We start from the raw sequence: 70189 nt of genomic DNA on the forward strand, positions 1-70189 counted from the left end.
AACTGGCACACACCCCTCCCCTCCTTGTGGCTGCTTTTCACACTGGCCATAATTGTTTTGTTTTTTTTTTTTAAACTGGTGGTTATGTCAATCATCTGTGGATAAGATTTGCTTGTCATCGGTCAACAAAAAAAAGAAGAAAAGAAGGGGTATAAAAATAAGTCTCCATGTATGAATTTCTTTCCTGGATTTGTAGCAGGATGTAGAAGAAAGAAGGGGTCACGTCCAGTTTGTAGGACTGTACACTGCTACCCCTGAACACACAAGCAAGCAGCTAGTCAGTTCTGACAGCATTGATCAACAGAAAGGAACTGATCTGTACCTCCCAAACAGATTACAGCACTGTCCGGGGGTTGACTGTTTAAATAATATATTTGACACGAAGTGAAGGAATAAAGAACCCTTGCATGCAGCCTTTGCTGATCAGTGAATATGTTTCTAAAAATGCTTTGGCTTAAGACCTTCGACCTTCATGTCTCTTCTGCTCCCTCTCTTTAAGCCTACATGCTCCCTCCATCCTACCCTAACTTTTAAGTCCATTATTCAGTCCCCACCCCCAATCATTACAAGAATAATCACAGTTTTCTCCCCCACCCCTCCAAACTAATATACATATACACATAACGTCCATTTTGTGTTACAATGGCTGTTTTTTCACATACCAGGAAAAAAAAAGGACAGACGACTAGCAACATTATTTAGAGGAGATTCACCTACCCCTTTCACACAGACTGAAAAAAATGCAGCTTGGGAATCCAGGAACTCCCCCTAGAAAGAGTAGTCCCGTTTATTCCTCATCTCTCACACCAGGACACCATGTTGAACATTAACTATAGCCCGCAAGGGGAGAAAAGAAGGCAGGTGACACTTAGTAGGGTCCCACTGGTTGCAACTTCATTTCAGCCAGCCTCGATACCTGGAAACCAAAACATTCTGTGCTCTGTGACTGGTTCCGCGCTCAGGAAGAAAACGATACCTCTCAGAATGTGGAAAGCAGCCCTGTGCCCATCATTCTGGCACAACAATCAGCCCAGCCATCCTTGCTACTGAGGAATTCTTGTCACCTCTGAGCCAGGTTTCCTGCAACCTGATATTGGGTGCTCCTGACAAATAACTGATAGATCCAGATGACGCTGAAGCCAGGGTTCATTTGGCTGGTATCAGCATCTGTTATTTGGTTAATATCAGCAAAAGCATGTCCTTGGTACAGTCCCACATGCAGCCCACACAGTGAACAGCTGCTTCATAGGGCTTTTTGACCCCACTGCACAAACCATCTGGGCACCTGTGTCCCAAACCACTCTATCCTTAGAGCTCAGTTCTCACAGTCATCTCTTTCTTGATCTTTCCAGGAATGGGAGTCACTCATAGCTCTGCAAACTTGGAGGAGACATCATGCAGAATGGAAACATAGCAGCGCTTGCTCCTGGAGATTTAAATAAACCACCTCTGCAGATAATTGACTTCAGGAGAGCTCCATTTGCTCTTCTCTAAAGCAGAGAATGGCAGCCCCCAGGTCAAGTGCAGTCCTGATCGGTTCCATCTTGCTTCCTTCCCTGGTAACAAATGTTTCAGGGGACAAGAATATTATGAAAAGACAGAAAACGAGAAGGATACAGCTACAATGGCATTAGCAAGGAGGAGTAAGAATTGCTGGAAGGGCACTGTGACAAGATGGAAGGATGATTTGGAGATAATTAGCTAAACACTGTGCAAATCAGCCCCTTGATGGCATTTGTAACTTAGGATGGAAGCAAGAGAAACTCAACCAAGTACATACATTGGCACTTCAGAGGTCTCTGGGCAACTGAATTTCCAAAAACATCTTCCTACATGGGAAACACCTAGACTTCACTCCATAAAGGATAACAGGGTTCCCAAATAGGCCATTATTATTGACATTATCATTGACAGCACAGGAGAATGGGCTGGCTGCTGCTTGGGCAGATCCCCAGGGATTTGTTCCACCAGCTTCAAGGCTTGATCCATTATTACACTGATCCTACAGCGTGCTCAATGCAGGACGTGACAACCAATCTTTACACTGTTCATTGTCACTACAGCTCAGTGAGGTAGAGCCTCGTTATTCCCTCTTTGTACAGACAGGGAACTCAGGCTGAGAGAGAACAGCATTTCCATACAGCAAGATTCATGGTTGAGCAAGGAATCTAGATCTCCTGTGCCTAAACACATGGGGTCACACTGATCCTGTGATCTGGCATGGGACCCTTCAGAACCCAGGTGGCATCTCCATGTAACCCTGCCTCAAACCCCACAGCACCTAGGGGGACCAGAAAAATCTTAGGAATGATGGCTGATGTAGTCCCCATAGTGGAAAGACAAACAAAGCTGGACAACCCGCTATCCCCCTGAACAGAAGTGTTTTGCTGCATCATACCACATTTCACAGCATTAATTACTCTGCATCCAGCAATGGACAAACACGATGCTCCTAGGGTGCTTCCAAGGATTATATGGTAGTAACAGCCATCCAATGTCTGAAGAGTTTTCACTGTCTCTCCCCTGCATGTTCAACTGAGAACTGAAGGAGATATTCTGGAAACCTGGGGAGGGCCTTATTTCTCAAGAGCTCACAATGCTTTGCCTAGAGAAATGTGATGTCACAAAGGAGCCACAAGGTTCCCCTCTTCAAGAGAGCTTCATGCCAGCTACTGACAGGCAGAGCATGGAGCCACCTCTCGCGGTCTGCTTCCTCCCCATTCAGTCAGCAGAGGCAGCAACTCCTCTTACAGAAAATGTTGCTTTCCCCCCTTACAGCTGAAAATAGGAAAAGCTCTGGGAATCGTGGCTTGGTTTTCTGTCACAGACACTGCAGAGGTGAAGGTATCTTCTTTAGAAGTCCTCGCAGTAAGTTGTTTCCCAACAGCACATTTCACTGGGGTAAGTATGAGGCAGAGGGGTTAACGTTGCAATAAGTCCTGAGTCAAGTCCCCTAAGTCAAGTCCCCTGAGTCAAGTCCAGTTATGTTCAGGAGAGGGAACAGTCTGAGAAAGAATGGAAGCTATCAAGGAAACAAAGTGAAACTGCTTCACCTCCAGTCAAGATTTCCTTGCCAGTGAGGGAAGGACTGGTCAGTTGCTAGGAGGTGGGACAATGCTGGTTCTTTCTAGGTACTTGATTCATCTTTCTCCTTTTCGTCCGAAATGTCTGCCTTCTCCGCTGATTCACTGGCTTTTTGTTCGCTATTTTGTTCACTATTCGCCTGTGGCTCCGTCGGTGCTACAGGTTTGGGTTTTTCTGCTGTTTTCTCTTTAGTGTGGATCCTCTGGTGCGTCACCAAAGCGCTCTTTTGCCTGAATCTCCTCCCGCACTCGAGGCAGCGATACGGCCGCTCCCCAGTGTGGATTCTCCGATGTATGACAAGATCAGAGAACCGGGTAAACCTTCTCTCGCATTCGTCACAAGGAAATGGTTTTTCTCCGGTGTGAATTTTCTGGTGCCTGGTGAGATCGGACGGGTAGCTGAACCTTTTCCCGCACACACCGCAGCAAAAGGGCTTCTCTCCGGAGTGCGTCCGCTGGTGCGATATAAGATTGGAACGCTGGATGAAGCGTTTTCCACACTCAGCACAAGAAAACGGCTTCTCCCCTGTGTGGATCCGCTTGTGGATTTTAAGCGTGCTTGAGGAGACAAACCGTTTCCCGCACTCCAGGCAAATATAGGGTTTCTGACCGGTGTGGATGTGCTCGTGAATCTTAAGTGCTGAATGGTGGCTGAAACACTGCTGGCAGTGCGTGCAGCGATAAGGCTGCTCTCCGGAGTGGACTCTCTGGTGGCTAATGAGAGAGGACCGCTGGGCGAAAGCTGCTCCACACTCGGAGCACGAGTGCGGCTTCTCCCCGGTGTGGATTCTGTGATGTCTTGTCAGGTGGGACAACTGGCTAAATCTTGTCCCGCACTCCGAGCAGCGGAAGGGCTTTGCTCCCGTGTGGGTGTTCTCATGCTTTGCCAGTTCTGATGGGCGTGCAAAACATTTCCCGCAGTCAATACAGACGTGGGGTTTGTTCTTCCTGGGCTTCCCGGAGTCTGAGCGGGTTCCTTCATCCCGAGCACCCTGATTCTGTACCTGCGTACCAGCTCGGTTTGTTGTCTTGACACCTAAGAGATACAGAAGACAAATCAACAGTGCAAATCATCGTTACTTAAGACCAATGTGTATTAGAGATAAAACAATGAGGCAATATCTGCATTATTGAGAAAATTTATCCTACTGGTGGGTAAGGCTGGTTGTGCATTGCAACTCCATGGATATGCAGAAACAAAAGACAGTTTGTCTGGGAATAAAACATTCAGATGCCTTAGAATTTATTTGATTTTTTTTCCTTACATCAATTGGCAGTGAAGATATGAGGACAACTTATTTATTTTAAAATGTGCATTAGGCAGTAAAAAGCAAAGGGGAAATTCCAAAGGGTGGATCAAAAAAACAAATATTTCCTTACTGTATACTTGCATACTGCTTCTCCTTGCTACTCAAAGTGGTTTGCAATAGACTGGCTCCAGCCTGCGTTTTCACTCAGTCTTACCCAGCTCCCCTCTGCACTATGTTCCCCATGGCTTTTACCATGCAGGTCCCGCAATTTCTCACACAGTCTTCTAGGGAGGTCTCTTTTTCTCCATGATAAAAGCTGGATGAATCCAACCCAATAAAATGTCAGACATTAATGGGATCCCCACCCTCCGATTTTCAATATTAACCCCAACAGCAGAATGCTGGCAGTTGTTCTTCTTGAGTCAGGACGGAAAATGGAAGTCGTTTATGTCACCTACTTTTGCTGTTCCTAGGGTACAGGAAGGTTTTATAGCTCACCCAAACCCCTCCGTTCTACTGCCTCTAGACCACAGGTGTAGGGCCTTGGGGCAACGTACCATTTCTTGCAAAAAATTAGAGAATTCAAAGAGTCATAAAGACAGATGTGTACTTGCCCTATGCTAAAGCGTAATTAATTATAGCAAAAAAGAGGAGACAGAAGGGTTTCGGGGGTTTTTTTGAGGGGGTGGTTAGTGCACTGTACACCCCCCATCACTGCTTACAGCATCTTTGCAGTTATTAGAACTGTACAACCAGAAGAGTCAAACTTTTCAAAAAATTAGAATTCTCTATATCAGGGGTGGCCAATGGTAGCTCTCCAGATGTTTTTTGCCTACAACTCCCATCAGCCCCAGCCAGCATGGCCAATGGCTGGGGTTGATGGAAGTTGTAGGCAAAAAACATCTGGAGAGCTACCATTGGCCACCCCTGCTCTATAGGCTACACAATGGGTTAACAAGTCAAAATATAACTCAAACAACGCCACAAAAAAATGTAGTGAGCACAAGAATGCAAAACAAGCACTTTCATTTCATTTCATTCCAGCTCCTTCTGGAAAAGAAAACATTTCAGTTTCCCCCAAAAGACCGGAAGGGTATCATCAGTCTTGCAGCCTGGAGGAAGGAGTCTGAGGGCAGTGGCTGTAAACATCCTCCTATAGGTCCCTGCAACCTAACCTTAGCTAAAGCTAGATTCCATTAAAAGGCACATACATGGCTCTCAAAACACAAAGCAGTTGTGATGAGTGGTGCCATTCTTCACATACTCTGGATCCAGATCATGTCAGCTTCAAAAAGTGAAAAACCAGCACTTAGAACTGAGCCCAGAAACAAACCGTAAAGCTGAAACAGCACTGGCCTTTGAGTGCATCCTAGGAAACATCTTCACAGCCACATTTTGCATTAACTGAAATTTCCTTATTCGAAGAACAGCCCCACAGAGAGCTTTTTACGGTAATCTAATTTGGATAGCTCACCCAAAGACAGAGCCACTCATTCCCCAAGATCATGCCTTTCCTCCACCACTAAACCAGGCAATTCACACTACAAAACAATAGCACGTGCAACAGAATAGATCTCATCAGTAGAGCACAACCATTTTTGATGATTCAAGCAAGTAAGTCAACCTACATACTGCAAAGGGAGCCACCACCTTTCAGACTCTAACAGAAAGCCTGTCAGTTGACTGAATCTTCAACAGAAACTCAATGATAATGAATGTGCCACTTGACAGCCTACCTTCAGCAACAGCAACCCTTGATGTTTCCAAAGGAGATGGGAATTGCCCTGTAACGTACTCGAAGCGGAGACGAGAGTAGGGCAACATAGTTTATTAGGAGCACGTTGCAAGAGAGGGAACTCGCGGGCCGGGTCCCGCTTATGTACAATCTCCGGTACAACCTACTGGACAGGTCGGGCCAATCCTGACCTGTTAAACTTCCCGCCGCAGCTGTTGATTGGCGGGGATTACGCGCCCCGCGCTGGAGGCACCTGGGACGGCCCAGTCGCCTCTGCGCATGGCGCTTGTGGCTGCCGATACACTACACCCCTCCCCCCCTGGTTAATGAACATAGTCTTTAAGATACGAGGGAAGCCGGCGCTCCCTGGTGGACCGTCTGGGGAGGTCCTGTGGAGGGGGCGCGGTCGCCGCTGTCGGTGCGTCTGTGGATCGTGGTGCCGGCAGGGGCTGCGGGTCTGGTTCTGCTGGTCCCTCGGGCTCTGTTGGCCCCGGCGCTTCTAGCGGGGGTATAACTGGTGTTGGGGCCGTGTCCTCTGATCGGTCTCCAGTCGGTTCCACCCCTGCTCTCTCCCCCTCAGTGTCTGCTGGTTCCTCTGGTAGCGTGCGGCGGTGCAACTGGTCTATGTACCGCCGTAATACTTGGCCCCCCTCCGTGGATATATCATAGTGGTGGGACCCAGTTACTCGTAGCACTCGGCCCGCCACCCAGTCGGGGCCCCTCGCGTAGTTCCGGGCGTATACGTGATCGCCCGCGAAGAAACCTCTGGCCGCGTCCCGAACCTCTGGACTCTCGCGGGTGTCTGAAGCCCGGTCGGGATGTAGTCTGTCCAGTCGGGTTATGAGCTTGCGCCCCATGAGGAGCTCTGCCGGACTAACCCCTTTGACCGGGTTGGGTGTGATCCTATTATCGAAGAGGAACGCGGCCAACCTGTGGTCCCAGTCGCCCTGTACAATTCGGCTCAGGGCTTCCTTTGTTGTGCGGACCATCCGCTCTGTCTGGCCGTTGGTGGCCAGGTGGAAGGGGGCCAACCTTATGTGCCTAATCAGATATCGCTGGAGGAACGCCTGGAAGTCGGCTGAGGTGAACGCGGTCCCGTTATCGGAGACTATGGTGTCCGGGATACCGTGTGTACATAAGACCCTGCGCAGCGCCTTGATTGCGGCGGCTGACGAGGTGGACCCTACGGGAATGACCTCCAGCCATTTGGTGTAGGCGTCCACGATTATCATGAAGATCTGCCCCTGGAATGGCCCCGCGAAGTCGAGGTGGAGTCTCGACCATGGCTTCCTGGTAGACTCCCACCGTGTCGCGGGGGTGCTGGGAGGCTCGGGCCGCGTTTCCTGGCATGTCTGGCACCTCCGAACCCAGGTCTCAATCTCCCCGTCCATCCCCGGCCACCAGACGTAGCTCCTGGCTAACGCCTTCATTCGGACTATGCCGGGATGGGTCTCGTGTAGGGATTCCAGGACCCGCTTCTGCAGCGGGGGCGGGACCACCACCCTGCTTCCCCATAATAGGCACCCTTTGTGGGCTGCTAGTTCCTCCCGCCTGGTCTTATATGGCTTGAATTCTTCCCCCATGTTCCCTTCTGGCCAGCCCCTCACCACCCAGTCGAGCACCCGCGCCAGTGTCTTGTGTTTCTGTGTGGCCTTGGCTACCTCCGCTGTGTGGAGGGGCTGCTCCGGGAGGCTCTCCATCAGCATGACCTGGTGTGCGGGGGCGGGGTCTGGACCCGTTTCAGGAAGCGGCAAACGGCTGAGCGCGTCCGCGTGACCCATAGCCTTGCCGGCCCGGTGAACCAGTGTGTACGTGTATGAGTTGAGAAATTGGTTCCACCTCAACACGCGCTGTGAGAGTATTTGGGGGGTTTGTCGGTCTGAGGCCAGTAGACCTAAGAGGGGCTTGTGGTCCGTGGCAATGGTGAACCTTCTCCCGTATAGATACTCATGGAACTTGTGGACCCCCGCCACGATTGCCAGGGCCTCCTTATCTATCTGCGCGTAGTTGCGCTCGGCTGGAGTGAGTGTGCGGGAGTAGTAAGCGACCGGTACCTCCCTCCCGTCCGGAAGCTGGTGCCCCAGGACTGCTCCCACCCCATAAGGCGACGCATTGCAGGCCAGGATGACGGGGAGGCCCTCGTCAAAATGGTGGACTACCGCATTGGACACCAGGACGTCCTTGACCGCCTGAAACGCGGCGGCCTGTCGTTTGCCCCAAACCCAAGGGGCTTTTTTGTCCAGCAGCCGGTGAAGGGGCTCTGCCAGGGCTGCCTTGTGGGGGAGGAATGAATGGTAAAAGTTGAGCACCCCCAAGAAGCTTTGTAGCTCCGCTTTACACGTGGGGGCCGGGGCTTGCACGATGGCTCGGGTCTTTTCTTCCGTTGGGTGGATTCCTGCCGCGTCGACAGCGAACCCCAGGAACTCCACCCGTGGGACCCCCAGCAAGCATTTCTCCCTCTTAACCTTGAGCCCCGCTGCCTGGAACCAGCGGAGCACCTCTCGAAGGCGGTTGCCGAATTCTTCGGGGTCCGGGGCGGCGACTAAAACGTCATCGAAGAACGGCTGGACTCCTGGGATCCCTTTAAGGAGAGCGTCCATTATGCTCTGGAAAATCCCCGGAGCGACGCTAACCCCAAACTGTAGCCTCTTCACCCGGAAGGCCCCCCTGTGCGTCACGATCGTTTGGGCCTCCGCCGTCTTGTTGTCTACTGGGAGCTGCTGGTAGGCCTGTGCCAGGTCTAGCTTCCCAAATATCTTAGATCCCGCTAGGGCGGCCAGGACGTGGCTCACCACCGGCACTGGGTAGGGGTTGTCCTGTAGTGCCTTATTAATGGTGCATTTATAATCGGCACAGATCCGCACCTCCCCGTTTGGCTTGATGGGGGTTACGATGGGGGTTTCCCAGGTGGCGTAGTCCACCGGCTCGAGGACACCTTGGGCCGTGAGGCGGTTTAGCTCTGCCTCTATTTTAGGCTTCAAGGCGAACGGGACCCTCCTCGCCTTGAGCCTAATCGGCCTGACCGTGGGGTCTAGTGGTAGGGAAATGGCCGGCCCTTTGTAGCTCCCTAGAGACCCATCGAACACGTCCGGGAACTCTCGGCATATTTCCCCGAACCCTCTGGGCGTTAGGGTTTGCCCCACCCCCTCCAAGCGGATCCCCAAGGGTTTGAACCACGCCAGTCCTAGCAGGGTGGTAAGCTGGCGCTTTACCACCAGGATGTCCAGCGGGCCGTAGAAGGGCCCCCGCTCGACTTGTACCCGCGCCCACCCCGCAATTTGCACCGGGTTCTTCTGAAAGTCCCGGAGTATGAAGTCCGCCGGCCTTAGTTGAAGCCGCTGGCGGGGGCACAGCTTCCTCAGGGTCTCCTCCGCTATAATGGAAATGGAGGAACCTGAGTCCACCTCCATTTGGCAGGGGTTCCCTTCGATGAGGACCGCCATTTTAATTTTGTCGGGGGTGGCGAGGGGCAAGTTCAGTACCTGAAGGGACGTGGAGTCTGTGGAGTGGAACTCCGCCGACTCGTGATGCGTGGTCGGCCTCCGGCGGTTGGGCTTGGCTCAGCAAGCCCTGGCTATGTGGCCGGTCTTCCCGCAGCTCCGGCAGTCCCAGGTCCGGTACTGGCAGTCTCTCCGGTCGTGGGGGTCGCCGCAGCTGGCGCACTTGGTGGCAGGAACCCTCTCCGACGCTGGTGGTCGATCGGGTGCTCGGGGGCATTGGGCTGCTCTGTTGGGTGGCCCGGCTGGGCGACGCAGCTGGTAGGCTTCTCCCTCCTCCGGGCGGTCGTGGTCCAGCTCCTCGTGGTGGACGGCGTCTGTCTGGGCCTTGGGAAAGGTCCTGGAGGTCCTCTCGAACGCCACTGCTTCGTTGAAAGCGCTCTGGAGGGTGAGCTCTTCCTTGGCGAAGAGCTTCTGCTGGAGCCTCTCGTCGCGGAGGCCCCACGTGAAGCGATCGGCCAGGGTGTCTTCCAGCTGGGGGAAGTTGCAGTTCCCGGCGATCCTGTGGAGGGCCGCCAAGTAGTCGGCGGCCGATTCTCCGGCCGCCTGGTCCCTTCTGTGGAACAGGAACCGGCGGGCCACCCGTGAAGGCTGAGGTAAGAAGTGGCCGGTGAGGAGTCTGCTGACCTCGGCGAAGGACTTCTCCGTGAGGCGAGCGGGGGCCGAGAGACCCTTGGCGATCTCGAATGTGGCCGCCCCGCAGACGCTCAGGAGAACGTCCCTCTTCATGCTGTCCTCCGTGACCTTGTTGGCCCTCAGGTAGCATTCGACCTGTTCCAGGTAGGATTCCCAGGCCTCTGGATTCGCGGGGTCGAACGGCTCGACGTGACCGGTGGTTCCGCCCTGGTTGGCCATGGTGGCTGCGGCGGCGGTCGTGGCCTGGTGGTGCCCTTGGTCTCCGATGTAGCCGATGAGGCTAGAATCCCATCTTCGTCGCCAGTGTAACGTACTCGAAGCGGAGACGAGAGTAGGGCAACATAGTTTATTAGGAGCACGTTGCAAGAGAGGGAACTCGCGGGCCGGGTCCCGCTTATGTACAATCTCCGGTACAACCTACTGGACAGGTCGGGCCAATCCTGACCTGTTAAACTTCCCGCCACAGCTGTTGATTGGCGGGGATTACGCGCCCCGCGCTGGAGGCGCCTGGGACGGCCCAGTCGCCTCTGCGCATGGCGCTTGTGGCTGCCGATACACTACATGCCCTGACCTGTATAGCCCAGGCAAACCCAATCTTGTCAGAGCTCAGAAGCTAAGCAGGGCCTACCCTGGCAAGTACTTGGATGGGAGACCTCCGTGGAATACCAGGACCGGGAGGCAGAGGCAGGCTGTATCAAGCCACTTCTCCGAACATCCTCCAGTAGGGGTTACCAGAAGTTGCCATGACTTCAAGGCTTGCGCGCACACACACACACAAAACAAAAAAAATACTAAAAAAAGAGGGGGGAATCACTTTTGATAAGCAACCATGACTAAAGCTCAATTTGCACATGCAAACAGTGGCAAACTATGTGCTGAGCAGGGAGTTCTGGCCTGCTCAAGTCCCAAGCCACTGACTCTGTTCTCCATTGTATGTGAGACATGCACACTCAAAGACTCCCCCATCATGTCCACCTCCATGGACTGTAATGCTCAGGTTCGGAGGCCGGAAAGCAGCTCCCAGCAGCACCACAGCTGCAGACTGCTGAAGGGCAAGGTTTTAGGTAATTAGGCAAGTAATTTACTTAACCCCAGAGCCCTGCTATCTTTACATACAGGGGAGGCATATCTCCCACCCCTCTTCACAGACCCCAATCTGCTGGCATCTAATAGAAGACTCAAGTTAAAGGTTTACCCAGCACTCGGGGCCTCCTGGTCCCAGGCTGTCTGGCTTCCCTGTTGAGCTGCCTCTGTCGGGCATCCGACACAGTCCGCTGGCCTTCAGAGAGATTCAGGGCTGTCGTCTGTAATGAAGCAGAGCCCTGAAATGAGATCGGAAGTCAACCTGCAACCCACCCAGTCCCCTCTGCTGCCATCCAAAAATAACATTTTTCAAAAAGCCTAACGGTGCTGGTTGGTAGTCAAGGCAAAAACGAGAAGTTGAAAGACGTATCTATGGGCTACATTACAACCAGAAAATAATTACACTGATTAAAAAACTGGGTGGGGATTAATTTAAACGCTGATATACTGCTTCTCCCCACCACCCATATGGATCCAATGTGGTTTTTAATATTGCTATCCCATCCTCTGTTTTACCTTCCTAGAACAACCACCCTGTGAAGTAGGCTAGGCTGAGAGAGTGACTGGCCCAAGGTCATCCCATGAGCTGGAAGAATGTGAATTTGGATCTAGGTCTCTCAAATACCAAAACATTCTAACCATTCTACCACACTAGTCTATCTAACCAGCAGGTCATGACTCAGTAAACACTGTTCCTGGACTGTACCACTTCAGGCTGGAGGCAAACGTGGGTCGCATGAATGAAAATTTCTACATGCTAGCGATCAAGGAGCAGGACTCTAAGCAACCCTCTTAAGCGACAGTATCAGTTTCAACATATGAGGATCGGGCTGTTTTTGTCAGGGGAACATTCAAATAAGCAATCCCCTGTCTGAAGACGCACAGTCCTCAAAAAGTGCTGTTACCTCAACGCTGGTTTAAGGTTTATCTACTAAGCCAGAGCTAGGCATAGTATTTCCCCCCGCACTGGTCACTAGGTAGAGCTTCTGGCTAACTTGTCTCTTCCACATAGAAAAATACAAAAGGAAACAAACATGCAAAGTTGCATAATTTGTTCTCATGGCAAATTCCTTAGGAATCAGAATTTCTACACGGAATACTGACAGCTTTCATCAATATTGTCCCAAACCGATTAAGTTTGGAATTGCATCATCAAAGATATAAAGAATTATTAAGTTCTCAGGGTATTTGATAGATGAATCAGCCTGTGTGAACCTAAAGCCTGCACTATTATCTTAGAAGCCGATTTGTCATATTTAGCCATGCTCTGCACAAAGTCATACTTGAATAAGGCGATATATTGATTAAGCTTTGATATATTTTATATTAAGACTTGCATTTTTTATTCAGACTTATTTTTCTTAAGAAAATCTCTAAGTAGGGGAAAGGTCAGGGCCTCTAGCTAAGAGGAGAGCGCTGAGCAGACAAAAGGTGGTCCCTAGGTACATTCCTAGGAAGCTGGGACTGGATCAGGAGTCAAAAAGAAAAAGCAGATGTTATTAACTAGCCGCATGACTATCTGTTTCACACACCTGTTTAGCACATTTCTACCCTGCCTTTTCTCCAAGGTTTTTCTCCATTCTCACAACCACCCCATAATGTAGGCCAGGCCAAGAGAGAATGACTGGCCCAAAGGCCTCCCAGTGAACTTTACGGCCAAATGGGGATTTCAACCCGGGTCTCTGTAACTGTAGCCAAACACTAACTCTTATGCCACACAGGTGTAGTCTGGTTACTTCCTTCACTTCCAGCTCTCTCACCTGTGGTTCATTTTGCAAACTCTCTTGCCGCCTCAGAAGAAATCCTTCTGCCAAGGCTACTGCTTGGGCACAAGTCTCCGGGCCACGTTCTCGAACTCGGCTCTGGATGTCCTTTGGCAGGACTGTCAGAAACTGCTCTAAGATCAGCAGCTCCAGGATCTGCTCCTTGGTGCGGCTCTCTGGCTCCAGCCAGGAGTGGCAGAGCTCCCGTAACCGGCTGCAAACCTCACGAGGCCCCTCTGCTTCCTGGTAGCGGAACTGTCGGAAACGCTGGCGCTGCACCTCAGCACTGCTGGAGTTTCCTCGCAAGGTGGTGGGTTTTGCCTTCAAATGGTCTCCTTTGTCTCTGGCATTCAGGCTACTTAAGGCCTGCTGTGCGTCAGCACTTAGAGAAGGCATCAGGCGGCTCATCCCTTCTCTAGGCCACTGGCAGGCGTTTACCACACGGTCAAATGCGGCCACATCATCCCAGGAAGCCAGGTCTGGAAGCTGTGATGTTGCCCATCCTGAAGAGGGATACTGGACTGTTTTCAAGTATTCTTGCCATGGGGTATCCAGACGCTGAGGTACCCCTTCTTGTCGTGTGGCTGCCCACTGGGCTACATCCCGAGTTGTTCCAGACTGGTTTGAAAATGGGTCTCTTCCTGATCCTGTGGATCCCTCCCCTGTCTCAGGGCCTGTGCGGGGATGCTCCTCCATTTCCACTAGGGTTTGTATTCACTTTCGCACAACTTCTTTGGTAAGAAGTTCCACAAATACTGTTTTCCTTCTAGTCAGCCATTTTTTTCCTGGTCAGCCCTTAGTCAGCTCCAGTATTCAGACCTGGTCTCTCCATCTGAGTCCCATACTTTGTCTCTCAAACAACAGTGAAATAAGAGTCATCTTCCAGGTTCAGATAGTACCTTAAGGTCACCTAAGACCTCCCACTCTGTGGGATGGATGAACAGTCACTCCCCAGTTACCTAACAGTCTCAGCTTACTGAGACAAATCATCAGAGATTTCCCATCCAAAAGGCCATGGGTTCTTCCTGAGGGAAACAAAGATAAAAGGAAATTGAGTTAAAACAAGACCATCATATTCTAAAACAACTTGGTAACGTAACTTTTTTTACAACAGTTTTACAACACTTAGCCTGGAGGAAGTTTACAGAATCCTCTCTACTGTGTGCCCAACAATGTGTGATTTGGACTCTTGCCTATCCTGGCTGATTAAAGTGTGCCGGATGGAACTTCAATATCCTATACAGGATATTATAAATAGATCCCTCTCTGAGGGGCTCTTTCCATGGCCCCTCAAAGAGGCAGTAGTCCGCCCCCTCTTGAAAAAACCAACATTAGACCCGGCCAAATTGGCACGCTACCGACCTGTCTCGAATTTACCCTTTTTGGGTAAAATTATTGAGAGGGCAGTAGTGCTGCAGTTACAGAGCTTTCTGGAGGATGCTTCCATCCTAGACCCACTTCAGTCCAGCTTTTGCCCGTGTCATGGGACGGAGATAGTGCTGGTCGCCCTGGTGGATGATCTTCAGCGGCATCTGGATCGAGGCGGTTCGGCAGTGCTGATGTTGTTGGACCTGTCGGCGGCGTTTGACACAGTCGACCATCAGTTGCTGGTCCACCACCTTGCCAACGCAGGGATTTAGGGGTTGGCCCTGCAATGGCTCTCCTCTTTTTTCTTCGGTTGGGGACAAAGGGTGGCAATTGGGGGACAATCATCCCAGAGACATCTGCTTAATTGTGGGGTGCCTCACGGGGCGGTGCTCTCCCTGATGTTAATATCTATATGCGCCCCCTTGCCCAGATTGTCTGGAGATATGGGCTGGGTTGCCATCAGTACACTGATGACACCCAGCTCTATCTACTGATGGATAGCCGGCCGGCCTCTGCCCCACAAAATTTAGTCCTGGCATTGCAAGCTGTGGCAGGGTGGCTTAGGCTGAGTCGTCTGAAGCTGAATCTGATGAAGACAGAGGTCCTTTGCATGAGTTGTGGCGGTCTGGGAAGGGAAATCCCTCTACCAGATTTTGATGGGGCGCCACTGATATCGGCACCCAAAGTCAGAAGCTTGGGGGTGCTGCTGGAGCCCACATTGGCAATGGAGGCCCAGATAGCAGCCACTGCAAAATCTGCCTTCTTTCACCTTAGGCGGATATGACAGTTGGTCCCTTTCCTTGAGTGCAGCGACCTGGCAACTGTGATCCATGCAACGGTCACCTCGAGACTAGACTACTGCAATGCCCTCTACATGGGGCTGCCGTCTCATATCCGGAAACTGCAGTCGGTGCAGAATGCGGCAGCCAGGCTGTTACTGGGTCTCTCTATATGGGAGCACATACAGCCAAGGCTGTGGGAACTGCACTGGCTGCCAATGGTATTCTGGATTCGCTACAAGGTGCTGATTATTACCTTTAAAGCCCTATATGGCCGAGGACCTCTCTACCTTAGGGACCGTCTCTCCCCACGTTCCCCAGAGGGTACTCAGATCTGGAACGCAGAACTTATTGTCAATTCCCGGGCTGAGGGAGGCGAGACTGAAGGCTACCAGAAAGAGCTGCCCCCCACTGTGTCAGAACTTAAGAACTTCAAACGGATCCCATACTTGGTTACAAAGCTAGGATTTTATTAGAGAGAACTAAGTACTGGAAGAGACGAGATAACAGTGATGGCGAGGGCCAGCACCAGCGCAGTTTTATACACTAAAGCAAACACATCACAAAGCCACAATTCACACCGTTACAAGCACATCTGTCTTCCCACCATCCACTATCAGCGGGGAGGTTGCCTCCTCGCTCTGAAGGCCACACGGCTTGGCTTCAAAGGGCACCAGTGTGAGAATGTACAGAGACACATCATAATTCAGTCTACAGCCCTAAATATTTTGGATACCAGTAGGGCAAGGTTAATTGCTACATAGGCACTTGGGGTTATTAGGAGGTTACAACATGGAGTCAGTTTGGTTCAGTTATAATGCATACATGAGCAATACTGAGATCACAATGCAAGTACTGGTTACAAGGCAGTGAAGCATCAGCAATAGTTACAAGTTCTGACATACTGCCCCCCCTAAGCGCCCCCCCCCCGGGGAGCCAACTTGGGCTTGTGCGGGTACAGTAGGTGAAACTTTTTCAGCAGTTGCGGTGCGGATACATCCTGTGACTTGACCCATTCGTCACAGCTGGGAGGGAAGTGTTTCCATCTGACCAAGTAATACAACTGGCCCCTTTTTACTTTGGAATCCAGAATCTCCTGGACCTCATGGTGACTCTGACCCCTCACTGTCGTCGGAGGGGGCGGCGGGGCCCTGGGATGGAATGACGTAGCACCAGGGTCTTTCCGAAGGAGGCTGCAATGAAAAACAGGATGGATCTTACTTAGAGACTTGGGCAGGTCGAGTTCTACGGTTACTTTATTTATGACTCTTTTGATTTTAAAGGGCCCCAGGAACTTTAGTGCAAGCTTGCGGCATGTTTGCGGGAGGGGGAGGTTCTTTGTAGATAAGAAGACCGTATCCCCCACCCTCAATTCCCACTCGGGGGAATGTTTCTTGTCAAACTGCTTTTTGTATGCCTTTTTCGCTTCCTCCAGGTTTTCCTGAATACCCTTCCAGCCTTCACGAAGGCCCTCCCACCATTGCTGGCAAGACGTGGGTTCGGAGGGGCTGGCGGGGAGGGCGAGCGTGGGGAACGGTTTGCCCTCGTAGCCGTTAATGATCTGGAAGGGAGAAGCTTTGGTAGAGCTGTGGAGGCTGTTGTTATAGCCATATTCAGCAAAGGGGAGGAGGTCTACCCAGTTGGATTGTTGGAAATTAATAAAACAGCGGAGATATTGCTCAAGAAGGCCATTAACCCTCTCCGTCTGTCCGTCCGACTGGGGGTGGTAGGCAGAGCTGAGTCCTTGCTCAATGCCTGCAAGTTTGCAGAACTCCCGCCAGAAGTTGGCAACGAACTGCGTTCCGCGGTCACTAATGACCTTGTCTGGGAATGAGTGTAGCCGTACGATGTGAGTGAAAAAGAGCTGAGCGAGCTTTTTTGCTGTGGGGAGTTGTTTACAAGGGATGAAGTGGGCTTGTTTTGAAAAAGTGTCGACCACAACGAGAATGACCGTCTTGCCATGTGAGGGGGGAAGTTCAACGATAAAATCCATCGAGACTACCGACCAAGGCCGGTTGGCTGTGGGGAGGGGAACAAGGTGGCCGGGGGGCTTACCCCCCCTACGTTTTGCCATGAGGCAAGTGGGACAGGCTAGAACAAATTCGGAGACGTCTTTCTTGAGTTTTGGCCACCAAAATTGTCGGGCGAGTAAGTTGAGCGTTTTGACATAGCCGAAATGGCCTGCTAGGCGACTAGAATGGCAGCGTTCGAGGACTTCCCTTCGGAGGGGGCTGGGCACATAGATTTTGCCATTGTGCAACCAGAGACCGTTTTCGCCCTTAGTTAAATTAGGCGGGAGGTCAGTTTCGCGGTTTGATTCCGCGAGGAATCGGGGCAGAAGGTCTGCGTCCGGAGGGCTGGTTTGTTTTCCTGAGCGGGTGGTGACCCCGCCCGATATGGCGGAGGGGGGGGATGAGTGAGTCCACCACTTCCTCTCGGAGGCTGTCGTGTTGAGGCATACGGGAGAGGGCGTCTGCCAAAAATTTTTTTGAGCCTGGGATGTGTTTCAACACAAAGTCAAATTTTGCAAAGAAGCCTGCCCACCGGATTTGTTTTGCAGTCATTTTGCGGCGCCCGGTGAGGGCTTCGAGATTCTTGTGATCGGTCCAAATTTCAAAAGGGACCCTCGCTCCTTCTAGCCAGGAGCGCCAGGTTTTGAGGGCAAACATGACTGCAAAAGCTTCCTTGTCCCAGACTGACCAATTTCTTTGCTCATTAGAAAATTTTCCAGAAATGTAGGCACATGGCCGGAGCACCCCGGTTTCTCCTTTTTGCATTAATATGGCTCCGATTGCGGCGTCGGAGGCGTCGCATTGGACCACAAAGGGTTTCAACTCGTCAGGATGTGCTAACACGGGTTCTGAGGTGAAGAGGCGTTTTAGTTCGGTGAAAGCTTTTTGGCAGTCAGGCGTCCACGTTAGGCGTGCGCCTGGCTTTTTCGCCTCCTCACTTTTGCCCTTGGTTTTTAGGAGTTCGGTTAGGGGAAGCATGACTGTGGCGAACCCTTTGATGAATTCGCGGTAAAAATTTGCGAACCCGATGAAACTTTGGAGCTGTTTGCGGGTCCGGGGGGGTTCCCAATCCAGTACTGCTTGGACCTTTGCGGGGTCCATTGACAGTCCCTCCCCCGACACCCGGAAGCCCAGATAGTCAAGCTCAGTTTTGTGAAATTCACATTTTGCCAACTTGGCGTACAATTTGTGTTTACAGAGGGTGCTTAACACTTTTCGGACCAGCGGCACATGAGATTTAAGATCTTGCGAATAGATAATGATGTCATCAAGGTACACCACCACCCCCTTAAAGAGGAAGTCTCGTAGCACCTCATTGATAAAGTTCATGAATACCCCGGGGGCCCCCTGTAGTCCGAACGGCATGACTAGGTACTCGAATTGTCCTAGAGGGGTGTTGAAAGCCGTTTTCCACTCGTCCCCCTCCTTGATGCGGACGCGGAAGTACGCGTCTCGAAGGTCAAGTTTGGTGAATATCTTCCCTTTCGCTACAGTGTTCAATAAGTCTTTTATCAACGGGATCGGGTAGGCGTTGGACATTGAAATCCCGTTTATCGCACGAAAATCTGTGCAAAGTCTAAGCGTCCCGTCCTTCTTCTTTCGGAAGAGGACGGGGGCGGCGTGGGGGGCTGTGGCTGGTCGTATGAACCCACGCTTAAGGTTTTTGTCCAAAAACTTTCGGAGTTCCGCTTTCTCCGCCCAACCCATGGAGTATAGTTTCGCCTTGGGAAGTTGTTGCCCCGGGATCAATTCAATGGCGCAATCCGTGGGGCGGTGGGGTGGCAACTCATCTGCTTCCTTTTCGCTAAAAGCTAGCTTTAGGTCCCGATACTCCTTGGGAATCGAAGCGACTTCCTCGAGTGTGAGGCAAGCCCGTTCGTTTTGGGGGGGAGCGTGCGGTCCCCATTCGGGGCGCCAGTGGTGGTGTTCGCACCTCCAATCAGGGAACCGGACGATCTGTTCCGCCCACCTTATGTCCGGTTGGTGGCGGGCAAGCCAAGCCGAGCCCACCACCACATCGAACGAGCAAGAGGGGGCGATTACGAAAGTCTCAATCCCCCAGTGCTCCTCGGTTCCTACCGGGACCGCCTGGGTCTCAAGAGTGCATGGCTCCCCCCTCATGGGTCCCCCGTCCATTTGTTGAAATTGTATCGGTTGTGGTAGAGGCGAGGTGGTTAATCCTAGGGCCTCTACCAAGCGGGGGGTAATCAGGTCTCTGTTGCACCCTGAGTCGATTAGCGCTCGGGCGTGCATGAACCGCTTTAAGTTTGGATTAAGGAGGGTAACGGCCATAAACAATAAACCCCCAGAGGCTCTCACCGTGAGGAGTGCCGGCTGTTCTTGGACCTGCTTTGCGGCACCCATTAAAGCAGGTCGCTGTCGTTTCCCGCCGACTCGGTGTCATCCGACTCTTCGGTTGATTCCTCCACGGCTGTCAGGTCGGTGGTAAAATCCTCGTCAGTCGCCAAGGAAGTGGCGACGGAGCCCCGACTGGGCTCCTTCGAGCGGCTACCCTTTTTCTTCTTCGGCCCCGAGGCGGCAGGTTTCGCCGAGGGTGCTGTGGCTCCTGCTTTAACGGGGCAGTTGGCGGCGAGATGATCCGGGTCTCCACATCTGAAGCATTTGCGTGCGGCGGAGGGGGTTGAGGTCGTTGGGGTCTTCCTCCCTTCCGCTTTAGTCGGAGTGTGTTTGGCCCCCTTCTTCCCCAACTGCTGCCGGCGCATTCCCACATGTTGGAGGTTGGTCTCCACTTCCCCGGCCAGTTGGATCCATCCGACCAGTGTGTCGGGTCTCCCTTGGCTGTAGCAGCGGTCGAGGATGTTCGGATTCAAGCCATTGCGGAACGCGGTGTACTTCATGACTTCGTTCCACCCCCGGGCCGCCGCACAGTATCCTAGGAACTCAGTGGCATACTCGCGAGTAGTGCGGTTGCCTTGTTCTATGCGTTGGAGGGCAGCGATGGCTTTCTCTTCTCGAAGAGGGTCGCCGTACTGGCGAAGCATTGCGTGCAGGAACCCCGCGACTGTTGCCAGTTCGGGCTTCCTCCCCGTGTAGAGCCCCACGTACCACTTGCGGGCCGGGCCCCTCAGTCGGGACGCGATGTGGTTTACTCGGCTGGCCTCTGTCGGGTAGTCGGCACCCCAGTGGGTGAAGAACGTGTCGCATTGTATCGTAAAATACTCCACGTCCTCTGCATTCCCGTCGAATGTAATCTTCAGCTCTCTGCCCCTGCCGTCGCCCCCCCCCCCGGAGCAGCGGGGCCAGGGATCGCCGGGGGTCCCCCTGGGAGCGGGGCCTGGGGTACCGCCGGCGGCGGCACCGGGCCCGGCGGGGCCGGCAGCATCGAGGCGGGTGGCGCCGGTTGCACCGGAACGGGTGGTGCCGGGGCAGGCGGTGCTGGTGGCGGCAGGGCCGGCGGAGCCGGGGCGGGTGCCACCGGCGGTACTGGGGCCGGCGGGACCGGTGGAGCTGCGGGCGGCGGCCCCAGCGGCAGCCCTCCTCCTAAAGCCGGGATCCCCAGGACCGCAGTTTGCAGGGTTCGAAGTTGGTCGTAGATCGCGCCCAGATTCTGCTGCATGTCCTCCGCCATCGACACGCGGGACCGGTGCACGTCGTCGTGAATTTCCCGCACCCAGTCGAACAAGTCGTTGCGGAGGGTCCGGATCGGGTCGTCCCCACTTCGCGCCCCCGGACCTTCTCCTTGGTCCTCGTCGTCGTCTCCGGTTCCTCCTTCGCCCAACATGCTTCGGTACCGTTGCTCCGCGGCGTCGATCGCTGCCGTGGACTTCCGCGGGCTCCAGGGTCGCGGGGCGGGGAACGCGTCGACCGAGAAAGGCGCTGGGACCTTAACTTTGCGCCTAACCCCCGTCACCTTCGGGTCGAGCGGCGGATCGTCTGTAGGGGTGGTGGGCTCTCCGCTGTCTGGAACTTTTGCCGCCATCGGACCAGGTTTCCAGTTCAGATAAGCCACAAGACAATGGGATCACTGTTATAATGTCAGAACTTAAGAACTTCAAACGGATCCCATACTTGGTTACAAAGCTAGGATTTTATTAGAGAGAACTAAGTACTGGAAGAGACGAGATAACAGTGATGGCGAGGGCCAGCACCAGCGCAGTTTTATACACTAAAGCAAACACATCACAAAGCCACAATTCACACCGTTACAAGCACATCTGTCTTCCCACCATCCACTATCAGCGGGGAGGTTGCCTCCTCGCTCTGAAGGCCACACGGCTTGGCTTCAAAGGGCACCAGTGTGAGAATGTACAGAGACACATCATAATTCAGTCTACAGCCCTAAATATTTTGGATACCAGTAGGGCAAGGTTAATTGCTACATAAGCACTTGGGGTTATTAGGAGGTTACAACATGGAGTCAGTTTGGTTCAGTTATAATGCATACATGAGCAATACTGAGATCACAATGCAAGTACTGGTTACAAGGCAGTGAAGCATCAGCAATAGTTACAAGTTCTGACACACTGGTGGAACCAATTTCCAGAAGATGTAAGGGACCTTGCTCAGTTCCGCAAGGTCTGTAAAACAGTCCTATTTCAACTTGCCTTTAGCTGAATTATAGTATAAGTAGATGCCCAACATCGCTGAACTTCATGAAATCAATACTAGCACCAAAATTGTTTTAAATCATTTTAAACTGTTTTAAAATTATCTAATTGGTATTAATTGTTAAAACTTTAATTGTTTATTTACTGTTTTATTGTTTTAGTTTGACTGTTGTGAGCTGCCCTGAGCCTGCTTTGGCGGGGAGGGCAGGATATAAATCAGATAGATAGATGATAGATAGATAGATAGATGATAGATAGATAGATAGATAGATAGATAGATAGATAGATAGATAGATAGATAGATGATAGATAGATAGATAGATGATAGATAGATAGATAGATAGATAGATAGATAGATAGATAGATAGATAGATAGATAGATAGATAGATAGATAGATAGATAATCATCAGGAAGGATGCTAGAAACAGGGCATTCTGGGAGTTAAGCTCTGAATGTCTACCTTACATTTGCAGATAAAAACCAGAGCACGTTCATTTTCAGCAAAAGTGGTGAAAATAAACAGACTTTAAATTTGCAAGGAGGTGGGGATGTTTCCCCTCAGCACAGTCATTTTTTAAATCATGTATCTTCAAGCATCCATTTCCATAGTCACTTGTCTGCCCCCAAAATCCCTCAGCTACCAAGAATACCAGCAGATTTCTGAAATGTTTTCCTGGGTGTATAGTTCCTACGTTCACACCACAGTCTGGCCATGCCTACTGAGTTTTTCAGTGGTTTGCCAGAACAAGCCAAACATCCCACCAGAGCTTTGAATTTCAGGAGAGAATGAGCGGCAGGAAATAATCTGCCTTTCCAAGAATGTTGTCCACCCTTTGTGGTCTCCACACAGAGCTCCCCCATACACTTCCAGCGATTCCAAGAACACAGTCACATAGCCACTGCCCTAGCACAGCAGTCAGCCATTTTGTTTCCTTGCCCCCCCACCATTGCTTGGTGCCTCAAAAATCAAATTTACACAAAGCATGTACCTCAAGATACAGAAAACTTTTTAATAGTACTTTTAAAATATGTTCTTTATCTTCTTTAAAATGTTGTCATCCACCCGGAGACCTTAAAAAGCTAGGACATTGCTCGTGCACAACCTGCCTATCTATTTGAGTCCTGATCCCAAAGTGATGGGGGGGGGGGGTGCACAAAGAGTGCAATTATTTCTTTCACCAGTTACAAACATTGAATCTGGCATGTGTATTTCAATACGAGGAAAACAGGAAACTTCCAGAAACACTTTTAACAACAAAGACTGGCAGATGCAAAGTGAATGAGAAAAACTAGATGGAGGGAGGGGAATTTTCTAAGGAACTCTTTATTTGAAACCCAAACATGGCTGGTGCAGGGAAAAGAGATAGAGAGAAACGAGTGTGCCTCTTTGGAAAGAAAACAGAGATGTTGTTGTGTGGGGTCCAGAGGGGGATAAGCCAAGCCTTTAATCGGCTTAAGAGTTAAACACATTCTGCAGAGAATCAGCATCCACGGCGCCTGCCTGCCCGCTCTTCCCCCCATATGCCTCCACTCACTGGGGGTCTCTTAAGCCCCACCCCAAAATCCTCATATTCAAGCAAAATGGAAGCTCCATGGAGCTTCTGCTGAAATCTCAGCTTTTGGCTGAGCTCTTTTAGATTTGAGGTGTGTGTGTGTGGGGGGGGATCTCATTTTTTCCCCCTTTGGCACCCCAATGCATCAGTTGGCAGGGAATAGGATTGTACCCAGGGATCAAAAGCAATATATAAGGGAACACTGACCACAGATGCAGAAGGTGGAAGGTCTTTGGGAATACTGCCATTTCCTTGTTTATGCCACATGTACAAGATGTGTACAAGATCCATTCAGTTGGTATTGTTACTACTTTCTGAGTCTATACTCACAATTATTAGCCCAGGGCAGAACCCAACCTTCACACATAAATACACATCAGAAGAGTGAAGGAACTCAATTCTTTTCACCTCTCTTTAGCCTAACTGTGACCTATAGTAGATCCAAATGCTTCTCATAGAGCACTCTGGAACCCTAGATCCCATCCTCCCCCCACCCACAACTTCTAAACCTCCCAGCCCTTCTCAAGAGTAACTCAGTAAACATTCCATGTTTGGAAAGCCCCCCTTTTACATTACTTGCTCATTAGCTCCATCCAAAAGAAAGAAAACACAAAAACACTCCAAATTAGAGACCCACCAGTTGACACAAACATGGATTGAGATGGTGCTTTAGAAACCTTTCTGATTATGGGTAGCAAAGGGTAGTGAAAATGTTATGACATAAATGGTCTTAAGTGAAACGTGGGGGGTGGGATGCCTCTTCTGTACCTAAAAGAGAAAGACCATTTGCAGAGGGTCTTCGGAAACCACGCCAGCTTCAGATCTCCATAAGGCCCAGGGCAACAACACAGCTTCACCTTCCTAATTCCCTACCAGCAAAAGGATAAGATTACCTCCCTCTGCCAACTGCGAACACGGAGAATCGAAGGCATAGGGATCAGAGAACCAGTCTGGGGCCTGGGATTCAATCCCGATTTTGCCCTGATCCTGACTTGGTGACTGGGCCAGCATCGACCTTATCTAACCGTCCTCACAGGGTTGTTGTAATCCTGAACCCAAACCCTCCACTTTCGCCATCCTGAGCGCTTTTGCAAGAGGGCCGGGCGACCAACGTGACAAAACAAGCGAGCAAATAAACACGGTTCTGCCGCGACACGTCCCGCTAAATAAACAGAAGGCAAACTCTGAAGACAGCTCTCCTGCAATCCAGTTGTTTTTCCAACTATACGGAGGCCTTTTTGGAAACCCACCCAGAGATCCCCGTGCCAAGGCCCTCCCCAGGGCGACTCTCCCTGCTTACCCATCCACCCACCCTCGGCCAAATCTTGCTTCCTCCAGCTGTTGCTGCCCTGGCTCTTCTGCAGCTGGATCTCCCTTCAGGTCCTCCCTTTCCACTCACCGCTTCCCCTACGCAGAGCCCCACTCGCACAAAGCCCTGCTGCGGAGGATCTGCAACCCTGCAGAGGCAAATCCCCCCTGATTAAAATTCAAATCCCAAGTTTTGATCCTGGGAAGAGGAGGAGCAGGAAGGTGCTGCGGGCTAACGCATCCCCCGCTCGCTCCGCTTCCTGAGTCTCTCTAGGGCGGAGAGCTCACGCTAGATTTAACTCTTGGCGTGTCTTTCTAAAGGGGGCGGAAGCGCTTCCAGTCAGCTTTTAGGCGTAGCCGGTCGGGATTCTTCAGCCCAAGCCAAAAGGGAAAGGGAGCAGGTCATAGCTGCCTGTCTTGACAGCATCAGCCGCTGCTCTCCCACGCCAGTTAAGCCTTAGCGGTTGATTCGATCTAGAAAGGAGTGGAAATTCAGAACTGGGTAGATCCGACTTTTACTCCCCCCGCCCCTGGAAATGCCACTAAGCGATGATAGAAGTTGTCACCACATATCCCAGGAAGACGCAAGTCCTCATTTGCATACAGTCGCCGTTGTTCCCCCCTCTCTGGGGAAATGCGGGGGGGGGGGGAGGGCTGCATCGGTTGGATGTCTACCTGTCTCGTAGTAGTTCAAGGCGCAGCTCCCGCTGTCGTGAGGGCGGCGGCAACCTCGTTTGCAAACAGTAGCTGGTTGGATTGCGTTCAGTTTTAATGGGCAGCAGACATTCAATGGGGGCATCCGTTAACTAGCCCAAAGATGCAAGCGTATTTATCCTTATTAACCCTCTCCGATCACGCAGAGCTCTCAAGACGGCTTACAAAGATAATATAGCCTGCTTCGGCGGGGAGGGCGGGATACAAATTAAATATTATTATAAAGATTAAAAAAAATCAAAGCAGATATCAAGCCATCTGGTAAATAAAAAGGAGTCAGCTGTAGGATAAAACACACAGTAACGATAAAATGACAACAGCAGCTAAGGAAAGGCTACACCTGTTGAATGGCTACCACCTACTGTGTTCCCTTGATAGCCAGGAAAGACCTTCAATGGGTGCCCCTGTTTCTCAGCCTAAGGATACAGTGGTTGGTTGAGGGCAGTTAAACTGAGAGACAGGAATAATCACATTTCCTAGGCAAAGAGGGGATTCGAACACAGGTCTCCGTGGAAGCACTGGCCTTGCAGGAGACTCTGGGGAGTCTGAAGTCAGCTGTTTGCCATGGGGGGGGAAATGGTATCCGGAGGTCCACTCTGTTTAAATCCAAAAGTTCCATTTAGCTATCATGACCAGTAGCTGCTGATAGACCATCCTTCATGAAAGGCAATAATCTTTTAAAAACCTGTCTGTGGTGGCACTTGCCATTTCTTGTGGCATTGTTGCATATGTTAATGAAGCCTTGTGCCTGCCCTGTTTTTACTACCAATCCATTTCATTCGGTTGCAGTATTAGGAGGAAGAAATTCACCAGCCACCATCTCCGTGTCATTCACAATTGTGTAATCCAACTAATCTTGTATCCAAATGAACCGAAACACAATTGTATAAACTCCTGCAGTGTTCTGAGCTTTAAAAAGCTCCAAATGTTCCATAGTTAGGAACCCTTTGATCACTGCAGTTGCACATTTTCTCGCTCTAAAAATCCGGATGTAAAACGCATTATTTAGTGTAGTGTGAACGCACGTGACACCCTTTTTGAGACTGATCTGTCTGAAAACAAACCTTGCGGCTGCATAAGAACCAAAAATACAATTTACTCTAATCCACAATTAATACATAAATAAAATTATGTAGAATAAAAACTTAGCTTCCAAAGCCACAACAGTATGCCCCCTCTAGACCTGGTTTTCCAGAGGCAGCTGCACTCTGAAACCAGTTCATCACAACCCTGTAGGGTAGAGTATTACCACAGCCGTTTTAGCAGCACAGGACTGAAGCTGGTAATGGCGGCAGGAGGCGAGGGAGGGGGGGAGGATTGCACTGTATATCTGAGTCTGTGCCCTATGCGCTCTTACTTGGGAATACATCCGGGGTATTCATTAAGATTTATTTCTCAGTAAATATGTATGGAGTACATCCAGGGGCGGCATACTAGATTTATATACGTGACAATAACCATGGGTCATTTTGTTTACTACAGACTGGAAAACAGCTTTGCCAAAATGCACGAGATTTATGAGCTGGTCGGACAGTAATCCGAGGCAGCAGCAGGCAACTGGTTGACCAGCTCCTGGAGGGTTAAATATGTGGAGTATTCTGGGTCCTAGAGGCATCCAGATCTCCAAGGCACGGGGAGGGAAGGAATACAGGAGGGAGCTTCCTCTCTGAGTGAGCTCTATTCCCCCCCCCCCCCATCAGCAGTCGATCTGGAGATGGTTAGGTGCCCCCCAAGCTGGGGAAAGCTGCAGAGAGGTGAGTAGATGCCAAATCTGGAATGTGCCGGGTTGCAGTTTCAGGGCTGTTCTGGAACCTGCCAGGTTCTCTTTGATCGATGGAGAGAGTGAGAAATAAATGTTCTGCTGAAAGGGAGGTCTGTTATGTTCTATGGAGTGGTGGTCGTCGGCATGGCAGGGAGAGGAATCATTCCACTCAGGAAGGCACCCCAAACACTGTGCAGGTCTGACAGAAGTATCCTGCAAAATATGTTCTTTGCCATATTCGTCTTCACAGCACCCTTGTGAGACACAGGTCATTCTGGTTCCCGTTTTATGATAAGCCCTGACATATTGGTCCCTGGGTCTCAATGGCGAGTGGTGTACCTTGTGTGTGTGAAGTGGGTCTTGGAGTCCCAGATTAGTGCACCTTCAATATTCAAATCAGCTGTTTCCATATGTACCTATCAGTGTTTCCTCTAAGCTGAGCTAAGGCAAAAATGTGAGCCGGAGGCTAAAAAATTGTGAACTAGCTTACACTAGTGAGCTAGTTCACAATTTTTTAGCCTCCGGCTCACACATTTTTGCCTTAGGATGGTCCCAGAACAACATAATTTATGCAGTAGCCCAATTGCTCACTCACAACTTTAATGCCAGCAGCTCACAAAGTAGAATTGTTGCTCACAAGATTCCACAGCTTAGCGGGAGCAGTGGTACCCTCTTACACCCTATGTGTGATGCATGTCATCAAACAATCTGCAGGCATTAGCGTTCAGTGCAACAATACCAGACCCTGCCCCAGGAGTTTCGGAGTTTGGGAACCTAGCAATATTGTCTCAAAGATCACATAACACCTCTTGCTTCCTCCCTCCTTTGGTAGCTTCCTGACCCACATCTGAGGCCCCAACCTTTTAATATGCATCTTCTTCTGTTCCTAGATCCTGCATGATTTTTTATCTTCCTACAAAATCCACTTTCCATGTACCCGAGATGAGCCACATTGATGGTCCAGCATTCATTTACCAATCTTTTCCCCACATCACTATTCATCCCCACCCCACCACCAATTGTGACATCACAGCAACTTTGTCTCTGTTGTGGTGGGGGCACCACAGACTGAAAGCCAGATTTTAGCTTATTGTTTATAAGATATAATTTCCCCCTTCATCTTTTACTTCAGGAATCAACAGCGCTTTTTTAGATGGGAATTTTGCTGTTGTGTGTTACTTCTAGGGCTTTGCGACCTGAATGTCTTCTGGACAACATCGTTGATAAGACCAGACCTGCACTAGATCCACTGAGTATAACAGCCACTAGTTATGGCTGGGAAATGTGAAATTGAAGAGAGAAGAGGCCAAATCCAAGAAGGCAAAATGATGGCAATCCAAGAGAAGTAACAATGTTTACTCTGCAGTTCCAGCAGGTCTTGTAAGCAACCCAGAGAGAAGAAATGGAGGAGCCAAATCCATCACGCCATGAACCAGGGCAGGGGTTGGTGACAGGAGCAGGAAAATCTCCACGGGCCATTCATGCTGGAGCCATTGGTGAATTTCTGAGGTGGGCCACACCTCATCAGGGTAGGTTTGAGAGACAGGAGGGAATGCCGCCACATGGAGAGGCCCAGTGGCAGGAAATCCTAAAGACAGTTCAGTCTTCGCATTCAGGCTGGACAAGTTCTCAGTTGCCGGATCTGCCTCCGTGGGATGATCTGTCCACGTTCGAGAGGGTGGCTGATCCCTGCCAGTGGTCCCGAGGAGAAAGCATGGCCAGACTTGTGCCAAACCTCAGTGGAGAAGGCCAGCACTTCTTTACCAGTCTGGAGGCCAGAGAGAGGGGAGATTATGGGAAGATGAAGGCTGCTACCCTCCGAGGGGATGCCGTTAGTGCTGAGACACAGCGCCAACGCTTCCGCCAGTTCTGCTACCAGGAAGCCAAGGGACCCCGTGAGGCATGTAGCCGGTTGCGGGAACTATGCCATCGCTGGTTGGAGCCGGAGACCCGCACCAAGGAGCAGATCCTTGAGATGCTGATCCTGGAACAGTTCTTGACAATTCTGCCCAAGGAAATCCAGAACCAAGTCCGAGAACGTGGGCCCGAAACATGTGCTCAGGCGGTGGCCCTGGCAGAGGGATTCCTGCTGAGGCAGCGAGAGGGAGGAAAACAGGAACAGCAGGTAAAGACGTTTATTCTTGATTATCTGGAAGGGAAAGGGGTCCCAAGTGGGGGAATTTCCATAGATCCAAAAGTCATTCCTTTGACATGGATAGTTTTTGTCCTAGTCCCAGAGAGCCAGTTTGGTGTAGTGGTTAAGTGTGCGGACTCTTATCTGGAAGAACCGGGTTTGATTCTCCACTCCTCCACTTGCACCTGCTGGAATGGCCTTGGGTCAGCCATAGCCCTGGCAGAGGTTGTCCTTGAAAGGGCAGCCGCTGTGAGAGCTCTCTCCAGCCCCACCCACCTCACAGGGTGTCTGTTGTGGGAGAGGAAGGTAAAGGAGATTGTGAGCTGCTCTGAGACTCTTCGGAGTAGAAGGTGGGATATAAATCCAATATCTTCTTCATCTTCAGATGTACAGCTAGCTTGGTTATTCAGTGGAGAGTAAATGCACATACTTAGAAGCAAGCACAGGACATCTTTGTAAGCCCAAGGTCTCATTCTGAAGACAAATTCTAGAACTGATCTAAGGTTGCCAATGTCCAGGTGGTGGCTGGAGTTTGTCTGTTCTTACGACTGATCTCCAGATGAAAGCGATCAGTTCACCTGGAGAAAATGGCCACTTTGGAAGGTAGACTCTATGGCATTACACCCTACTTCATCCCCTCCCCAAACTCTGCCATCCTTAGGCTCCACCTCCATAATCCCAAGTATTTTCCAACCAGGAGCTAGCAACTCTAGATTGATCTCAAAATATATTTGTAAGGGGTGATGCAGCCTTTCTCACAGCTGGGTGTCTGAGAGGACTGCTATGTCCACATTGCTATGGAATAATCCGGAAGCAGCAAAGAAGACATCTGCAGATGCTTGGCCGCATGGTTTCTCAAGGAGGTGAGTCCACAGTCACAAATGGTCACCTGATTTCACTCTCCCTGAAGTGGAGAGCATTTGCTTTGCAGATAGATGATGCCAGGTTCAATCCCTGGTGTCTCCAGCTCAAAAGGTACAGACCGATTTCGCACACAGCTTACCCTGCGGTCACGTTCCTGTTTTCTGCTTGGCGTCCATCGGATTTCCCACTATCTGCGCCGGAGTTACAGGAAGTAGCAAACGTAAACTGGGTTTTAGCGGTTTACGTTTGCTACGCGAAAGCCGCAACACTTCCTGTAACTCCGGCGCAGAGAGTGGGAAATCCGACAGACGCTGTGCAGAGAACAGGAACATGACCGCATGGTAAGCTGTGTGCAAAATCAGTAGCAGTCATGTGGAAGACCTTGGCCTAAGACTCTGGAAAGCCTCTGCTAATCAGGGTAGACCTAGACCAATGGACAGGTTCAGTATAAAGCATTTTCTTCTGGAAGAATTCTCAAGGTTACAGCCGTTTGCCTCAACCTGTAATGAGAAGGCCAAAGCATGAGAACCCAGCTAAGACTGATTTTGTCAGGACTGGGGCCTACAGAGGATCAGATACTAGGTCAGATCCAACTAGCTTTTCTACTAGTGGAAAAGTATGGAGACATTGTCTTTGACCACTGAAAAGGCTATGCTGAAAATCATGTGTGGACAAAAATCCACAGAGGGCAGGGGTATCATGTGGAAGGGAACTGGGAAAGTTGTGTGAAAAGCAGGCAGGATCCAACCCATTGTATGGAATGTCATTTATTTTACTTCATTTATTGTTTGCCTTTCTCACTGAGACTCAAGGTGAATTATTGTTTGTCACAGATGACTTGAATAATGATCAGAACAACACAGTGTAATGCTTTTGCCTGTCCTGGAGTAAGAAGAAGCAGCCATTTGTAGGCTTCAGTTGAGTGAGATCATTTTACTTCTGTCAACAGATAAACATTATGTGCACAGTTACCTGCTGCTCCAAAGGGATGTTGACTAGGCCCCCTCTTTGTAAATGACAAAATGAGGCAAAACAGTCCTAAGATTCCCTCTTCTTAGTCTCATTGGAATTGCTGTACCTGTTTCAGGTCATGGCATCGCTTCAAGGGGGGACCACAAACTGCTCTGAGATACCGCATCCTCCGGCAAATGCCAGGCCAAGGCAAAGCTACAAAGAAATCAGGCAGCAAGACAATGGGAACGCACTAGGTAAGGATTGGGGGTCCACCTTGCACCAACTCCTTCTCTCTCTCTCTGTGTCTCCCCTGTAGTCTTACTCTTATCATATGAATCTGACTTTCTCCCTGGCTGAAAACATTGAATGGAGTGCAGGGCCAGCCCTAGACTGTCTGGCACCCTAAGCAAGGCTAATTTCTGGTGCCCCCCCCCCCTTTGTACTGATAACATCACACCAAGTCACATGGATGCCCCTAGAAGGCCAGCACCCTAAGCAATCACCTAGTTTGCCTCATGGCAGGGCCGGCCCTGATGGAGTGTTCTCCTGCACACATTTTGGCTGGTCCTCTGCTTTGAGATTGTAGCAATGACTTCTGATAGAAAAAAAAAGTGACTGGATGGCATGAAGAATCAGAAACTGCTGTTTAAAACTTATAGGACTGGATCTAACCATTTTTCTGATGCTGAAAAAGGGAAGGAAGAGTCTCCTCCACCCCAAAAGGCAGCACTGTGCGTCATGAGACCTGAGTGAACTAAAATCCACATAAAATGAGGTTGTACTAAGGAGAAAAATTGGGTCAAAAAACTGGCTGGATCCAAATGATATTCTACTGTTCTGGAGCAATTTAGCTCACATGCCATATAGCATACAACTCCTGACTTACAAAGTTGCCTTCAACAGATTTAACCCTATATGATAGCCAGTGTGGTGTGGTGGTTAAGTGCGCCCAGGGCTGGCCCGAAAGCGGGCAGCACCCCAGGCAGACTTACTGCCCCTGCACCCCCAGGCCAACCCCCTCCTGTTTTTTCTGCAGTGCTGCAACGCAGCGCCACACTTCGCTCCACACACACACATACACACACCCGACGTGTTCAGACATCAGCCTCGCGTTTACCAGCTTTGGGGGGAGGGCATCAGAATAGCACTCTCTTAATAGAGAGCAGAACGAGGCTTTGCTTTCCCCTCCCTTCCTGTTCCAGAGGGAGGGGTGAGAGCGAAGCCTCTTCCTGCTTTATATTAAGAGAAGGGTCTTTTTGCAATGCCAACCAAAATGGGTAAGCATGAGGCTGGTGTCGCTACTCTGAGCGTGTGTGGGGGGAGGGGGGCAGCGGCACAGCAGTGGGTAGGCTACCTCTGTATTCTTGGTGCTTGGAGGGGGGAAACAGTGGGAAGGCTTCTAGTGTCCTGGCTCCACTGATGAATCTCCTGATGGCATCTAATTTTTTTGGCCACTGTGTGACACAGAATGTTGGACTGGATGGGCCATTGGCCTGATCCAACATGGCTTCTCTTATGGCACACAAGGAAAAGAGCCTTAAGCCCTTCCCTAGCTGTTTTCTTGGCCTGATATAGATCTGGCAAATGGATTGCTTAAGTGTCCTCTCCCCCTGTGCCATATAATGGAATCCAAATCATGGCATTGTTCAGAAAGGGGATTTCCAGGATGTGTCTGATTAACAGAATGCAGAGTGGTTATGTGGAGGATGTGAACAGTTTGCAATGAATGATTTGCCTGCCAGTCAGCAGCTAGCTGGTGTAGTATAGTGATCTGGTAAGATGTGACTAAAAGTGAGAGCTGAAAATTAGAAGTCTACAGTTCAAGTCTCTCTTGAATGAGATGTGATTCATCAGCCTAAACTGGACTTAATCCCACATGCATACAGTCATCCCCCGTAGTGTATTAATTATTTTGTATATTAGGTCAGGTGGAGCTCCCCGAGGAGATTGTTTCATAATTTGGGGCTGCTACTGAAAAGGCCCTCTCATGTGTTCCCACCCGACAAGCTTTTTTCATCATTTGGATACTCAAGAGGGCCTCTCCCTCTTAGTTCGCAGACAGGAACATATGGGAGAAGATATCCTTTAGATACCCCAGTCCCAAGCCATCTATGGCTTTAAAGGTAAAAACAACACTTTGAATTGGGCTCAGGAGGGGATCAGATGGCGGTGTAATTGCTGTAATATTGGAAATCACATGATAACTAGCTCCAACCAGTAGTCTAGCTGCAAAAGTCCACACTTCAATTACAATGCAGAACATCACTGCCCATTTACTTTTATTGTGCAGCTCCCCTTGATCACATCTGATTTTTCTTTCTCACTCAACAGGTGCCAAGTTTTTAGGAAGAGCTGGACAGTGTTTCCAGTGTCCAGACTGTGGGAAAAGATTTAGGGGAGAAGAGGAGCTCCGGGCTCACAGCGGTATCCACAGGAAGGACAGACCTCACGCCTGTGTTCAGTGTGGAAAAAGGTTCACCCGCCCATCGGGCCTAGCCAAGCATTTGAAAACGCACTCAGGAGAAAAACCCTACCACTGCGGCCAGTGCTCCAAAAGCTTCATCCAGATGTCCCACCTCACCAGGCATCAACGAATCCACACCGGGGAGAAACCCCACCCTTGTGCTGAATGTGGGAAACGTTTCAACTGCCCATCGGACTTGGCCAAACACCAGCACATCCACACGGGAGAGAAACCCTTCCGTTGTGCCGAGTGCGGGGCAAGGTTCAACCAGTTCTCACACCTCACGCGGCATCAGAGGATCCATACGGGAGAGAAGCCTCACGCCTGTACCGAGTGTGGGGAAACCTTTAGCCAGCGGGCGCATCTTATCAGCCATCAGAGGATCCATACGGGAGAAAGGCCATATCGGTGCACCTATTGCCAAAAATGTTTCAGCCACCTCTCAGCCCTCACGGTACACAAGAGGATCCATATGGGCCAAAGACCCTACGGCTGCCCAGAGTGTGGGAAAAGGTTCATAGCCTCATCGGCTCTAACCAGGCACCAGAGGACGCACTCGGAAGAAAGGCCTCACACTTGCGATGAGTGTGGCCGGAGATTCAACCAACTGTCACACCTTCACAGGCACCGACGTACCCACTCAGGCGAGAGGCCGCACAGCTGTGCCGAGTGTGGGAAAAGATTCAACCAGCTGTCCTCTCTCACCAGGCACCAGAAAATCCATACCGGAGAGAAGCCTTACTCCTGTGATGAGTGTGAGAGGAGGTTTGTCCGGCTGGCTGACCTTATCATCCACCAGAGAATCCACACAGGAGAGAAGCCCTATCGTTGCACTGAGTGCGGAAGGAGGTTCCGTCAGAGACAGACTCTTGTCAAGCACCAGAGACTCCACCCCAGAGCAAGTTCTTAACAACACACAAATTGCAACAATTTTCATCCTTTGGGGAGCTTGTATCCAGAATGTGGATGTTCCAAGAGAGGTTTAATCTCGATATTGAATTTTCTCCACTCACCTTATCTTTGGTACCACCGAGGGAATGGAGCTTTATTGGCATAGTTTCCAAACCGTTTTAACAAAGAGGATCTTCCAGTAGAATTTTGTTTTATGAACCGAAAGATCTCACACACTTTTCCCTTTTGTATCCATTCTTGTTGTCCAAACACCCCGACAATGGCAGCTTGTAATACTGGATCCAAGCTGAGTGCTGAATCTCTTTGAGAATGGAACCTGTTGGATGAGGAAGTTTCTCACAACATTCCAGTGCCATAAAGACCCTCTGATCAATGAAATGTTATCACCATGATGAAGACATTTTAGCTTAGGCAACGACAGATTGGCTCCTTAAAATATTTGAGAAGGAAATATGGGAAACAGAGATGGATGGGGGCAACTACTCTGAACAGACTTTTTTGTGTGTTACTGTTCTGGTCCTCCCTCACCCACTTTTAAAACTCCTTTTGTCCACTGGTCTTCCTTAGCATTGTAAAGGTGACACTCTGCCACAACTGTTGCTTTTCACAGTGGGACTGTTTCAGCTGAAGGAATCCTATCCTGTGTCTCAGTCTGAACTTTTGATTGTTGGCTGATACAGTTATTGTGAAGCCAAAGCAGCCTTCCAGTTTTTGTCAGTGGCCCAGTGAGGTGGATCATTTTTATTCCCACTTTTCCAGATGAGGGAACTAAGGGATAATGGCTTGTCTGGCACCACAGAGTGAGGCAGAATTGGAGTCCAGGCTTTCCAAAGGTGGTTTGTTTGGTATTGTTGGGTTAATGGTAGCTCTGGTTTCCATTCCTTCTTATTTGTAGATCTCTCTTACACACACAACACATGGAAAAGCAAATGTGTGAGCACCCCTTTACCTTTATTTTGTAGTAGGAAAAGAGAAAACTCAGGCAATTACTGACAACAGTGCTACTGTCTTCAGCTGTGATCAGGCTTCATTTGGCTTCCTAACATCACTATTGTATACATCTCTTTCTTGTCCTCATTTTTCAGACAAGTCACCAAAGGCCAGGGTCCCTCAGTGAGGCAAGGCAGGCTTTAGACAGAAGTCCAAACCACATTTTTTTGCCTTTTGAACTTCCTTATCCCAGTTTTGCCAAGATTCCATCTCAAGGGAAGAAGTTGAGTGGCTTTAATTTCCTTTCCTCCATGCCAGAACTGCAGCCAATTCTGTTTGGTGTCTAAACCTCATTCTGCGCCCACCTTTTCTGGGGACTTTGCTAACAGGGGTATTTTCTTCTAGAGACAGAAGCTTGGAACCCTTGCAGAGGCACAAAACAAAGCAGCTCATGAGTCAGATGATGTTTGGCTATACTTTTGCTCTGCCAGAAGCAGCTTGTGTTTTCAGTCCAGTTTGGCCCAAGTGCTTCATGGCTTGGTAGCTAAGCAGGGTCAGCCATGGTCACTACTTGGATGAGAGGCCACCAAGAAAGACTGGGGTTGCTGCATGGAAGAAGGCAATGACAAACCACTGCTGCTCATGTCTTGCATTGAACACCACATGATTGGGGTTACCAGGAGTCAGTTGTGACTTGAAGGCACATGCTCTCTTATGAGACAACCCCATCATGAGCATCTTTATAAGGATATACCTTCTGCTGACCACTTACATTTCAAACCTTGCTTGTGTCAGATCATGAATCCATCTGATGACCATTCTGGTTTGGGATGGGGCTGACAGTTAATTAGAGAGTTTCCTGTGCATTGAGCAATGCTTTGCCACTGAACTGTTTTCCTTCCTTATCTCTATCATCCCTGCAGTCTTACCCATTGCATTGGGATCCAAAGCTGAAATAGCATCTCTTTGGTGCTTTAGTAAACATGGGGGGAAGGAATGTCATTATGTTTCCATCCACTCTGGTTACTGACTTTTGTTATCCTAGTTGACATGAAAAATGCTGCTCCTTGCCTGAGGCCAGGACACTGCACCTTCCCTGCTTCTTTCAAAATCATTGGGTGGAAATGGGAACAACTTGGCAGAGAGGGCTAGCTTGGGAAAGACCGAGATACTAAGTGTATTCCTCTGGGATGCTTCTGGGATTGGGGAATACCGTGAGAAAGCTGTTTTCCCTCCCAACCATGTGGCTTACAGATACCTCCTGTTTCCAGGAGATGATGGCTCTAAAGAGTCATTATTGTTTGCTTCAACAGGAGCCTTGTTTCCAAGATGCAGGAATAGTTCCACTCCCCTCAGCTCTGCTGTATTTCAGTACTCAGCTTCACAGCCATCCATCTCAAAGTTACAAGCTGCAGGGGAATTTGATGAGGGCCTTGACATATAGAAGTGGCCTAGTAACCAATGAGACCTGGGGTTGAATCCAGCCAATCTTTTGACTCCAACTCACCTAATCCTTTTCCATACTACAGCATCCTTTTCCCATAGAGTTCTCATGATTCTCCCTGTAACCCTTTTGGCATGTCAAAGGAGACCCTTGCTTCCATTTCCATCAGCAGACAAGCTGGTTGGATTCAACTTGTGGATATTTTTAGCCTAGAGAAAAGAAAGTGTTGGGGCTTTTAATCCTTCTTTTTGGACATGAGAAATGGAGAACTGCCTCTAGGGCCGAACCAATAAAACAACAAACACTCTGAAATTACGAGCTTCAAGGGCCGTGTGTCTGGGAGAGCAAGTTTTTCCCTTCCAACCTTCAATTCTATTTAACTCTGCATTTCTGCCTTCCATTTGCCTTTTGCACTCCTCGCAAACTGTTTTCCAGCAAGAAACATTATAAACTTGCTGGGGTGATCGTACAATGGCAGGTGGGGGCAGTATTCTTGATGGAAAGTAGGAAGCCACAAAATAAAGCGAATGCTGAAATGTATCTCATACACATTTGAACAAAGAAGATTTTCTGAATGTTCCCCAGACTTTAATCTGTGTGTTTTGCCACTCAATATCTGGTCACATCATGATCTCTTGGTGTCCACACTCTGCCAGCAGACTGGCTCTTGCATTTTTCTTCTTCTAGCGCAATGACAAACAAAAGTTGGGGAGAGGGAGGCTCAAGTTGAGACCCTCTAGACTGCTGCATACCTGTTCTTCTTAGAACCTCACTCAATCTCAGTTCTGAAGTTCTTCCCAGAAAACTGTGAAAAGTTTAACATTGCTAATTACTTTGGATTTAATTTGAGAAAGGGTATCCCAGGTAGTTCATTCTGTGAGTTAGCCAAGAGGATTGATTAATTGAATCTATCTTCTTCAGATCTGCCCCCCTCCCCATATAAGGGGGATGGTCCTGGGTTTCCAGATGTGATTGGCCTTGTTAACCAGAGGTGTGTGTCTGGGGGAAAACAAGAGAATCAAATGTTAGTGGGTCCTGGGATTTCCAAATTCTTTCAGTAATTTGGCTTCTCACAGGAGAGATAAGGTGCCACAGACTGCTTCCCTATCAGCCTGCAAGGAAGTTCAGGAAGCCGACAGCCACAGATGGCCAAAGCTATCTAATGATGAAGAGATGCATAGCTGGTTGTTGCAGTAGAAAGATGGAAATGGAGAAAGTAATGCATAGAAGTAATGCATAGGGGTTGAATTGCCTAGCACACATGGGATTCCAACAATATTTGGGAGGGAGAAGTGGTTGGAATAATTAGGAATGGGTTACTGTCCTGGTTAGGGAGGTCATAAGTCACCGCGTTTCTGTGCCATGATTTATTAAAAGAACAACTTGCCTGAGAAATCAGATGGTTTGGTGTCTTGATCTTCAGCTGATGTGCACACATGTAACAAAAGCAAGATGCTGATGGCAGAGGAGCAGACTTTTCGTTCGATTCAAAGTTAGCTCACAAAACATGCAGGAAGTGTGGGGGGGGGGGTTTCGGGGGGAATGCTCCCCTCCATAAAATGACTATGCTTGTAATCACAGCACTGTGATGTGGCTTCAGTTCCTTGGAAAACCAGGTGATGGCAGTAAAGCTGTGGTAAATAGTGCCCTCTGTACCTGCTTTCATTTTATTTATTTATCCCCCCCCCCTTCCCTTTTGGAACATTTGACAGAAACTGCAGCTGTCTCGCCTGTTTATCACAATACATGGGGTGGGGGGCAGGCTGTAACAAAAGCAAGATGTGTGTGAGGAATTCAGACTTTGCAGGGATCGCCACAGACCCTTCAAGACTGACACCAGCTAAGGAACTTCAAAGCTAAGATGCAGCATGGCTGGCCACAGAAGTGCAAGGAGTTTTCCTTTTCTCTTTGGGGAGGGAAGGTGGGGCTTCTAGAATGTGTTTGAGGGATCTAATCAGTCTCCCTGTTATTTATTTGACTTTCAGAATCTGCGTTTTGATAATGTCTTCAAATTGAATTGCAACTACATTAAAAATAATTTAAAAACCCTGTACTGTAGGATTTTTAAAGTTGAAATTGATAAAGTTTTTATTTATCTTAGTTAACTTATATTCCACTCTTTCCTGCAAGTGGGCTCAGAGCGGAGAACAACATAATTTAAACCTCAATCAATACCTATATATTAAAACAAAAATATGACAGTATAGGTGGCAGTTCTAATTGGGTACATTTGGCGTATCAATGTAGCTATAGGCTGAAATTAGATACAGAGATGGTATTATCAGACGACAACAAAGGAACCAAATAGATGGAATATGGGTGTCATAATTTCAAAACAATGAAATATCTGGAAAACATTGGGACTGGTGGCCTAAAAATCAAAGATTAGATAAAATAAATAAGGTCTTCCTTAAACAGCCAATGTGGGTATGGGTCATCAGTTTTTTGCCTACAGCTATAGATCAAAATAGATCTACAGCTGAATTATTTGTCTCTTTTATTTGACCATGTGGCGGAACGGCCCCGGTCTGCCTATCAGACCCCGTTCCCCGAGCCCCCCCGCTTTTGAGGGAGCTATTTCTCCTCTGACCACTTGGGCTCGCTGCCACCACCTGCTGAGCCCAGGGGTTTGGACTGAGAGGAACAGGACTCCCAATCCCCCTCTCCATCTTTGAGGCCAGGCCTCAAGGTCCTCTGCCACCCTGTACTTGGGTATCACAGAGACCGCAGCACTTCTTTGGGGAACCCCTGGAGGATTGGCACCTTATCCAACTATATGCCTTTCCCCTTCCCCGGGGCCCCCTTCATAAAGCAGCGTGGTCTAAAGCGGTTGGAGATCTATGTGGTACAAAGTTTGACTGCCAGCATTCAAAACAGTAAAAATTAGGAAGGGACTGCAAAGGAGCTCGTGCTTTGCACCCACTTTTGCCCACTTTTTGGCAGGCTGGATATGACTTGCAGTAGTCCCTCACATCCTGAGCCCCCTTCAGCCAGTAAAAATTTAACAAAAGCCTCTGTCTGGTCTTGTTGATCCCTAAGTGTCCAGCAAACAGTATGTCATGTGCCAGCTCCAAGAGCTTACGCCTGTATTTCCTGGGAACCACAAGCTGTTGAACTGCTTCCCAAGTCACTTGTCTACCGGGTGGCAACCACAGCCTATATAAGCGACCCTGCTTCCATACCACTTGTTCAGTCAGAGCTTCTGAGAACTCCACTTCCTGGTCCCTTGCTACCTTACGCAGCGATTCCAGACTAGGGTCACTTTGGATCTTTGCCAAGAAAGTTTCTGGTTCCCCCAGACTTTCTGCCCTCAGCTCCTCCAAGCCACCCATAGTCCCACTATTTCCGGGACACTCAGCCGACGTTTGGTTTGGGTTCTCCGCCCCCTCAGTTGGTTTTTCAGTGTCAGCCGACTGAACTCCTTCCTGCCTGGAAGGCTCCACAGCATCCTACTGCCCTTGGGTGAATTGGCACCCCTCTTCCCATTGGGCACACCCTCCTTCAGGGCTGGGGACAGGCTGGTCCTCTCCCTCCTGGGTGACTGACCTCTCTTCGTCCTCAGTAACCTGGGCTATTTTCTCCTCCCTGGTTGGTGGTGAGGTGGCTTCCCTAAAGTTGCCTTCCTCCTCCCACTTTCCTCTGAGGGTGTGGCTGAGGGTTACAGCATTGATAGTGTACTGGCCAACCAACAAATCCCAGCCCAATAACACTGGAACTGTCTGTTTCTTCATTACCCCAACCTCCATAAGACCTGCTGATCCTCGCCATTCCACTGGCATCCGGGCCACAGGAATCTTGGCGGGTGGTCCCAGAACCCCCTTGATTCTGAATGCCATATCAGGGACAATGTCAGCTTCTGACACCAGATCAGCCCTCACAAGGGTGACTGAAGAGCCAGTGTCAGCATGTCCAAAAACCAACCGGTCCTTAAGCCTTACTGGTTCCACAAAATCACTCCAGGCCTCCACAGGCTCCATTCTGGTGAAAAGACATTCATGGCTTACCATGGCCACATACTCCTCCTTCACCTTTGGAGTGACTGGTGCTTTTGTTGTGGGTTTGGAAGTTTCAGCTTGCAGCTCTGGGCAGGCTGACCTTAAGTGTCCAGCCTTCCCACAGTTGTAGCATGTCGAATCTGGGGCTGATCCTGATTAGTCAAATCAGGAGATTTCCTACCCTCTTCCTGGGCAGGTTTCCCTTCCCTTTTGGGTGATGGTTGTTTCTTCCCACCCCTTAGGGACCCCTTTTGTCCCCTTCCCAACTGGGAAGGGATCCAATTCAACCCCTCTCTGTTCAGCACCAGCTCGTCTGCCAGTTCTGAGGCCTCTGTAATGGTTTTAGGTTTCCTATCTTTTACCAAGCATTTCAACTCTTTGGGAAGTCTGAAGTAGAATTGGTCTAAAATCAACAACTGAAACAAAGCCTTAAAATCCTGGGCTTTTTCTTCCTCTACCCATCTCTTCCCAAGATCACCTAGCTTTACCCCAGATTCAGAATAGGATTTACATTCTGGTGGGGCTAAACCCCTGAACTGCTTTCGGAAGTAGTCTGCCCCAGTTTAAACCTTTTAAAGACAGTGGCTTTATAGGTTGCAAAAGTTATCCCCCCATCTTCCATAGGCATGCTGTGATAGATGGCTGCAAGTTCTCCGGTCAGGATGCTACAGAGGTAAGACATATAGTCTTCCTCTGCAATTCCCCACTGTTTGGCTGCCTTCTCAAAGTTGGAGAGGTATATGGAGGGGTCTTCTCCCTCTTTGTACACTGCAAAGTCTTTGGGGGTGACTTTGATCTTTTTGCTTTGTTCAGCTTTCAGATGTAGCACCTCAAACTCATGGTGACGTTGCTGTTCCTGCTCGTGTCTGCAGATCTCAGCTTGTCTTTCATCCCTCTCCCTTTCCTCCTGTCTGCGGTCTCGGTCCGCCTCGATACGCATTCTTTCCAGTTCTACTTGTAGCCATAAAGTTGCTTCTGACTGGATGGGGGGCTCTTCTGCAGGTGCCCCTGCTCGCTGATTATGCTCCAACAGGAGGTCTTGCATATCTGCTACGGTCATGTTGTCACACTCCAGCTTTTGCTTTGCACACTCTTCCTGGAGCTGTGGCTTTGTCATCTTCAAGATGTCCCATCTCTCCACGCTCCATCCTAACTAAACTAAACTTTCCCCTTTTGAGGGAGCTATTTCTCCTCTGGCCACTTAGGCTCGCTGCCACCACCTGCTCAGCCCAGGGGTTCGGACTGAGAGGAACAGGACTCCCAATCCCCCTCTCCAGCTTTGAGGCCAGGCCTCAAGGTCCTCTTCCACCCTGTACTTGGGTATCACAGAGACCACAGCACTTCTTCGGGGAACCCCTGGAGGATTGGCACCTTATCCAACTACATGCCTTCTCCCTTTCCCTTTCATAAAGCAGCGTGGTCTAAAGCGGTTGGAGATCTATGTGGTACAAAGTTTGACTGCCAGCATTCAAAACAGTAAAAATTAGAAGAGAAAAACAAAAACAGTTGCATGTAACAGTTTAGCACTGCACCTGAACAGCAACCAGAAGGACAAATTAAACGCATCCTCCCGTCCCTGGATTAAACTTGCCCTGCCTTGTGAATGACTTCCTCGGTCTGACTGCCTGGAGTCCACTCCTCCTCTCCCTCAGGAGAAGGCCTCTCCCACAGTCAGGAGCCCACAGACTAACAACATCTCTCCTTGAGTGCCAGCCGAGAACTGAGCTTTTCCCGCCTAACTTCCAATAAAAATAAAAGAACTTCCTGCCTTTCTAGGAGGTTTTCCCCCTAAAGGCGATGGTTTAACTCCAGAAGGGAGGAGGGAATGAAGGGAAGGCTAGGCCACAAAGCCTGCCTTAGCAGTTTCATGTTCCCTGTCACGGGCTGGGGCCAGGCCAGGCGAAGTCCAGGGGCAGTCCAAGGTCTGTAGCTGGGTAGCAAGGAGGGTCCAAAGCACCAAAACCGAATCACAGTCCAGGTATCATAGGTCAGAGGTTCAGAAGCCGAAGTCAGGGGGTCCAGAAGTCAATGCCAGAGTCAGGGGGGTCCAGAAGCCGAAGTCAGAAGCCGAAGTGGATGCTAGAACGTCAGGTAAGTGACTACTTGCTTCCACAGAGCCTTCTCTCAAAGCCCACAGCTATATAGCTCTCTGCTGTCTGTTGCCCATTTGGGCTAATTGCTGACTCAGAGGGCAGCCAGGATCCTGCTGAGACTCAAGCACCCTCACTCCTAGAAGGGCCAGAATCCTTTCAAAACTCAGGGCTCAGGAAGCGTCTTGCTCGTGAGCGTGCTGCCCTCCTCCGATCCCTGAGGTCCTGACGAAGGCAGTCACGCACACGAGCCACCCGAGAGGGCGAGGCAAGGGGGCTTGGATCTTCTCCAGCAGGAGGCAGGGGCACTGGTGCAGGTGGCAGGGGCACAGTTTCTTCTTCAGGCTCGGCTTCTTCTGCAGGGCCCCCAGCACCCATGACATTCCCTCCCAACCAAGTACCACCATTAACTAAGATGGCGTTTCTCCACAGACCACTTTCAGACAGTAATTATAACACAGTCAAACTCTAATTATATGTAACACAGCTGACTTAATGGCGACCCTGTACAATTTCCAAGGCAAGAGATAGTCAAAGGTGGTTTGCCATTGCCTTCCCCTACATAGGAACCCTGGACTTCCTTGGTTGTTTCTCATCCAGATACTTGGCAGGGCCAACTCTTCTTTGCTTCTGAGTTCTGACCAGATCAGGCTAGCTACAAGTGCACAAATTCCAGGAATCCTTGTAACAATTTTATAACATAGGCTGCCATTATTAACCACATATTTCAATAGAGGAGTCTGCCAAGCAAATTTCAGATTGGACTGAGATTCAAATTGGGAAACTCATAACTATTATTGGAGTTACCAGACGCAAAGGAAGGCAATCCAAGTTGTGGGTGGCAAATGGCAGGATCGTTCATCCAGATCAAGTACAAAAGAAAGCCTTGTGTATATGGAATTTGAAGTTGTGGCTTTCAATGAGAAGTTAAACTCTGGTACAAATGCCACCTGGGTGTTGATCCCCTTCATTATGGTGCCAAGATAATGACCAGCAGAAAGCCCTACTGCCAAAATAAACAGACCCCAAATCCTCAGCTGTTGCCTGGAACTTCATTAAGCAGGAATGCGCCGCCTGCTAACTGGACGGGTTCCAGAGCAGATCTGATTGCTTGAGAGGATCACTGCCCTGGACTGGAACAATGGGCAGCAGAAAGAGGTAGTCTGTGCCCAAATCTCTGCTCGCCCTTCCTGGACCCGGAGATAACAGCCCCATGACCAATCTGTGGCCATGAGAACAGGAAAATCTTGACTTCAGCAGAGCAAAAAATAGGTGTTGACCGGGCAAGTGTTGCCAGGGTTGCTGCTGGCACCCAGAGCGAAAAGTCCTGAATCATTTGCAGGTCAGTGACTACCTCCTGTTTGGGAACATGTAATCCGCAGGGAACAAGTTTGGAGGGCAAAGAAGAAAAGCAATAAGTACAATTCAATGGGGCTGCAAAAGAATTGGGAGCAGAGGTTCGAACCCAACTCACATTAACAGGCAAAGATCAGTGCTGGAGAATTCAAATAAGCAAACGCCATCCAATGTAGCCTGAAGGGGCACCATCTAGGAAATTGTTGATGTCTTTTGATCATTGTGTAAACCCTCCCACACATGATATCCCCCCCCCACCCACCCCGGGAACTGAAATACATGTTGTTTGAAATGGATTTAAGATTGCCAACCTCCAGGTAGGGTCTGGAGTTCTCCCAGAATTACATTTCAATTCCAGATTATAGAGATCAGTTCCTCAAGAGAAAATGGTAGCCGTCAGTCACAGAACCTTTATTGGCATAACAACGACAGTATCAAATCAATGAAGCAGGGGGAAAGGTGGTTAATTAAATATTCTAAGCAGACTTCTCCTCCTGCAAGCACAGTAAAGGACGTTTGCCACCACTTTGATGGTGTCAGCCTTATTTGAGGCTAGGAAACTATCTTGCTTTCATCAGAATTACCCTCCAGGGATTGCAATGAATATAGGATCCAGATAAGATGCATGCAAATCACAGTCAAATCTACAGGATAAAAGTACATGGTTAGTTCCTAAGATTGCAATTGAAAATGGTAGCTTCAGATGGCAAATCCTATGGTATAGCATAGATTCTAGGTGAAATCCCTCCCCAAATCCAAATCCGGCAGCCCTAAATACACCAGCTATGACTCTTGCAGATGTCTTTGTTTTCATGTGCCTGTCCCATCTCCATTAGAAAGCAGTTTGAAATCCTGAGAAAGCTCAGGAGTTCAAAAAGCCCAGAACTTGACAAAGGGCTCCTCAGATAAAGGGCTCTTAGTAGGGATGCCAGCTTGCAGGTGGGACCAGGGTATCCTCTGGATTACAGCTCATCTCCAGACTACAGAGATCAGTTCCCCTGGAGAAAATGGATGCTTTGGAGGGTGGACACTAGGGCATTATACATCACTGGGGTCCCTGTCCTCCCCAGGCTCCACTCCCAAATCTAGAAGTTTCTCAGCCTGGATCTGGCAACCCTACCCTCATCCCCTGCCACTGGCCAGAAGGGACCTGGGAACTCTTAGCCTGCTTGGATTTGTGGAAGAGAGGGGTCCATTTCCCCCCACCCAGAAAGAGAATGGCTGGAATCAGCTGTGCTTAGCCTATGCAAACAATTTTACAGGTTATATTTTTTTGTGCCACTGATGAAATAGGTTTTACTGAGATGATCTTTAAACTGTTTAAATCCACACAGGGCTTTTTTTCTGGAAAAAGAGGTGCTGGAACTCTCAAGAGGGTAATGAAAGCGAAACACATGGAGTGCTACTCATTTTTGAGATTTTTGTTTCCCCAAAGAGGTTCCGGAACTCCGTTCCATCATGTTCCCCCAGGGGGGAAAAGCCCTGAACCCACATATTTAGAAGAATGATAGTGTACAAGTTTATATCTAAATAAGTACAGAAAGCATGGGAAGAGGGTGCTGAAACCCACCCTTCCAAAACCTTATCTCTCCTTATTTGCATCAATCCAGAAAAGCTAAAAAGAGGAGCCTGGACAAATCAAATAAGAGAGTGGTGGTTACGGGAAGGGAAGGGAACAAGTTCAGTACCCCTTCTCTGTGCATTGTTTTATAGACCCCACTTTACATGTGAGCAGGAGTGAACAATGGCCCCATCAATCTCAGAAGTGCTTGTAGCATTCTCATGAGTCTCATGGGGCGGGACAGTGGCTCAGTAGTAAAGTATCTGCTTGGTAAGCAGAAGTTCCCAGGTTCAATCCCCAGCATCTCCAACTAAAAAGGGTCCAGGCAAGTCACCTCCACTGGAGACCCTGGAGAGCCGCAGCCAGTCTGAGTAGACAAGACTGACTTTGATAGACCGAGAAGGGTCTGATTCAGTATAAGGCAGCTTCATATATGTTCACTACCTGAAGCCTTCATTCAGAGCTGCATTTGCACAACATAAGCTACAGCTTATGGCCTCAAATTTCAAAGGGCCTCTAAAGACAAAAGAATACTAATTTTCAATGTTCGAATAATACATATTTTCAGGTAAAGCTGGTAAAGGGGCTCTTAAATGTGCACCATGACTTTGAGGCCTTCTTTCACAATACCAGACTTCTCAAGTAGATGTACAAGACCCATGTTTTGACTGTGGCACTCAAAAGGCTTGCTGGAGTTGAAGTATACCTCTCCTCAGCTTATTTCTCCATGGCATGTTTCCCCAGCATACCATGGTGCTCACCAAGTACTTGCTGCAGTGGTACATACCTTTCCCCAGCATACTTCTTTACTGCAGTATCAACGGGACTTGCTAAAAGCCTAGGGTTGCCAATGTCCAGGCTGTTCCTGGTATTACAGCTGATCTCCAGGTGAACAAGATCAGTTCCCCTGGAGAAAATGGCTACTTTGGAGGGTGGACCCTGTGGCATTATACCCTGCTGAGGTCCTTCCCCTCCCCAAACTGTGCCTTTCACAGGCTCTGCCCCCCAAATTCCCAACTATTTCCAAGTCCAAGCTGGCAGCCCTATAAAAAGCTGTCCTCAGGAGGATATCAGAACTGGCTTTCACCAGCTCCTCAGTCCCCTTTCTTCTTTAATCATTCCAAACCATAGTGCCTCTCTATGGAAACCCAAAGCCAGGGTACAACAAACAGATTGCTACCCATCTGCCTGTTTCTAGCCCCCCTCCCCTTCCCAAGCCCTTCCCCAGTGGCATATTTCTGCACTGTACATCAATAAGCCCCCGATAGCAGAAGAACTGCTGCACGCTAGGCATAGACTGCCAAGGAATAAGGAAAGGTCAGGGCCCATCTGTCCTCGCTTGGGGGGGCAGACTGCTGACACGCAGGCCAGGGGGCTTTGCCCAGTGCAAAAAGATCCTTGTTGAAACAGATGGTCTCCCCCCAAAAGGGTTGCAATTAGTGGGCAACAGGAAAAGGAAACCGATCTAGGGAAGGGCTACTCAGTTTCCAAGCTGTTAGATCACTTAGCAGTGCACTAATTTCTCCTTAATATCCCATAATCACTTTGCCATGTTCTCAGAGTAAATGAAGATGGGGCTTTCCCTGTACCTGCTTCTATGACTGACATAGAGATTTTCACTTCTATTGGCGATCGTACAGATGAAACCAGGGACTAGTACTTATTATCACCAGCAGTTGTGTTCACGTGGTATTATGGGAATGAACCTCTCCAACAATAATTTTTTAAGAACCCTGTAATATCCACATGTCGGCCTTTGGCAACAAAATTTGGAAGAAGCAGGAAAAGGAACGGAAGCAGTGAATAAGTGTTCCCTATTTCCTGCCACACCCTACTCCCATAAACCAACCACTAAGAATGTTCGTTGGGCGGTAATCCAGAACCATGAAAACTTAGAAACCTTCTCACAAAGGACCTCACTGGGAAAGAGTGTGGCCCTTCCCACATGGGGGCTCTTTGCTGTGGTTTCCCTATTGCTGCTGTGTCTGCCAATGCAGGGCAGCAGCACCCCATTTTCTGTGGCAGCTATTTCACCTTCATTCCTGCTCCCTCCATTATCTTGTTATAGCAACAGGACAATTTTGTTCCTCCCCAGCCACCCAAACATGGCAGGTAGCCCTGCAAAAGAGTAGGGGAGCCAGTCTCCCATTTCTACTCATGCACTTCCTGTGCAGTCTGTATATCTACAGATAAACAGGAATTATAGACTATACGGCACTTTTATGCATGCTAAATAATGCAGTTTCAATCCACTTCAGCGACTATTTTGCAAGTGGATTTTGCTATTTCACACAGTAAACTCCAGTCGCAAAGTGCATTGAAAGTGCATCGAAAGTATGTTATTTAGCATGTGTCAAAATGCCTTATAATGCAACCCCTTGGTACAGAAAGAAATCCTCTCGAAGGCTGTGATCACACACACCAAATAATGCACTTTCAATCCACTTTCAATGCACTTTTTAACTGTGTGAACTGGCAAGATCCAGACCTATTCTCTATTAGCCTTGTCCCGGTCCCCCGCTCCACATCTCCCTGGGGCTTCCCTTCAATTTTGCCCCAGGGCTGCAACTCACTCCGCCTCTTTTGTGTGGCAAACAGAAACTGGTTTTAGAGGATCTTGCTTGCTGGGTGAAAGAGGTGGAGTGAGTTGCAGCCCTGGGGCAGCTTGTGCAAAATCAGAAGGAAGTCCCACAGAGAAGAGGGGTGTGAGACCAGGACAAGGCTAGTGGTAAATTGGTCCCAGTTGGAAAGTGCGCTGAAAGTGGATTGAAAGTGTATTATTTAGTGCGTGTGATCACAGCCAAAAAAGAAACCTTGGAACTCTCCACTCCCTCTTGGCACTGAGCAGCATTGAAACAAGAGCTTGATATCAATAATGAGGTTCTCTGGTGTGAGTTGTGAGCGGAAAGAAGGAACGATGGACTATTGCCTGTCAACATGTGAAATGACAAGATTGCAGAGAAGCAGTGGACACTTCCTCCCTCCCTTAAGGCTTGTCCCACCAAATATTAGCCCCTGGTGCCTTAAGCAAGAAGAAAACAGCAGGAATCCTCCTTTCCAGGAACATCTGGGGCATATATACCAAAGCATAAGAGCAGCTGGGCAAGCAGTGGTAAAAATAACCTTGATAACTGGCTGCTAATCCTGCCCCTGGAACTGCCTGGACCGCAGAGGCCTGACCTTTTGGGGCAGAGGGATAAGAGGAAGAGGGGTGGTTTGGCTGGCTTCCCCGTGTGTGGCTGGACTGAACCAGTTGGGAAGCGGTTGCTATAAAAGGCTCCACGGGGACCTACATGTGGCAGGTACCAGACAGGCAGGCAGGACTGAGGACCTGGAGAGTGAATCCAAGAGTGAATTGACAGGATGACTTTGGAAGGACGAAGTGAGAGATTCAGCTCCATCGTGGCAGGTAAGCAACTGTCTCTGCGACAGCTGTTTGCACATCCTGGATCTGGATCTGAGATGCCAGATCAGTGCAGTGTAGTGGCTCTAGAGTGTCATTCTAAGATCTGGAAGAGCCAGGGCTGAACCCCCACTCTACCATGGAAGCCACTGGGTGACTTTGGGCCAGTCACTCTGTGTCAGTCACAGGGGAATTGTGAGGCTAAAGCAGGGAAGGGATAACCCTGGTTACTGTCCTGATCTTGGTGGAAAGGTGAGATTAAAATGTGCTTAATAGATGAACAGTTAAGCCAGGAGGTTAGAAAGTGCAGTTGCCTTTACGCAGATATCATCTGCTTATGTCCTGCAGCAACAGCATTCACCTGTAAAAATGTCTTTGCAATGGGAGACCTTTTGCATTATGGGAGACACCCCTAAATTGCACCCCCCCCGGCTTATTATATAAGAACTGCTTGGACCGAAGCTTTCCTGGTTCTTCCACCAGATTCCAAATGAGTGGGCATTGCTTGTGATTATTCTATGAAGGAAGGGCACTCTGCACACGATCAGAGCCCTTCATCAGCTCAACTGTAACTGAACACTTTCTGTGTCCACCCTTCAGAGTAGTCAGGGGAACTGATCCCTGTAGAATGGAGATCAGGTGTAATTCTGGGGGAACTCCAGGCCCCACCTGGAGGTTGGCATCCATAGTTGGGGTCATTCTCCTTCTGTCTTCTATTTAGAACAATGACTCCCATTTCTGGCTTTCTGCTGTACATTATAGGCGCTCAGTCAAAATCACCTCAGGTGTCTGCACTTGTGTCCCTGAGGGAAAGGAGTATCTGCTTATTGCCCTTTTCTTCGGCTGCATCTGCACTAGAAATTCAGCCTCCTGACGGAGTTGTTGATGCTTTTTACCTGCCACCACAGTGTCACTTGCCTGGACGTTATGAACAAATGGGTGACAAACTGCTGCTGGGTCAGTGGTCGTCTGTACACACCCCAGCTTTCCTCTTTCTCTCTCTGGGCAGCTGTGAAGCTAGTCCCGGGTGATATTGCAAAACGGCTGGAGGAGATGGTCTTGCTGACAGCTCAAAACCTGCCCCAGGTGGAAGTGACCAGTAGTTACACCATCCTCCGGGAACTGGGCAGCGGCTCTTACGGACATGTCTTGATGGCAGTTCACCAACGCCAAGGTGAGTCAGGAGCCAGGAGGCAGACAAAGGGTTGGGCTGGAGCAGGACCTTGAACTTATACTTCATTGGAGCCAAGGGCCTAACAGCTGAGGCCTGAAACATAGCAAGTAACATAGTGGAGAATGCTGTGGGCCAGAGGACCAGTTCCTTGCTGCTGCAGAAGAAATTGGGCTAGAAACTGTGGCATTGCTGGGATGCTCTATAAATCCACAAAAAGAGTTTGGGGGGATTGCTAGAGCACCGGTCCCCAACCCGCAGGCCATGGACCGGTACTGGTCTGTGGCATTAGCAACCAGGCCCTGAGTTGTATAATCATTTCATTATACATTACAATGAATGTAGTAGTAGTAGTAGTAGTAGTAGTAGTAGTAGTAATTATAATAATACGACACTAGATTCATATCCTGCTCTCCTCTCCGAATTTCAGAGCAGCTCACAATCTCCTTTATCTTCCTCCCCCACAACAGACACCCTGTGAGGTGGGTAGGGTTGAGAGAGCTCTCCCCAGAAGCTGCCCTTTCAAGGACAACTCTTGTGAGAGCTATGGCCATTTCAGGAGCTGCAAGTGGAGGAGTGGGAAATCAAACCCACTTCTCCCAGATAAGAGTCTGCACACTTAACCAGCACACCAAAATAAAGTGGATAACTGTATCATCCTGAAATCACTGCTGCCCCCGTCCCCGTTCCTTGGAAAAATTGTCTTCCACAAAACCAGTCCCTGGTGCCAAAAAGGCTAGGGACTGCTGTGCTAGAGTGTCCTGATGACATATGATGTCACTTCCCATTATGCTACTGGAGGTGATGTCACAGCTTCATGAGATACAATCCCACCTGATGCCCAGCCCCATGATCCCTAGAAGCTCCCCAGGGCCAGCCAGCTCTAGCTGTGGAGTGAACACTTCCTTCACAACTATACAGATGATAAATCTGTGTTTGAGTGTTTCAGGCTGCAGGTGGGGATTCACTGGACTGAATATCTGCCATGTGCAAAAACATCCCTGCACATGCTGAAGGTCTGCTTCCTGACATGCCAGTTTTCTATTGGAAGATTGTTCCATTACATAAGCCTCACCTGCAGCCTGAAGTGATACATCAGACACAGAACTGCCACCTTCTTCTCGGTCACATTTTCATTCCATCTTTTCTCCAAAAAGCTCTGGATGGTGTGCAGCATTTTCAGTTCCCCATTTCATTTTCACCACAACCCTAGATTAGAGTGAGTGACCTCTGCTTCCATGGGACAATGTGGGGACGTGGACTTGCGTCCTCAAGATCCTAGGCTGGTGCTCTGTCCATCACACCACACTGGCTCCTCTGCTGATTACAATTCCCAACTGTTCCAATAGCTTTTATGGTTTTCTTCTGTAAAATTGTGTGTGTGTGTATGTACCTGGTGAGTATAACCTATGCTTTGGCAATGCCCAACATTTCACCCTCTTCTGTCTTGCAGGGACCCCCATGGCACTGAAATTTGTCCATAAAAAAGACACTGAACTGCAAGATTTCCTGAGCGAGTACTGCATTGCGCTGACCCTGGGAGCTCATCCCTGCATTGCCACAGCCCTTGGCATAGCCTTCCAGACCCCACAGCACTATGTCTTTGCACAGGAGCTGGCCTTGGCCAATGACTTCTTCTCACTCATGGTGCCGCAGGTAACTCAGGCCAGGACTACAAGCACAACACACTGAGATCAGTTTACAGTAGGGTGGGAACTAATGCCCCCTGGAACAATTATGCCTGCAAAAGTTCTCAGCCTTCTGTCTCCCCACACCCACTCACCCCATGGTTTTTTTGAACAGCTGCATAAGAGGAGGGTATATGAGAAAGTGCAGGCTGCCCTGAATCCATCCTAGGCATTTCTGTCCTCCTCTCCCTGGTCATGTCAAGTAGTACTAAGGCTTGGTTTTTATATCTCCTGCAATAAAAGTATCCCTGAGCATGTGCAGAGATTTCTAAAGCCATCTCACCACAGAGTAGGTGCTCCTAAACACTTAATGGTCCTGTATAGATTTTTGTTCCTGGTTTGGGTATTAGCAATTCACACTTGCAAAAATGAAAAAATGTGCCTTGCTTGTCAGACTAGGATTGGAGAGATGTGGGTTGAAATCCTCATGCTACAAAGCTTGCTGAGTGTCACTGGACCACCCATTGTCTTTCAGCTAAACTTACCTCCTAAGGCTACTGTGAAGATAAGTTGAGGAATGGAAAGCCATGCATGCCACCCTGAATTCCTTGGATATGATTAGTGATAGAGTGATAGAGAGACAGACAGATAGAGTTGTACATACTTTTCACATTTCTCCTACTTTCCCCACCCAGGTTGGTGTGCCTGAGCAGCGGGTCAAACGCTGTGCCCTTCAGCTGGCAAGTGCCTTAGAGTACATGGAGACCAAGGGGTTGGTCCACCGTGATGTCAAGCCAGAGAATGTGCTGCTGTGCGATCCTGAGTGTCGGCGCATCAAGCTGACTGACTTTGGGCTAAGCTGCCCATGTGGCCACCTCATCGAGGCTTTGCCAGAGAGTTTGCCTTACACAGCGCCTGAGTTGTGTGTCCTTGGCCCCGAGGCTCGCCTGGAGGCCCAGCCCAGCCTTGACACGTGGGCCCTGGGAGTGCTTCTCTTTTGTGTGCTCACTGGCTACTTCCCCTGGCTCACAGCCATGCCTGCTGATCGGCACTACCGTGCTTTTGCCTGCTGGCGCCGCAGCCCTCGCTTTGCCCCACGGCCGCCCCATTGGGAGCACTTCACACCCCAGGCACTGGAGATGCTGATGGGCCTGTTGACACCCAACCCTGCTCACCGTAGCCCTGCCAAGGAGGTGATGAAATATATCAAAGCTCCTTGGTTGCTGCCAGAGACTCAGAGCCGGACCTGGCCCAGTAGGGACCATCTTTTGGGCACTAGTCGGCGGTGCTGAAAAATGAGGCCAGCTGGGCAGAGAAGGAAAGGGCTGACAGTCATCCTTTTGCTGTAATCACTGAGGGACCAAAGACACCCATCACCAACTAGACACCTTGGGGATGAAAAGACCCTTAATCCAGCCCAGAAAACAGAGAAAAGTCTGTGTCATCCTCAGAAGACTAAGCAAACTGCCAGTAGGGCAGGGAAGGAGAAACTGACTCAGGGGACCATTCCCTCCTATGTGACTTCATCTTAACAGGAACAATCTCCTCGCTGCCCTATGTCCTAGCCCAAGTCTGGATCAGAAATGCAAAAATTGATTTCAGCCTCTCCTTGGTCAGTAGCTGACTATATTATCCTTGAAACAAAGCCTCATGAGAAGGAATCAAATGAGGCTATGTTTAGTGGGCCCAAATGCCTTGACATTTTCTACTACCTCCCCTAAATCAGATGGACTAACTCTCCGTAAACTTGCTTCTGGATGAACAGGATGGAAATGAATTGCTCCTCTTCTGCAACAACAATAACAGAATGATTAAGTATCTTCCCAGTTGTCTATGAACCCTTATCTAAAGTCAATCTTGCTTTGGCAACATTGTGGGCATTGATCATAAACACTGACAGGCACTCATACAGCTCTTAGTCTGAGCAGGCTTGAAATATCTTGAGATGTTTTCTCCTGAAAGTTAGGAGATGATTGTGAAAATGCTTTGCCTGGACTCCTTGTGATGTGTGGTAGAGCTACCAGGTTTAGACAGAAGTTTGGGCTTGACATTTCTGTGACTCTAGCACTGCCTTTCTGTAGGCATGTTTACAAGCTATTGTATTACTTGCTCAACTTGCACATTGGTAAATAAATAATTATTATGAAATGATGACCCTATCAGTCACAAATGCTCTCTTTCCTAAAGGAAACAGTTCCTGTAACTATTGCTGATAACCCACACACATATATAAATCAAGCCATGAAATTTAGCTCTTCTTACTACCACCTGGCCTGCAATCAGGTCCTTGTTATCAATTATTTTCCTACCACCCTTTCTTCCTTTAGTTGTCTCTTCCCAATAAGCTTCTCAGGAGCAATTCACACTTCATAAAGTATTTGTGGCCACCAGGTATATTTGTATCAAATGCAAAGTGCAAAAGATCGTGACCGCTAAAAACCAGTTTCTTTTTGCCGTGCAAAAACGGCAACGCAGGTTGAAGCCCCAGGGCATAGTGGGAAATCGGAAGGATGCTGTGCTGAAAAGAGGAATGTCATAGTGGCATAGAGTGAGTGTGAAATCGGTCCCCAATTCCAAATGGGATGTGGTGCAAAGGCAAAAGAGACTTAAGCTTTTCCCCTGCACCGTTTTCCCCACCTGAAATAGCTGAGCTTCTATTGGCTCAGTAGCCATCAGAACTTCTGAATTTTTTCCACAAGGGTTTCTCCACTGACACCCAGGGACAGCATCAGGCCTGGCAAATGACACAAAAGGAGGGTGAGGGTGAATCCACTTCATTCTGTGTACTGAGGACCCAATCCTAATCAGGCCAATGAGACCTGGAAACTGTATTCCTAGCCAGGAGCCCCAGGCACACATCTGATAGAAAGCCCTTACAGAAGTCTTGAGGACTTTGTAACATGTGAATTGACCCTAAAAGTCCTACCAACCACAGCATACAACCCTTTCTGAAGTCTTTCTTATAGCACTCCTGATTTTATCCTCCCCAAAACCACACCCTTGCTTCTCAGTCCTCTGCATAATTGCCTCCCTTTCTTTCAGCTGTCCCATCTTCTAGCCCCTTCTTTCCATTTTGCTTTCCAGATCTCGCTTAAGAATCAGACACAAATGATCACCACTACCCCCCTTCCTCTTCTAAATACTGGCAACTATCTTTACAGAACAAAGAAAGTAGAAGACACCCCAAAGTTTGAAAACCAGCTGAGCTGATATCCTGAGATTTCAGGCTGCTGTTTTGTCCTAATCTGCATGGCCCAGACTAGCCTGACCTTGTCAGATCTCAGAAGCTAAGCAGGGCCAGCTCTGGTTAGTGCTCAGATGGGAGACCACCAGTGAAGTCCAGTGTTGCTTCATGGAGGCCGGCAACAGTAAACCACCTCTGTTTGTCTCTTGCCTTGAAAACTACTGGGTTGCCATAAATCAGTTGTGACTTTATAGCACTTTCTATCACCACATGAATGACCCCCCCCCCAAAAAAAAACCCACCTGAGAAAACCACCACCCTGAGAAAGGGCATCCAAACCTCTAGAGCCCAAGAGGTTCTAGTTACCAAGTTTGGCTTCCTCCCCAAAGGCTGAGCCACACAAAACTGCACACAAATCCAACAGTCTACTGAACACCAAAAGCAGAATGCAAGTGAACTGTGGAGCTAACTGTTCCAGATAGCTTAAGCAAGAGAGCCAAACTATATTTTGCACTGGAGGAAGCTGAAAGTAAAAAAGCAAAAAGGAATTTCATTGCAGGGAAAGCTTACTCAAAAGCTCCTCTCACCCCTCCAAGTAGTTTTAGTAAGTCTTTTGCGAAAGTTGGTTGCTGAAAATCTGTGTGTGAGAGGGAGAAATAATCTTCCTCTCACCTCAGATCTTACTCTAAATACAAACTCCCCTAGCATACGAACGTGAACTCCCCAGGCATGACAAACCCTTTTCAAGCCAATATGGCTGTGCTTCTGCAACATGGGAAGCACATGTTTGTTCCATGCCTTGGAGGCTTTCTGACTTCTCGAGTCAAGTCCAGCACAAGGCTCCTTTCACTATGAGATGTGAGCATCCAAGAGCCTCTGTAACCGGAAACGATTAACAAGCGGCCAATTTCTCTTGGCTTCTTCTCATGCACTTGCTAAATATAGCCCAATGCAAAAGACGGCCACAGCAGGTGGGTGGGAGAAAAAGACTCCCTCCTTCTTTTGCTTCTTTGTTGATAGTAGAGAGCTCGGATTAGGGGTCATGAACTGTGCGGGGAGAACTATGTTCAGGACAGATTGATTTTTTTTTTTCTGACATCTAAGACAGATCCATAGGATTTGGTACCTGCTACAGAATTAAGAACAAAGATCCCCCCTCCTCCTGCCTATTCCTCTTTTCTATTCCTAAACATAGTTACACCTTTCTAAGTTCACTGCTTTCAATAGACTTAGAAGGGGGGGGGGGGGTATTTGGCTTACGGTTGCAATGTTAATCTCTGATCATGTGTCTATGTGTTGCTTAGGTACATCCATGTAAATGCATGAAAACAGTGTGCAGCCATACCATTACATGCACAGCAGGTACTGATGTTTATCTTGAACTGTTGTAGGACAATATTTTCCTAGTGGTCTTTTAACTGACTCATCAGCCCCTCAGGCCTTTCCCATTAGTGAAGCACAGGGCTACTGCAGATGGAAAACTGTGTATCATTGGAGGCGAACCATCTACAGCAGGAGTGTCAAACATGCATCCTGTGGGCTGAAACAGGCCTCCGAAGGGCTCCTATCAGGCCCTCAAGCAACTGGCTGTCATCTGCTTCTTTCTCCCTATCTCTTACTTCCTTCTGCATAACAGCTTGCTTTGCAAGGCTTGCTGAATCGCACAGCAGAGCTACTGAGCCTAGTCTCTCTTCCTTCTGTTGGTTGAGGCTCCTCCCCCTTCTGGGGAAGGAAGGAAAGACCCAGAGCTTCTTTAGCCCAGTTCCCTGGATCCCATGGGGGAAATACAAGACCAACAAACGCTAATGTTTTAAGCATGTTTTAATTTATATATGTGTGTGTGTGTTTTTATGTGTTCTTTATAAAGTTTATATCTCTGCTCCCTAATCTTAAATAGGTATACACATGGCCTGGCCTGTCATGGTCCAGCCCAACGAGGCCTCATTTATATCAGATCTGGCCCTCATAACAAATGAGTTTGACATCCCTGATCTACACAATATACTAACACAGGCCTTGTGAAGATATCCTTGGTATACGAGACTAGGGGTGTTTACAAACATATGCCAGGTCTCATAGGAGGAGGAGAGCTTAAGTGTATTAATTTATTTTGCTGTGTATGTGGGGGGTCTTTAATGCTAGTGCTGCACCAGAGCCAGTTTGGTGTAGTGGTTAAGTACATGGACTCTTATCTGGGAGAACTAGGTTTGATTCCCCACTCCTCCACGTAGCTGCTGGAATGGCCTTGGGTCAGCCATAGCTCTTGTAGGAGTTGTCTTTGAAAGGGGAGCTGCTGTAAGAGCTCTATCAGCCCCACCTACCTCACAGGGTGTCTGTTGTGGGTTGGGGAGGGGAGGTAAAGGAGACTGTGACCGCTCTGAGACTCTGAGATTCAGAGTATAGGGTGGGATATAAATCCAATATCTTCTTCTTTATGGTTTCAACTTAAGCTGGACTGATTGTTCGTTTTTAATTGCAGTTTATTTCCCTCGATCTTGTGCTTAAATTCATTTATTCTAATTTAAATCTTGTAAACTTTTATTTGTAAACCACCAAAGATGCTTGTTAAGCAGAAGTGGAGCATGCATCTGATAAATAAATATGTCTACTTGCATCTGTGAAACCATGAGCTGCCTAGGCGGGGAGGGCGGGATACAAATAAAATCTATTATTATTATTATTATTATTATTATTATTATTATTATTATTATTATTATTATTATTATTATTATTATTATTATCATGGGGTATGTGTAATCTGCCTTGAGCCTCAGTGGGAAAGGTGGACTAAAAATAATGTATATAATAAATAACATGGGATAAATGTACTAGTAAAATGTGAGCACTAACCTCTTGGTGGGAGCACCAAAAGAGGATATTCCTTTGAATAGCACTTAAATGTGTCCCACGTGGACTGGGTTCCTATGTCAGGGGACAGATTAATCCAGGGGAGCCCAATGGTAGCTCTCTATGGTCAATGGCTGGGGCTGATGGGAGTTGTAGGCAAAAAACATCTGGAGAGCTACCGTTGGCCACCACAGTCTCTCCCGCTACACACCCATTCATAGGTTTGCTAAATGCCCCTCATTTATTTTGCTCCACAAAATTCAGGGTATGCGGAGGCAGTCACTACTGATAACCAAGCACATTCATACTTGAATAATCCTGCCTTCGCTGCTTGGCAATGCTATAGTGGGACAAAGAGAGGGAATCTCAGAATTGGCTTCTGTGAAAATTATGAAACAATCTGCATAGTTGGTTTATGTTAACTGGTATAGTTTAGGTATGGTTACTTGCTCCAAGCCAGATGGATCAAGTGGGTTTAAAATCAAATTAATTCACTCCACACTTTTCAAAATTTGTAAACAAGTTAATGCATCTGTATTAGAATCCATTTTCTTACCTTCCCGTCCCCACTTCCACATTTACAAGCAGCAATGGTCTTTAAAAAAAATCTGTATGTACTTGAATAGATGACAAATAAACAGTGGATTGGATCTAGTCAACTTTTTCACTCCATTCTTACCCAATTCTCCTCCATACTACAGCCTATGTCCCACATGGCTTTTGTCCATGCTGGTCCCATGATTCTCAGCATAGCCTTTTTGGTGGCCACATCTCACCAATGGGAACGCTGGTTGAATAGAACCTTAATGTATTTTAGAGTGAGGAAACGTAACACCTGTCTTTGTGCCACTATGTGTGTGTAAGTCTTTAAGTTAGTGGATGTTGGGGCGGGGGGGGGGGGGAGTTTGCTGCTGCTGGTAAACTCGGACTACCTCTCTGCCACTTCTCTCTCCTTCAGCTGCCCTATAAGATATTCTTGGCTTCCTTTAGTTGGCAGCCTTTGGAAGAGAAGAATGACATGAGGGAGTCATGAAACTGTCAGACCCAGCAATGAGTTACAGTAACTGGCAGAGCCATGAGAGTTATGTTCAAAACATCATAAACTAAGTAAAGTTGCCACCTGGCCGGTTTTAAGTGGGGCAGGATAGTTTTTCTGACACTCAGAGGATGATGGAGGCTGCCCCTCCTTCCCATCAGACTCAGCATGAATTTAAATGGGGCACAATAATCTATGCCAATGAGCAACGAGGATGAGTGAATTGGCAACCCCATGACAACCATTAGATCCAAGAGATAAAATAACTGGAATCCTTGTTTTCTTTCACTTGTCATGACCTTGAAAGTTTTGGCCAACTGTACAAGCAACATGACATCTCTAGGCAGCATCTTAAGAAAGTGTCCAGCTTCAGTGGCTGCCCCCCAGTTCTGAGATTTCCATCTTGTAAACACTCACCCAATTCAATCCTAGGAATGGTTGCTGATTTGGGTTGGCTGAGGAAGATTTAAGGTAAGGTGTCCTCTGCCAAAAAATCACTGAACTTTATTTCAAATATTTTCACGTTTCCAGTACCTCACAATCCTAGTCATATTAACACCAAACACACACACACATACACACACACACATATATATACACACAAATACACACACACACTAAGCAAACAACACTGAACAAGCCCCCAGTGAACTTTATTTCAAATATTTTCAACTTTCCAGTACCTCACAGTCCTAGCCATATTACCAACACACAAACACACACATATATATACATACATACATACACACACTAAGCAAACAACACTGAACAAGCCCCCAAAGCTTGCAACAAAAGGCTTGTTGAATTTCCACTGCTGATTCCACAAAGTAGGCCTTTCAACAAGTGTTGATGTTTGGCAAGGCATGTGTCCCTATTTATGAGATGTTTGGTTCTCTCAGATACTCTGCTATTGTGTAGTGCTGCCACTGTCTGGGTGATAACTTGCCATGTGCAAATCAATGTTACATACCATGTTTTTCAGTCTTCAACTCCCTCATATCACTCTTCCCTTCATGTTCAGCTCTACTGATTTCTGCCCTCTGTTGTTGAGACAGGGCAACAGTTTTAGTAGCAGCACTGAGAAGGATAAAAGGACTTTGCCTGTATTAGAGGCAGAAAGACTGGCCAATCAGTTGTTGACCAGCAGCTGATAAGAGGGATCTGTAAACAGGCATGAGATCCAAACATGACACCATGCTTTGGAGTCAAAAAGATACAATTTTGCTGGAAGGTACTGCATGTGCTTTGATGTGTATCAGTCTCTTGACCTTTGAACAGATGGCTGGGGACTCTAATCCTCTGCCTGCTTTTAAGAGACTCATGGAAACTGATAGTTCAGGTGTGAAGCTTGGACAAATGACAAAGATGCAGCCAAACTGATAATCCACATTGCTTTAAATGGGTGACATTACATGCACAGAAAACTTCTCTTGAAGATTTCTTTGGGAATGGTTTGCATAGTATGCATGAGTTCCGTGTGCACTGGTTTCTGCCACAGGGTGTGGCACTTACCCTTCTGGTAACAGTTCTGTTCATGGAAGTGCCCACTGGACACTGGGTGGGATTCAGCTAGGATTGCCAATGTGCGACATTCTTGTGTTCTAATACAAAGGAGGCAGTGAGGACAGAAACACCTTCCACCAAACTTGAGAAATGCCTCCTTAAGATTATGCCCTTCTCTAGTTCTGGTGGATTCTGAGGGACCCTCAGTTCAGAGCCAGGGACACCCATCAATTTATCAACTATTTTCAACTGACAGCTATTAATTGACTTGTGTCAAACATTGTCAACATGTTCATGAAATCATGACAAACACCCTTATGCAACTGGCAGTCTGCCGTTCCCCTTGTCTCGTGGGGGTCATCTGATAGCGGCGGCAAGAGGGCCTCTTGCTCTCCAGGAGTCAGGGCTACATATATTTCGCACATCAGTTAGTTGCAGGCCACCCCGACCCCGCCACTCTCCAGAATTCCACTCCTCTCAGCTCTTCCCTAGTTCATACATTAAGCTGCCTTCTAGTGTGGCGGACCATTGGTCTATTGAGTCCAGTATTGTCTACTCTGCCTAGCAGCTGTTCTGCAATCTCAAGTGCAGGTCTGCCACTTTGCTTATTACCTTTTTAACAGGAAGTAATGATGCTTTACCAACCAGCCACTGGCCCTCCCCAGTACCTTTGTCTGCAACTGGCCAGTTGCTGCAACAGGTGATATTTCTGAACAAGAACAGAGTCCAGGAGGAAGTATGAATCAAAGTCATCCACTGGTGACATCTTAGGGTCATTAGCTAGACAGAATTATAATTGCTGTTTTAGAATTTTCCCCTCTTGGCTAGCTGCCAGACCTGGGAACTGAAAATCCCTGTAACCTGCCTTGAGTCCACTTGTGGGGAGGGCAGGATAAAAATAAATAAATAATCTAGAAAAGATTACACATTTATAGAAAAACATGGGATCCCAGGGGTGTCAAACATGCAGCCCGGGGGCTGAATCAGGCCCCCAAGCAACTGGCTGTCATCTGCTTCCTTCTCCCTCTCTCTTGCTTCCTGCTGCATCACAGCTTGCCTTGCCAGACTTGCTCAATCACACAGGAGCTACAGAGTGAAGCTCCTATTTTCTCCATTGGCTGAGACTCCTCCCTTGGGGAGGAAGGGGGGAAGGAATAGCTTGCTTTGCCAGATTCTGTCAATCACACAGGAGACCTATTGAGCCTAGCCTTTCTTCCTTCTATTGGCTGAGGCTACCCCCTTCCTGGTCCCCTGGAGAAGGAAGGAAAGAGCTACAGTTTCCTTTGTCCAGTTCCCTGGATTGCATGGGAGAGATACAAACAAAGCACCTTTAAGATCAACAAGTGTTAATGTTTTAAACATATTTTAATTTTTTTTTAAATATTTGTGTTTTGTTTGTCCATTATAAAGTTTATATCCCCACTACCTGGTATTACATTTTATGACACTCATGGCCCAGCCCAACAAGGTCACATTTATGTTGGCTCTCGTAACAAATGAGTTTGACACCCCTGCTTTACAGAAAAACTTATCCCTCTGCAGGTGAAGGAACTCAGTAGAGGTACAGAAGCATACAGGCACCATGAGCGAGGGTGAGGGAAGGGTGTCACCAAATGGTGGAAATTACATGTGCACAGAAGTCAGGACATTGTATTTTCAGTTGGTGAGAGTCTCTATATGAAGCTCTGTAAAGGTTCAAAGAGAACAGTAGATTGTCTTCAAGAAAAAAAAATTAGAACTTTCTCTATCCATTGTTTTAATCATGTGAAAATACTTGTATTAGATAACATATGCCCATATTTATTTCACTTATATCCATTTTTCTCCCCAATGAAGAGCCAAAATGGCTTCCATAATTCTCTTCTTCCTCTTCCTCTTCATGACAACCCTGAGAGATAGGTTGACTGAGGTTATGTGACTGACCCAAGGTCACTCAGCAAGTTTCCATGGTGGAGCAAAGAGTTTGAACCTGAGTCTCTTAAATCCTAATCCGACACTCTGTCCATTACACCACACAGGCTCTCGGACTGGTCAGCTGACAAAGATTTGTTTGAAACGTAAAACCTCAATGAGATGATGATGCAAGGGTGGAATAGGAGGCCCAAATACTTCTGATTGGTGGGAAGTGGAGGCCTCCTATCCTTATTGTCCATTTCTTCTGTACTCCAAACAGGGCATGGGAAAGCCACAGGTTTGGAGGCCAGGCAAAATCATACTGTTGTTTTGAATTTATCCCAGACTTCTAGCAGGCTAGTAGTACTTACTATAGCATTAATTTCAAGGGAAGACAGTGATAACTGCTCATAATTCTTGCATCTTGCAAGTACGTTGGTACTTGGACCTACCTGGAGCAACTGATGACAATGGAGATCTTTCTGGGGATCAACCACAGCATGGGACAACAGAAAGAGAATAAAAGATTTGAGAAAAAATGATGACTGTCTCTTCTCTCATCACATACTTTTGCACTCAGGTCCAGGTGAAAGTGAGGGACTCAGAAGTGTGGAGGCCACAGGTTGGGAAGTTGTACATCCAGGATGAAGTCTCCCTGAACACTGGCCAAGGCAGCTGAAGACAATCCTTGGGTTATGCTGTGAGAGTGACATCACAATATGGAGGGGAGGGGAAATTTCTAAGGTGAAGATATCACAATGTGGAGGTAGGATTGCCAACCTCCTGGTGGTAGTTGCATATCTCCTGGAATTTCAGCTGATCTTCAGCAGACAGATCAGGTCACCTGGGAAAAAAAATGGCTGCTTTGGAAGGTGGACTCTATTGAAACTCCTCCCTTTCCCCAAACCCTGCCCTTCTCAGGCTCCACTCCAAAAATCTCCAGGCATTTCCCAGCCAGGAGCTGGTGATCCTAGCCAGGGAAAGGGAGATTTTTGAGGTGAAGACATTGCAATGTTGAGAGGAGGGAGAGATTTCTCAGGTGAGGACATCACAATGTGTGATCCTTCCTAAACAGAGGATACCACAAAGTGCAGGCCATTGTTTATGCTTCTAAGACCGTAACACTTTCTCCATGTACCAAGTATATCCAAACTCTTCTCTAAATATCCTACAATCCTAACAGTCTGTACCATACAGCTTCACAGCTAGCCGGTACAAATTGCTTTGCAGAGATCATGCTAGTTTCCAAGCCCTCCATTCCCCCCCCCCGCCCCGAATCATCACACATTATCACTAATTTTCCAATGTAGATGCTGGCACCAACTGGAGTTCACACATACCAGTTTGTCTGTGGACTCTCTAATGACACCTCTGTACAACATGCAATAGATTGACTACACAAACTATTGCAGAGCCCCAGGGGCTTGTTTTAAATTAAATGGAAAGATTCAACTAGCTTTTCTGCCAGTGAAAAAAACAATTTTGGGGGGGGGTCCCCTCTAACAACTCAACAAAACTATGATAACAGTCAGGGGACGTGTATGGACAAAAATGATGTGGGAACAAGGGCTCTAATAAGGATGGTGAGGTTTAACAATAAAGCTGGCTGGGTCCAAAGTGAGGCACAGAGCTTGACCTTTGAATGTGAAATGCAATTGTAAAGACAAGAGCACCACTGAGCAAGATCAGATTATTTTCCCCTATGAAGTCACAAAGCACAACTCCATATACTGGGGTGTGGGAGACAGGGCTTCCAATAAGATGGTCCTGAAAAACATCTCTTTTTAAAAGATTGTTTTCTTCATTGCTGCTACAGCAAACCTAGCCCATCATGACCTGTTTATTTTCAGCTTATTTACAAGGACCCAGCCCTTTCCCTATTTACCAAAGACCATGTGTCCTTCTAAGAACTCAACACTAATTGGGGGTGTAATTAAAGATGAAAGTGATGGGGGGTAACATATATCTTTGCCTCCTGTACTGCAGAGTACCAGCCACACCCCGTCTCAGCAATGTGAGGGCTCTCATAGCAGCTGCCCTTTCAAGGACAACCTCTGCCAGGGCTATGGCTGACCCAAGGCCATTCCAGCAGGTGCAAGTGGAGGAGTGGGGAATTAAACCCGGTTCTCCCAGATAAGAGTCCGTACACTTAACCACTACACCAAACTGGCCTCCATTTGCCAGAACATTATTACCAAAAATCATGTATAAGTCACCCAGGAAAAGAAACCTAAAGTGCCTGATGGAGGGAACACAGCCAGAATGTGATACAAAAACACAAAATGGTGAGGGGAGGGGGACATACTGTGTTAGCAGAAGGTAAACAGAATAAAAAGAACCTAGATAATGGCAACCTGCTGCACAGAAACAGGAAATAAAAGATTACAAAATATGAGTCATGGATTATTAGTTTCCTGGGGGGCAGAAATCTCAAGGAATCAATGGGAAGGATTGCGAAAGTCCTTCCATTGCTCAACAGTTCAAGATTTCTGGGTGACAGGACTAGGTGCTTGGTTTCCTGCTTTCCTTTGTCTTGCAATTCTTCTCTTTAGCACTGACTGCTGAGCAGCTCATCATGAGAGTGGGCAGATGCTCATTCAGTCCCCCAACAGAGTAGTGTATAGCCCAGGGATGTTGAACTCATTTGTTATGAGGGGCGGATTTGACATAAATGAAACCTTGTTGGGCCGGGCCACATGTGTACCTATTTATGATTAGGTTGCAGAGATATAAACGTTATAAAGAACACAAACACAATTAAAGATTTTTTTTTCTTTTAAAAAGAACCCCTTAAAACATGCTTAAAATATCAGCACTCATTTATCTTAAAGTTGCTCTCTTTCTCTCCTGTGCAATCCAGGGAACTGGGAAAAGAAGTTCTGATTCTTTCCTTCCCTCCCCAAGGGACCAGGAGGAGGAGAAGGGAGCCAATAGAAAGAAGAGAGAAAGTAGCTCTGTGTGATTGAGAGATTGAGAACCTGGCAAAGCAAGCCCTCCCTCTCTGCCTTCCTCCTCGGGGAGGAGCTTCAGCCAATGGAGAAAATAGAGGCTTTGCTCTGTAGTGCAATTGAGCAAGCTGTGAGACAGAAGCAAGCAAGAGTGGGAAAAGGAAGCAGATGACAGCCAGTTGCTTGGGGGCCTGATAGGAGACCTCTGGGGCCCAATTTGTCCCCCGGGCCGTATGTTTGACACCCCTGGAATAGCCAGTGAGGTGCGGTGATTAGTGTTGGACTAGGACCTAGGAAACTCAAGTTCAAATGCCCACAGAAGCTTGCAAGGTGAGCTCAGCCTACCTTAACATACAGGTTGCTGTTGTGAAGATAAGCTTCAGACAGGGAGAAGGATGCTGTTAGCAACTTTGGGACCCCACTGAGGAGAAATGTAGGGTGTAGATATTAAAGTAATGAAACATCTGTACCCAGGGGTTTCAAGCTAGGGACGATGACACTGAGGAAGTCATGAGTCCCAGCACCTGTAATGTTGTAATCAGCCTTTAAAACCAAGACTCTTGTACAACAAGCAGAGGGCAAATGCCCCTTCGCAGGATTTTGGATGTTATACCAATTGCCCTCTTGCAGCTGAACAGACACCTCCTTCCACTGGGGAAATGCTTAAATTGCGTGCACTTGAGGACTGTATGTCTCTACTCCCCAAGTTCTTTTTTGGGCATTATGACAGAGATAATGCATTTTTTTAAAAAGGCAAACAACACTTCTAGGTTGCTGTTTCTTACTTCTGTAATAATGAAATTTTAAGGAATAAACAAGCCCTCTGCTCCCAGATGTGTGGAGACCCAGAAAATAATAAGAGTTGCAGGAGGACACATGATTTGCAATTACATTATTTTTCTTGTGTTTTTGTATTTTTATCCAGTGTGCTGTGGGTGTACGCACCTGAAAGTCATGGCAATGTCTGGTGACTGACCCCTACTGGGGCCATCGAGGATATTCAGAGAGATGGCTGAATAAAGCCTGCCCCTGCTTCCAGCTCTGGTATTTCAAGGAACTCTCCCATCCAAGTACCTGCCAGAGTCCAAATGACTCTGCTTAGCTTCTGAGATCAGACTTGCCTGGGCTATCCAGGTCAGCACTGCAATTACACTGTTAATATTAAGCAGATCTCTGCCTGATTGGTACTTGGATGAGAGTTTCCTTGGGAACGTCATGGATATCTCAAAGTACCTAAATGAAAGTGAAAAGGATGAAGCAGGTAAGATCCAGATCTATCGAGACAGATGATCCTGTCTGTGTACTCCACCAGCTCTACAATGATCAATTTGCTATACTGCAGGGATGGCCAACGGTCGCTCTCCAGATGTTTTTTGCCTACAACTCCCATCAGCCCCAGCCATTGGCCATGCTGGCTGGGGCTGATGGGAGTTGTAGTCAAAAAAACATCTGGAGAGCTACCGTTGCCCACCCCTGCTACACTGTGTGCCCACAAAACACTTCTAATTCTGCTCCTGACACCAACCTAGGCATTTCGTTCTCCTTCTGATTTACATCATTAGCCCTTTGCACAGAAAGCATGTCAGAAGTTGGCAGTCTTAGAACGTCACACAGTAAATCACATGCTGAAGTCTGGATCTGCCAGGCCTTGTTTCATGAGCAGCTTCTTTCAGTCTCTTGCTTCACTTTCTCCCCTGGCCAAAAACAGACTGGGCAGGGCAAAGCCTAGAAGCTGCGGGCCTAAATGCTATCTCCCCTACATGCAGGGTTGCCCGTCTCCGGGTGCAGCTTGGAGTTCTAGAGTTACAGACTATAGAGATCTGTCTCCCTGGAGAAGATGGTTGATTTAAAGGGTTGCCTCTATGGTACTATAGCCTGCTAAGCTCCTTCCCCTACAGACCTCACCTCCAGGTTCCACCTGCAAACTTTCCAAGAATTCCTTATAAGGAAGCTTGTTACCCTACCTACTTAAATTGGGAGAGTCTCAAATTTAAGATGGATTTACCACAGCACATGGCTTTGTAGCCAGTTTTACTGTGCTTTAAGGTTCCTAAATGGTAAAAATTCAGATAAACTGTACAGGAGCTGAGCTTGTTGAAAGAACACACTGGGGAAAACCAACTCAGGTCACTTGCAAGCTTAATCAAATGAGTTTCACTTGCTTATTTAGAACTTCTTGTAAGAACCCCACTTTGCTATAAATAGACTGAGTAATTTTGCTAAACCTGTGCTCCCAGGGATAGTTTTCTGCCCCAAGAAAATACCTCCTTGTAGTATGTTCTCAAGTATATCAGTATCTCTCCAGAGCACTTGACATGTTTCCCGGGATGGAAAGTGGGGAGAGACCCTCAAGGGTTTTGTATCTAAGGTACTAAAGCATTCTAATAACAAAATCAATAGATATCTGGGGTTGATTACATAAGGAAATTAGTTAAGTGGTAAATAGCTGTTTTTAGGGGATGCTGTTTACTGATGTGCAGGTGGCCATGAACTAAGAGGAAAAAGCTGAAGAGAGCATTTTTATGCATTTTGCTCCCTGCCCTGGAGGCATACCTAGATTAGAATTCAAATAATTGAATAAAGATTTACCGTCCTTTGTCATTGTTGCTACAGGTTTTTTTTGTCACTGCAAGAAGAAAGAGTGGGCACACTTTTTTGTATTATTCCAGTTACAAATACCCAGGAAAATTGCCACCCCCTCTTGACTGACAAGACTAAGACTATTGCTTAGCACTTCAACACCTGCTAAAAGAAAAAAGTATATTCTTCTCAATAACAATATTATACACAAGTCCCTTTATTCATTATGGCAGTATGAATGGAAGGGTGGCTTTGGTGGGTTAAGGGGCACTTAATCTTTGCCAAGCAATCTGCCCTGAAATGAAAAGTATCTGTTCTTCTGCTAAGAAGGAAAAAAGGACTTCTGACTTTCCAGAGCTAATGTTGTGCCTCCCTGGCTGGCAGTGCAGGAGAGCAGCCAAAGGACTGTTGTATAACAGTCAAAGTGTTTGTATAATCTCTTGTCACCAATGCTGGGAATCTGCTCTCACACCTCAATCCTACGGCCTGCTGGACCAAGCCCAGCAGGCCAGGCTTGTCCCCAAGATTCCATTCTGTTGGGACAACTTTGCAGGTCATCTGGGTCCTCTTCTCGGAATGACATTAGGACTGTTTTGTCAGGATTCCTTACCTAGAGCAGAAGCCAGGAACTGCTGACCCCTGCTGGCTGGAATGAGCACACAGTTAGGGCATCACAAAGGACTGGCGCCCAGACTCACTGTCCAAATCTAGCATCTTCCATCCTTCACAGGCCAGTCTTTGCCATTCAGACCTGCAGAAGGGCCAGCACATGAAAGGATATGCAAACAATTAAACCATGGAGTGCAGAGGAAGGAAGATATAAAAGGTAAAGATAGTTCCCTGCAAGCACCAGTTGTTTCCAACTCTGGAGTGATGTCACTTCACAATGTTTTCACGGCAGACTTTTTTACAGGGTGGTTTGCCATTGCCTTCCCCAGTCATCTACACTTTACCCCCAGCAAGCTGGGTACTCATTTTACTGACCTCAGAAGGATGGAAGGCTGAGTTAACCTTGAGCCAGCTGCCTGAACCCAGCTTCCACTGGGATTGAACTCAGATCATAAGCAGAGCTTGGACTGCAATGCTGCAGCTTAGCACTCTGGGCCACAAGGCTCTCTAAGGAAAATATAGACCTCCACTGTTGTTTTTCTTGGTCTAACAATCCTCTAGAAGGATATTCAAAAGGCTCTAAGAAGATTCTGGCAGATAAGTTCCCATACAAATGAAACCCAATTCTCTCCCTTATGCAAGGACCCTCCCATTAAAATACTGCATCCCCAGCTCATGCTCTTATTCAGGCTTCCCACCTGCAAGTCATCCCTCTCTCCAAGTTCTCAAGAATTTTGTCCACTGACCCAATCCACTCCATTCCCTATTTTTTTTTTTTTTTTGCTATTATAAACACATTCAGACTGCCAGGTATTGAAAGAGTTTCAGCTGACCATTCACCTCTGGCAATTAATTGATTCAATGGAATGCTCAATACAGATGACACTGGAGAAACAATAAACTATTTCAAAAGCAAAGAATGGAATCATCTATTTTTTTAAAAAAAGTTTGACAGGAAAAAGTTTTGCAAGGGTTGTTGTGAGGATAAAATGTGGAAGAGCTCCTAGCTACAAATAATAGTGTAATTTAATTTAATTAACCACCAAACATACAGAGTCCATTGCCTACCAAGCATTCAAAGATCTTTTGTAAGAAGCCCAGAAACTGTCATTATTCACTTCCTTACTTTTATTGGTTTTCAGCAAGATGGCTGGAAGGAGAATGCCTAGAGTATCTTTTAAAACAGGACTCCAGTGCACCTTAGAAACAGAATTTATACCAGTATAAGCTTTTACTAGAGTCCGAGCTCACTTCCTCAGATCTTTTAAAAAATCATTTGCTTTATTTACAGCACATCTTTCTCACTGAAACTCAAGGCAGCTTGCAGAATAAGGACAATATACTCCTACTGCATAAGACATCCAATGGACAACACAATGGTACAGAATTTAAAAGAACAATGTGGGGGAAAGCAGCATAAGACAAGTTCTACTGTAAGCAGTGTACAAAACAAAGCTGTACAGACAGGATAACAACTAGAATAGCAGTTACGTAGGGTCTGAGGGGAGGGATCCCTGGGAAGTCACAGAGTTATTTTAAAGGCTCTGGCAAATCCATCCACACGCCATGCT

At 48.1% G+C, this 70189-nt stretch overlaps 4 protein-coding genes across 5 annotated transcripts; 3 read left to right on the forward strand and 1 right to left on the reverse strand.

Moving 5' to 3' along the window:
- Positions 1–3060: 3060 nt before the first annotated feature.
- Positions 3061–24907, reverse strand: LOC132584534 (zinc finger protein 397-like). Of its 2 annotated transcripts, none has more exons than XM_060256439.1 (4): positions 24728–24907; positions 13045–14072; positions 11397–11505; positions 3061–4119 (listed from the first exon to the last, which is right to left on the reverse strand). In XM_060256439.1, exons 2-4 carry the CDS (start codon positions 13741–13743, stop codon positions 3128–3130), a joined length of 1800 nt encoding a protein of 599 aa, XP_060112422.1. In that variant the 5' UTR covers positions 13744–14072; positions 24728–24907; the 3' UTR covers positions 3061–3127. The 2 variants fall into 2 exon arrangements, with proteins under 2 accessions (XP_060112422.1, XP_060112421.1); XM_060256438.1 differs by having other exon boundaries at positions 23536–24871.
- Positions 24908–28266: 3359 nt separating this feature from the next.
- Positions 28267–33374, forward strand: LOC132583379 (SCAN domain-containing protein 3-like). The gene is made up of 3 exons (XM_060255032.1): positions 28267–29237; positions 31198–31318; positions 33355–33374. Exons 1-3 carry the CDS (start codon positions 28515–28517, stop codon positions 33372–33374), a joined length of 864 nt encoding a protein of 287 aa, XP_060111015.1. The 5' UTR covers positions 28267–28514.
- Positions 33375–33385: 11 nt separating this feature from the next.
- Positions 33386–34468, forward strand: LOC132583380 (zinc finger protein 135-like; the record flags this gene model as incomplete). The annotated part of the gene is made up of 1 exon (XM_060255033.1): positions 33386–34468. A coding segment is annotated over one exon (1053 nt), but the record flags the coding sequence as incomplete, so codon positions are not given.
- A 14631-nt stretch (positions 34469–49099) lies between these two features.
- Positions 49100–53400, forward strand: LOC132584535 (serine/threonine-protein kinase SBK2-like). The gene is made up of 4 exons (XM_060256440.1): positions 49100–49225; positions 50229–50393; positions 51844–52046; positions 52714–53400. Exons 1-4 carry the CDS (start codon positions 49180–49182, stop codon positions 53308–53310), a joined length of 1011 nt encoding a protein of 336 aa, XP_060112423.1. The 5' UTR covers positions 49100–49179; the 3' UTR covers positions 53311–53400.
- Positions 53401–70189: the final 16789 nt, after the last annotated feature.

Source organism: Heteronotia binoei, chromosome 15, assembly GCF_032191835.1.
Source record: "Heteronotia binoei isolate CCM8104 ecotype False Entrance Well chromosome 15, APGP_CSIRO_Hbin_v1, whole genome shotgun sequence".
NCBI classification, from domain to species: domain Eukaryota; kingdom Metazoa; phylum Chordata; class Lepidosauria; order Squamata; family Gekkonidae; genus Heteronotia; species Heteronotia binoei.

What these genes read in the sequence shown, in the direction of transcription:
- LOC132584534 (XM_060256439.1), bottom strand. Translation starts at nt 13,743, where the DNA reads ATGGAGGAGCATCCCCGCACAGGCCCTGAGACAGGGGAGGGATCCACA. An exon ending in GTTTGCAAAATGAACCACAG is followed by an intron (nt 11,506 to 13,044) that starts GTGAGAGAGCTG and finishes GCTTCATTACAG; the next exon opens with ACGACAGCCCTGAATCTCTC. An exon ending in CAGGAGGCCCCGAGTGCTGG is followed by an intron (nt 4,120 to 11,396) that starts GTAAACCTTTAA and finishes TGTATCTCTTAG; the next exon opens with GTGTCAAGACAACAAACCGA.
- LOC132583379 (XM_060255032.1), top strand. Translation starts at nt 28,515, where the DNA reads ATGGAGGAGCCAAATCCATCACGCCATGAACCAGGGCAGGGGTTGGTG. An exon ending in GAGGAAAACAGGAACAGCAG is followed by an intron (nt 29,238 to 31,197) that starts GTAAAGACGTTT and finishes TACCTGTTTCAG; the next exon opens with GTCATGGCATCGCTTCAAGG. An exon ending in AGACAATGGGAACGCACTAG is followed by an intron (nt 31,319 to 33,354) that starts GTAAGGATTGGG and finishes TTTATTGTGCAG; the next exon opens with CTCCCCTTGATCACATCTGA.
- LOC132584535 (XM_060256440.1), top strand. Translation starts at nt 49,180, where the DNA reads ATGACTTTGGAAGGACGAAGTGAGAGATTCAGCTCCATCGTGGCAG. An exon ending in ATTCAGCTCCATCGTGGCAG is followed by an intron (nt 49,226 to 50,228) that starts GTAAGCAACTGT and finishes CTCTCTGGGCAG; the next exon opens with CTGTGAAGCTAGTCCCGGGT. An exon ending in GGCAGTTCACCAACGCCAAG is followed by an intron (nt 50,394 to 51,843) that starts GTGAGTCAGGAG and finishes TCTGTCTTGCAG; the next exon opens with GGACCCCCATGGCACTGAAA.